This window comes from Papaver somniferum, chromosome 1, assembly GCF_003573695.1.
Source record: "Papaver somniferum cultivar HN1 chromosome 1, ASM357369v1, whole genome shotgun sequence".
Classification (NCBI taxonomy): domain Eukaryota; kingdom Viridiplantae; phylum Streptophyta; class Magnoliopsida; order Ranunculales; family Papaveraceae; genus Papaver; species Papaver somniferum.
Window position 1 is genome coordinate 168,468,837 of NC_039358.1, and position 72,089 is coordinate 168,540,925.

At 36.6% G+C, this 72,089-nt stretch overlaps 2 protein-coding genes across 2 annotated transcripts; both read right to left on the reverse strand.

Moving 5' to 3' along the window:
* Positions 1-40,083: 40,083 nt before the first annotated feature.
* LOC113307631 (germinal center kinase 1-like) lies at positions 40,084-47,446 on the reverse strand. The gene is made up of 21 exons (XM_026556083.1): positions 47,201-47,446; positions 46,599-46,873; positions 45,778-45,834; positions 44,877-44,904; positions 44,669-44,791; positions 44,074-44,185; positions 43,877-43,914; positions 43,687-43,740; positions 43,313-43,381; positions 43,112-43,228; positions 42,948-43,016; positions 42,749-42,828; positions 42,502-42,627; positions 42,097-42,418; positions 41,905-41,988; positions 41,631-41,801; positions 41,440-41,537; positions 41,059-41,197; positions 40,813-40,940; positions 40,533-40,709; positions 40,084-40,430 (listed from the first exon to the last, which is right to left on the reverse strand). Exons 2-21 carry the CDS (start codon positions 46,691-46,693, stop codon positions 40,382-40,384), a joined length of 2,136 nt encoding a protein of 711 aa, XP_026411868.1. The 5' UTR covers positions 46,694-46,873; positions 47,201-47,446; the 3' UTR covers positions 40,084-40,381.
* A 937-nt stretch (positions 47,447-48,383) lies between these two features.
* LOC113307641 (PRA1 family protein H-like) lies at positions 48,384-51,445 on the reverse strand. Its single transcript, XM_026556093.1, has 4 exons — positions 50,857-51,445; positions 50,613-50,749; positions 48,943-49,014; positions 48,384-48,855 (listed from the first exon to the last, which is right to left on the reverse strand). Exons 1-4 carry the CDS (start codon positions 51,342-51,344, stop codon positions 48,755-48,757), a joined length of 798 nt encoding a protein of 265 aa, XP_026411878.1. The 5' UTR covers positions 51,345-51,445; the 3' UTR covers positions 48,384-48,754.
* Between the last annotated feature and the right edge of the window lie 20,644 nt (positions 51,446-72,089).

The following is a 72,089-nucleotide window of genomic DNA, read 5'->3' on the forward strand; positions in this document are numbered from 1 at the left end:
ATTGTAAGAATATTATTGGTCAACCACTTGTTCATATGAAAAATTGGGTCTTCTAGTTGCAGAAATCCGCTGGAATTATCGTTGGATTTTTTTTTACCTGTAATTGGTTCCAACGTATATAAGTGTTAACTCAAATTAGAGTAATACGTTGCCTAAATTACTGTAAGGGTTGGACAAATTAAAGAATCCGTTGCTCAAAAAACGTTGGTAAACAAGGTGACCAACGTTTTTATGCGTTGCACAAATTAATTTGACCAACGGATATATGCGTTGCACACAAATTTGCTACGCCATATTTCCAACGGATATACGCGTTGGTGAAATTCATTGCAACGCGTATATCTGTCCCAAATCGGATGTTTTGGTGTAATGGCAGAAAAACCCTGGGACCTAGTCCAGAATTGAATACTCTCAGAATTAAGCCGCTATACAAAATCAAACCAACTTCGTATTGTTGAGACCAAGCAACTAAACCTATAGTTCACCTAGTTTCCTCAGTATCCCTGCGCCTCCAACTTGTTAATAAGTCACGCACTTGGAATAATTCCTTTGGTTCATATTCCAAACAGTAAAGGAACAACAAATCTGTTCAGTAACAACTCTTTTCAAACAACGTGATATGAGTTTGACAAAGGCTCTTCCGTGTAACCAATAAACTCCTTTGTCGGGTCCTTAGATCAATCTCTCAACAATCACCGAAGTAATTGTCAGACTATGCAATCAATACTATTAATCACAAAGAAGTGTATTGATGCCGATCTACTCAACTAATCAATCCAATCTATCACAAAGATAAATCGATTATAGTTGGATCCTTTTCCAGCCGAAACAAGTATTGTGCACACCAAAGATTATGAACCCAAAAAGTCTTCTTGTCTTCAAATCTTCTTTAATCTTCAATCAGCACCTGCACACAATCAACTTGTATCTCTTGTGATCAATCACACACAGAACGGATTCTGTTAACGTTGGATTATCACAAGACATTTTTAGATCTACAAACAGTCTAAAGATCCCCGTCGAAACTTCGATCTAGTTTGAGTGAATCTTATATCAGAAGAGAAGATTCTCAAGCATAAACAAACTAGGTGCAATCAAAGTTCAACAACCGTTAGTCAATCAAATCAATCGGAAACTAATAATAAACTGCAATTATCTAGTTTCCCACCAACGGTACTAATAGAGCTTCTCAATCCCAAAGAAGTCTTTAAAATGAGCGGCCGTAGAGATTTCTCCACCAGTAACAACACAACTAGGTAGTTTTGCTGGCTCTGAGGATTAGTTTGCTAGAAATGCAAACTTCAATATTTATAGACAAGGAAGTTTGGACACCAAGGAATTTCCAAAACCGTATATTCTCAAAGATATGCAATAAACAAAAAATCGGTTTTCATAATTCCTGGAAATGCACTGTCCAAATATTGACCGAAATCCGAATAGAAAAATCTATAATCACTAAATGCACATTACTAATTATTATTTTCTAAATACATGCATTTAATTTCTGGAGTTTAGATAACATATAAAAACTAAGAAACCTTAATTAAAAGATTCTCAATTTATTTCGATCATGGGATTCTCATTTAGCTATTAGGGAATATCTTTGAACAATTAATGATAAGAGTTACTGCACATTTTCAAAGTATGTCGACATCTTTACTTTGCAAGTCATTTTTCATACTTACAATCTTGGAGACGATTTTCCACACTTCCAAACAAGTTTAGAATTGGTTCGTCTGAATTCCAAGAACTATGTGATTGATTATCCTATCAAATCACCAATTATGGGTTTCACGGTTTTACCAAAAAAAGTTCGGTTCTACCTCCATGTGAGTAATGTGCATAGTCACGCTAGTTACCAAAATTCGGTTGACTAGGTGCTAGGATCGTTTCCCCACAACTTATGGTAACTACCTGTATTCGGTTGCACATGTCCATAGGATCAGTTCCCCCAAACATACAAACTTATTGCACATGTTCATAGGATCGGTTCCCCCATATACTAAAAATGTGTTTCACCTCTTACAAGGATCGATTCCCTCTTGCAAATTTGTTGCACCTCTTACTAGGATCGTTTCCCCAATGACTAGATAAAACTTGATATTTACAAGGCATCGATCATGCCATCTTGAGTGATTACTTAAGATTGGTTTCACTAATAAAAGTCATACCAATACATAAGTCAGGCCTTGTGAATAGTTTTACCAAGATACATAAAAAGTTTATGAGTGGTTATACTAAGCACACATATTGGTAATTCAAAATAGATATGCAATGAATAACAATACCAATAAGCCTAACGATTTCCCTTTCGGTTCACAACACAAGTTTATGAACTTACTTCCTTTAAACGAATATAAAGCATTGTTTCCTAGGATGAAATCTTCACTCATACCCATACATAATCACAATAGCATTCATATGATCATGTCGATGTCTTATATACAAAGTTTAATGGTTACGCAATAAACCTCGTATTATATTCCTTGATACTATGTCTAACTAGAGTTTCATACACAGCTTCGTAGTTATGTTTTCAATATGCACGACTTGAAAGATATGTTAGGGAATGAAACAGTTCAAGTCAAATATTACTAACCTCAAGAGGAAGGATGATGTTGTCGTTGTAGCTCCATACTTCTTCACATTCTTCAAGTCTTCATGTAATACTTGTAAGTCTCATATCCTAACACTTTCAAGCTAACATATACGAAGTTGACTCTAGCATATAATCAAGCGACTTTTTAAATGAGTTTTGATTCACTAAAATATGACAACAAAACTTGACATACCAACGCTTGGTGGGTTCAACCGAGCTATGCTCTAACACTAGCCATAAGATATGCTTGAATTAATGTAACATGGTGAAACATCATTACTGAATTTCTAATTCCATATTTAAGGCTACTTATAAAACTCAGTATGAAGTATTCTTCAGTCAAGTGAGGATTCTTGCGCAGCATGAGAGCCTTAAGAGCTTCAAATTGCTCAAAATATTCTTCTATAGTGGTAAATTGAGCCAATTTGTTAAAACTTCCCACATAATTATCATCAACAGGATTTTCATACCTTGCACGCACCCCCTCAGTTAAATCTTTCAAAGAAAGTAAATGTTTACCAATTTGAAAACTAAGAAACTATGTATTTGCCTTAGCTTCTAAGTAAACGGAAGCCACACTGACCTTCTGACTCTCATCAATATTATGTATTTGGAAGTACCTTTCATTTTTCTGCACCCATCCACGCGGATTTTCACCTTCAAATTTTAGAAATTGAGTTTTGGAGTTCATTGGGTTGAATAAAAATGTCATCCTGAAAAAATATGACCAAAGTTTACACTTCCCATTTCAGGTATTATAGGAGGTGTACCCAAAATTCATGGTTCTCCATTAGTAAACTGTTGTGGTTTGTAGATCTGAAAAACCAAAAATCTTCAGTAATTTATTTAGAAAAGTTACGTGATTCTCGTCCATTTGGTGTTTGATTTGTTGATTGTTGTGAGAAGTCTCATCTAGTTGTAGACCTAATTTCACCATTTGAGACTATAAATCAACAAATTAGAGGAAAGAAAGCTCAAAGTCTTCTCTCAATCTCGCAAGAAAATTCTTTCTGAATGAGGTAGCAATGGCCGACGAAAGTGAATTTAAGAAGAAAGTTCATCTGATTGTTCAGTCCACCAGCTATCGAGAAAAAGACCGGTGAGTGGATTTGCTAATGAATTATGTGACGGTCAGATAGCTCTTTGAGGGTGAAATTACTATACTCTCCGTAGAAATTGAGAATAAGAGCGACTCTGACACCAAATGTGTTATACTTAGCACAATTTGAGTCAGAATCCGAGAGTTAGAAAGGTTCATAGGATATCAAGGGAAAGAAAAGAGAAGAACTGAGAAAAAGAAAAAAAGTGAAATCTAGTTCGGGATGAACATAGCCGCAATAGGAAATTCCATCAATGATGTCTCATATAGGTTTTTCGTACATAATAAATAGCTTTCAATCCAACCTAATTCCAACCTTACATGAAGAGACACATGTCAACATCTACTAGAATCTAACTAAGGAAAATACTACTACACATATATATTATTAATAGAAAAGGGAACCCCGCCCTCCTAATAGGAAACACGACTACATAACAGATTAGTATACCGAAATGGAATTTTTCTATTATATAACATTTTAGGTATGAATCCCCAACTAAATATGTTATCATCAAACCAAAAAGAAAATTATTAGTGATTTATATGATTAAGCGGAAGCGGGTATCGGTAAATACCTTGTTGTTGAACTCCGATTAGCAAGAACAAGGAACACAAGCAGCAGCAACAACAACGTTTTCAACTCGACGATCAACAAGTACTACAATCACCAAAGATGAGCACAAACTTGATTCACAAGCTAAGAACTTGAAACCTTTATATTCTTATGGTGACTCTCTTTAGGGTTATAGTTTCTACTTTTCTAATGGTAAAACTTCTGTGTGATATTGGTGGGAATCACATAACGTTTTACACATATGCTAGAGATGTTTATATAGGTTCCAAACCTTAAGGAATATGGAACCCTACCGGGATTACCACATACAATATGGGAGACCATATTCGGATCCAACCCGAATATCTAAATCTCCCACTCGCACATAGTGTGTGTGGATTGTACCAGAAGAAAGAAAAGTTCATATTAGTAAATAGCCCGTGCGACCGTTGAGGTACCTGCATTTTGGGAGATCCATACTAGCAGCTCAATATGAGTCAGCATAGAGACATCAACCCTTTTAAAAAAAATGTTTGTATCTCGTAGTATCCTAGGTTCATCAAAATCTCATTGGTCTAGACTACTCTGATCCCTCGTAGAGCTAGTCTAACCCTCATGCTAGCTTCTTGTAAATACATTCACACTTGTGTTGCAACTCCAGCAAGGAAACTCAAGTTGTCGACTGTGAATATAAAACTTTCATGAGTTTGATGACCTTCCTCTCGCCCTATTGTCATGAAGTTTCAGAATCAACTGCTTTCCCAGATATGTACCTTTTAAGCCGGATCATCCATGGCCATAAGACACGTACTAAAGTAGCAATCATCGAATCTTTACTTAATAACAAAGTCAAAAGTCATAAGGTTACCTATGTATAATCTAATTATCATAGGACTCACATGGTGAGAAAAGCAGGGAACCATTTTCACACCTCCGTAGTGGTCGCAAGCACGCATAATATGAAAATGCGCTAGAGTGGAGTTTTACTTGTCTATACAAGTATATGTCACAAACTCTTACACTCTACAAATCTTGACTTAGTCGCAACTCTTGTGCCTAATCCGAAATTTCTAACTGCTCGCTTTCAACAAGCGCCATGAAAGAGATTTCTCATTTGACTATCTTCTAAGGTATGATGAACATTAGGTACATTCATCATCAATCTTCACTATAGAGATCTCATTTTGTTATTGCCAAGGCGATGCATCATCTCATCTTTGCTCGCTCTCCTTAGCGCCAAAAGGTGACTGCTTATGTGAGTAAGCCAGTCCATACCTGGTGACATATCAATCAAGTTTTGACATAATGCATTCTCTATGCACCAATGTCCGCGTGTATATCCATGCCCATAATTAATCACAACAATGATCCATTATCAAATTGTATTGATTATTAATAAATATCCATAAAACATATGCATCTACGATCATCATGTCTTAGAAAAATAAAAAAAGAATACAGAAACATCCATTACCACCTACGTAAACCTAACGCCCTATCATGAGACAAGAAAACATCTCTTGGTATAAGTTTAGTAATGGGATCAACTATCATCAATTTTGTAGGCATGTACTCCAAAACTATTTATTTCTTCGCAAGAGCAGCTCTAATAAAGCAACACCTCCTATCAATGTGCTTAGTCTTTCCATGGTACTTTGGGTCTTTTGCATAAGCAATCATTGATGTGCTATCACTGTGAATTTTCACGCATCATTAGCGTGAGTGACAAATTCAAAACTCTCAAAGAACCTCCTTAACCAATTAGATTCTTGTACTGCAGCTTAACAAGCTACAAACTCAGATTCCATTGAAGACATAGCGACAATTGACTGTTTCTTACTGCTCCATGTGATGGCCCCGCCATTTAGCAAGAAAGCATACCCTGATGTGCATTTTTGCTCTCCCATTTCGCCATTCCAGTTAGCATCACAATAACCACTGAGACGTAGATCTGGACCCTTGTAGCATAGCATGATGTCACTCGTCCCTTTGAGATACCTTAGTATCCTCTTGACTGCTTTCCAGTGCTCAAAACCAGGATTCGGCTGGTACCGACTAACTAATCCAATAGCATAGCATATGTCAGGCCTAGTACACATCATAGCATACACCAGGCTCCCAATTGCGTTGGAATAGGGTACCCGTGACATCATGTCTTTCTCTTCAGGGGTATTAGGGCATCTCAAGGATTAAGTTCTAACCTTTAGCAACTGGTGTGTCTATGGGCTTTCAATCTTTCATGTGAAATCGCTCAAGGACCCTTTTAATGTATGCCTCTTGTGACATACCCAAAAGTCTCTTTGAACGATCTCTAAGGATCTTAATCCCGAGCACATAGCTTGCTTCTCCCATGTCCTTCATCTCAAAAGTTGAGGACAACCACTCTTTTGTGGCGAAAACAATTTCCATGTTACTTCCAGCTATAAGGATATCATCAACATATAAGGAAAACATAAGGAAACCTTTATCGGACCGTTTAACGTACACACAATGGTCTTCCTCTATCATCGTAAACCCATTAGAATGAATGGCTCGATCAAATTTTAAATACCATTGTCTAGATGATTGTTTTATGCCATAAATAGATTTTTGGAGCTTGCAAACTTTGCGCTCTTGACCTTTAATCACGAAGCCCTCTGGTTGCTCCATGTAAATTTCCTCATCTAGTTCTCCATTGAGAAATGCAGTTTTAACATCCATTTGATGAAGTTACAAATCCATATGTGCGACAATAGCTAGCATAAGGCATGTCGAGGCAATTCTCACCACAGGGGAGAAAGTTTCCTCGTAGTCAACACCCTCCGGTTGGGTGTAACCTTTCGCCACAAGGCGAGCCCTATATATTTCATCTAAACCATCTGCATTGCGTTTGACTTTGAAAACCCATTTGTTTCTGATAGCCTTGCGCCTTTCTGGGAGGTCAACGTATTGCCACACACCATTTATCCTCATTGATTTTATCTCTTCTTCCTGTGCAATAATCCATTTTTCCCTTTTAGGAGATGACATAGCCACTTTGAAATTCTTAGGCTCTGCGTCATCATGTGAACAAACCATGAAACTTTCCCCCTCAATCTGAAAACGACGACGACGGACTTTGCCACGTTCACTTCTCCGAGATTGGGGATCCTGATTTGATGGATCCAATCCATTATCAGGTGCAACACTCCCACTTTCCCTAAGAGAACGAGGAATTTCTTCGTTATTCTCAACTAGACGAATTGGTGTGTCTTCCATTGACTCTTCCACCTCAAAGAGGCTAAGATCTCCCCCTACCTCGTTCCTTCTAGGAAAATCCTATTCTAGGAAATCTGCATCACGTGACTCAATCTCAGTTACACTTCCATTAGGATGCTCACCAATGAACACATGGCCGTTTGAGTGATCAGAATATCTGATAAAGATACACTTTTTCGCTCGAGGGCCCAGCTTCCCATACCGATGAGAACGGTTGTGTACGTAAGCAACTGAACCCCATGGTCACAAATTACCCAATTCGGGTTTTCTGCCGGTCCACAATTCATATGGGGTGGAAGGCACTGACTTCGAAGGCATAAGATTTAGGACATAGGCAGCAGACAGTAACGCATCTCCCCAAAAGGAAATAGGAAGATGAGCTTGCACCATCATTGACCTAACCATGTCTAAGAAAGTACGATTCATTCTCTCTGCTACACCATTTTGTTGTGGAGTACCAGGAATACTCAATTGTCTCAGGATCCGTTTTTCTTCACAATACCCTTTGAATAGGTCAGATGGATACTCGTGGCCACGGTCAGTTCTTAGAGCCTTAATGCTCCTACTTAGTTGATTTTCCACTTCGCATACATATCGTCTAAAGCAGTCCAATGCTTCTGACTTGTGGGATATCAAGTAAATATGACTATATCGCGTAAAGTCATCTATGAAAGTAATGAAATAAGAGGCTCCATGTCTTTCCTTAACGTTCATTGGGACACATATATCAGAATGAATTAATTGCAAAGGCTCAGAGGCCCTTTTGGCTGTCCCAAACGGTTTTCTAATGGCTTTACCTGCAAGACAATGTTCATATATAGGCAAGGAGACTTTAGCGATGGGGCCTAAAAGACCTTCTCTAGCTAACCTAGTCATCCTTTCTTGCCCTATATGACCTAATCTAGCATGCCAAAACAGAATCATTATTAACACCTGAGGAAGACGCAACTAATGAAATAGATTTGTTAGCAACATAAGAACTAGAAATGTCAATATCCAAAACCATAAAACCATCCGACATAAAACCAAAACCATAAAACTCAGTTTCCAGGCAAATCTTAACAGAATTACCCTCAAAAAGAAAAATAAATCCTAGACGCAACATACTATTAACTGAAACTAAATTTCGTCGAATATCTGGAGCATAAAGTACATCATGGAGGATTAAGGTGAGCCCTTATCGTAATTTTAGGATATAAGTATCGATGCCAAGTACTTCTATGCTAGTTGTGTTCCCCATATAAACTCACATGCTTTCAGCAGGAACTCGAAGATAATCTAGGAACCCATCTCGGTCCCTCGCTACATGGCCGGTTGCTCCCGAATCTACAACCCACAAATGAGGAGAATGAGCAACTAATGCTTGACTAGAAACAAAACATTCATAGCGAGGAATAGGTTCAGAAATTACCTTCTTTGGCTCAGTGCATTCATGAGCAAAGTGTCCTTTCTTATCACAGTTAAAGCATTTCATCTCTGCTTTGTCTTTCTTACTAGCACGCTTGCCTCTTTTGCGCTTAGGAGCGTTGGTAGTGGATGGCCCAGATCCATCACGAGAATTCTTAGCAGAAGAACCCTTACCCCTCTTGCGCTTAGACCCATTGGTCTTATGCGAAACAGATTCAGCAGCGAAAACAAAACTGTCAGTCTTAGTAGCTTCCAAGCGCTCGACTTCTAGTTCCACACGACGAGAAATATCCTCAAAAGTGTGGATATTGTCATTATGTGTCATGTTTTGCTTCATCTGATCCCAAGAGTTAGGTAACGAACGAATAACAACTTGTACCTGTTGTTCATCTGTCAAGCGATGACCTGCAACCTCAAGTTCGCGTATCATTGACGACATTGTCCTCAAATGTTGCTTCATTGTAATATTCGGCTTCTTTTGACAAGTGTCAAACTTCATAGTTAAGGCGCGCAACTTAGCCACAGAGGTAACTCCAAATTTCTGCCTGACTTCCTCTAGCATGTCATGTGCAAACTGGTGGTTCTCAAACTCGCTAATGAGATCATTGTGCATTGATCTCAGGATCATATGACGAGCATTGCGATCCTTCTTGATCCATTCCTGGTAACCTCGAAGTTGCGACGGTATTGAGCCGTCGTACCCTCCTCAGGACGAGGCATCACATGCTCAGTTATTTCCTGCAGCCCATCATCATGCAAGAGAAAAACGATCTTTCATCGCCATATGTTATAGTTGTCGCCATCAAGTTTTTCTCCCTTGTTCAAATCAGCAATGATGTTATTGGAAGCCATTTAGTCTAACATAGCAGGCAAAAAAAAAAAGGATATTGAACTTATGACACTATACACATATTCAAAAATAACTTTGCAACATTAATCTAAATAAATAGAAAAATAACATTACAAGTCGCAAGATCGAAAAATCGTTAAACTCCTAATCATGTCTCGCGCCACAAGTAATATTTTCTACATTTATTTAATATATGCGCAAGTTAATGGTTTTTGGGAATTAAACAAACTCAACCAAACAACCTCTCACTCAATTGTTTTAACATGTTAATCAATCATGATAATAATTCAATCAAACATGTTATCAAACCAAGATGATTATCTAATCAATCAACATGTTATCTAGACACACAATTCAGTAAGACATGAATTCAATCCGCACCACACATGTTGTATATTGAAGAAATTAAACAATCACAACATATAACATTCACATGTTATCATGGATAAAGCAATTAACCATATAATTTCAAAGAAACTCTATCATGTGAATCTAATTAGGTTCTGAAAATATTTTTATTGAATCCGAAACGTCGAAAAACCTTAGGGTACCAAAATTGGAGTTCATCCGACAACCACAAATAGAGAAACAAAAGAAAAACAAACAACCAAGCCCAAACTGCGAGTTGACCCACTGGTCTGAACCGCGAGCCGACCTACCGGTCCGACCGCGAGCTGACCCACCAGACCGAACCGCGAGCTGACCCATTGGACCGAACCGCGAGCTGGCCCACCGGTCCGAACCGCGAGTTGAATCGTCGATCCTGTACCGAGTTGACTCACCGATTTTGAACAGTTTTGACTCGTTACTGTTCATCGTCTTCTCTAAAATTCCAACAGCGTACAGACGCGCATGGTCAACTTCGGGAGACGATATCTCACTCATACAAGCTCCGATTCAAGCAAATAATATGTCAAATGAAAGCTCTCAGAGAGCACTATCTATCTATATTGATTTTAATTAACATGTATCGACATATATACATCAAAACAATCATCAAACCCCTGCTCACAAACATGATATAAAACTAGGGTTTACATATATCTTTCAACCACACGTTCAAACGATACAAAACTTTCCAGGAGATCATTTTAATCAATAATGAACATACCCAATTAAATATTTCAAAAAAAAACACCCTTATCAAGATCCGAAATATTTATACATCCATTAATGGTTTTTAACCCAATAAACAAGAACCCTAATCATGATACTATCATGTTATCAACAACTTTCAAGCACACAAAGCATGTTATTTCAAGCACGAAAACGCATCAAACCATAGCTCACGATACCAATATTAGTGATTTATATGATTAAGCGGAAGCGGGTATCGGTAAATACCTTGTTGTTGAACTCCGATTAGCAAGAACAAGGAATACAAGCAGCAGCCACAACAACAACGTTTTCAACTCGACGATCAACAAGTACTACAATCACCAAAGATGAGCACAAACTTGATTCACATGCTAAGAACTTGAAACCTTTATCTTCTTATGGTAACTCTCTTTAGGGTTAGAGTTACCACTTTTCTAATGGTAAAACTTCTGTGTGATATTGGTGGGAATCACGTAACATTTTTTCCATATATGCTAGAGATGTTTATATAGGTTCCAAACCCTAAGGAATATGGAACCCTACCGGGCTTACCACATACAATATGGGCGACCATATTCGGATCCAACCCGAATATCTAACAAAAATGTTGAGGGAAAAACTCCACCTGTACCGAACATGTGTTTAATTATGACACCTACCTGTCTCCACTCCCCTTAAATGTGCCTAAGAGTGAAAACACACACATATTTGACTAATTTGTTTATATCCCTGATCAGATGTTCAGCTCCTTCTCCTAGTTCTTTGCGAACTCATTTCTTTCAGAGATCTAAAATTCATTGAAACCAAACCCAAATCCTATCTGATTAAAAACTATTCTTCCTGGGCAAAGACACAAAACCCACATTTTGGTCTCGATAATATTGTTCTTGGAAATGCTTGGTTTGTCCATGTTAATTTATAAATAGATATTTTACAAAATTCTTTTGATTTGATTTATGGCTTTTCATTGTATGTCATGGAATTAGGATTATATTGAGGAAAATCATTGTTTCCCAGTAGTACAAAGGAGATACTCCCTCCTTCTCTAAATATCTAGATGACCTCTTTTAAGTTTGCACAATTCTTAAGGGAAATGACTAAATGCAATCCAATCTAAAACTAAATACAACCCCTTCAAAATATCAGAAACCTTACTAACATGGGTAAATAAAACTCTCCACTCTCCATCATCTTCTCTCACTGTTCTAATCACAGATTTGAATTTAATCACAACCCATTAACAGACGATGTTGATTTGAGTGTGGTCATTGATATTCTATGAGAGAGTACATGAATCATTAATTAATTATTCCCCCTTGATACGTCATTAAGCCCCATCACAGACAAAGAAAAAAGTTGGGTTCATGTGCAAGATCGATCAACCAATTGTTATCTCCATAATTAACAATCTTTGAATGTATTGATCAAAGCCTAACAAATTTGATTTCGTTTGGTTGCACTAAAAACCAGTACGGTTGGATTGCTTAACCCCTTAATTGGAAGGACCTAATATAGATATAGAGTACAATTCTATATAATTGAATTGATTAGACCAATTAAGTATATTAGAGAGGGCGGAAGCCAGATTTAGGGATTCTAAAATCCCGGGGAAAACAAATTTTGACTTACAAAATAGAAGACAAATTGAAGGTTTTGTTTACCCAAGTCAATGAAGGTAATAAATTTTTTTGAAGGGTTGCTTTTAACTTTATTGTGGGTTGCATTTAGTCACTGCCTTCTTAAGGCAGAAGGAGAGAAGAGTTTTTTTAAATATTTTTTCAATTATACCCTTACGAATAATAATTAGTAAAATTTAGAAATGATAATCTCTCTAACCATACGGCGGATATTTGTAAACTTATACCATTGAAAAACATTTTAAAATACCTACATAACGAATATAAACATGACTATCGAATTGTACATATTCCTTATACTAACATAATCAACTAAAGGAATAGCCTTAGAACTATATCCATGTCTAATGATATAGGTCAATCTTTAGAGGGACAAAATTTTAAAAGAGAAGATCATCTTATTAGGGACGGAGGGAGTAGTTATTAATATGTATTTCTTCTTCAATTGTAACGGATTCAAGGGATAGTGATTTTATGGAAGAAGAGGATGACAATGAAGTTCAAATATCGTATAAAGGTGTTTTAGATGCATTGATGAGTAATGATTATTTTTCTTTCAAGATTTTTATTACTTAGGTTTTTGATTCTGTGTGCTTTTCATAGTGATTTACAGACATGGGCCTTTTCTTTTGATTCGAAGTGTGATTCTTTTGAATATTAACTAATAAAACGAATTACAATAAAACCTCTCTGGAAGAATACTGAAAAAGTGGGGTACAACAACCACACCCAATATTTCTCTTAGCAATCTGTATGGACAAACTCCAATATACTTTCTAGAGAATCAACTAGATAGTCAGACTCAATCTAGATAAAAAAAGTATATCAAAGAGTTTATATCTCAATCTCTCGATTTGATATATACTCAAGCAAATAGAAATTTGTGAGTCTTTATCAAATACTAGAAAGATAACTTGGATGGTACCAAAGACTAATATCCAAGTGTCAATCAATTTAAATCAACAACCAAAAGGTCGGATATTCTAATTGATTGAACAACGCACAACCTGTGATATTTCAATTATATAACAAAATATAATGCGGAAAAGAAATAACACAGACACCAGAATTTTGTTAACGAGGAAACCGCAAATGCAAAAAACCCGGGACCTAGTCCAGATTGAACACACACTGTATTAAGCCGCTACAGACTCTAGCCTACTCCAAATTAACTTCGGTCTGGACTGTAGTAGAACCCCAATCAATCTCACACTGATCCAAGGTACAGTTATGCTCCTACGTCTCTGATCCCATAAGGATGCTACGTACTTGATTTCCTTAGATGATCTCACCCACAACTAAGAGTTGCTACGACCCAAAGTCGAAGACTTTAATAAACAAATCTGTATCACACAGAAAAGTCTAAGGTAATAGATAAATCCGTCTCCCACGAATATACCTACGACTTTTGTTCCGTCTTTTGATAAATCAAGGTGAACAGGAACCAATTGATAAAACGGACTTATATTCCCGAAGAACATCCTAGTATTATCAATCACCTCACAATAATCTTAATCGACGCACCGAAAAAAGATATTGCGGAATCACAAACGATGAGACGAAGTGTTTGTGATTTCTTTTATATCTTGCCAATCGGAGATATCAATCTCAAGCCAATTATTACAATTGTACTCGTACGATAGAAACAACAAGATCAGATCACACAACTACAAGAAAGTAGTATCGGTCTGGCTTCACAATCCCAATGAAGTCTTTAAGTCGTTAACCTGGTTTAGATGAAGAAACCAAAGGTTAAAGGAGAATCGACTCTAGCTTAGCACAACTAGTACCACACAGAAGGTGTGGGGATTAGGTTTCCCAGTTGCTAGAGTTCTCCCTTATATAGTCTTTCAAATCAGGGTTTGCAATCAATGTTAGCTTGGTAACAAAGCATTCAATATTCACCGTTAGATGAAAACTTGATTAGATTCAAGCTAATATCTTTCAATTGTTAGATCCAAAACTAGCTTGTTACACACAAATGAAATGCACGTTTCTAGGCTTGTATAACCGTACCCAAACTTGTAAATTTGTTGGTTCAACAATAGTCAACCAAATGGTTAGCCATATGATCACTTTCATATCAACCATATTCTTCTTCACCATAACTAGTTCAAGTGACTCAAATTAACTAGTTAGAGAGTTGTTCAATTGCAAGAGAATCTTATGTAACTACACAAGACACAATTGAAGCAAAAACGATTTGATTCACTCGTATCGGTTCATGAACTATATAGCCACGGTTTGCAATTTTCATTGCTTAGTTTATATAAGAATAAGTTCACAAACATCGTTTTTAGATATAACCTACTCAAGTTCGCGAACTTAAGTTCCCGGACGGAGTTCACAAAATCCAGCAGAATTTCTCGGGTCGAGAATTTCCGCCAGTTCGCGGACTTGGCTCACGCCACTATTCCGGTTCTCTTGATCAACAAAGTTCGCAAACTTCGGTTCAAGGAATAAGGACTTATACATATATGTGTTTCCACAATAATGCTTATATCCTCCAATGGTTATATAATCTAAACTCTCATTTCAATCATTGAAACATTCTTAGAGGACGTTGATATTCTATAGTTGTTATTCACAAACTATTTTTCGTCAAAGTAAGCAATTTTCAAAGTGATTGAAACTTGTCATGACTTTCGTCACTAGGTAAACATGAACTTGGCTAAAGCGAAAGATTACCAACACATATTTCGAGAAATAGATAGGCGAGATAAACTCGACTCGAAATAGCAAATGTGTATAATCTAAGTCTATATAGCAAAACGACTTTTGTCTCAAGATAGGAGATAAATAGACTTTTGAGTGATAGATAAGTTCAAGTCTCCACATACCTTTTAGTCGATGAAGATCCACCGGTTCCTAGAGTAGTCCTTCGTCTTGTATGATGATTTCCATGGAGTTCTTTAGCTCAACTACACTTTTTATCCTAGTCCGAGACCTTAGCTATAGCAGACTAGAAATCAAGACTTATAGTTTTGATCACTAACATTGACAAACATGCTTGAGATAGAAACGCATGCGAGTTCGACCGAGAAATGCTCTAACAAATACTCCATATAGCAATAAACTTCATATAAGAATAAAAAAATACGGTCCCGATTTGGGCCAGTTATATTTAAGAATAAACTCCATATTGGAATAAGTCATAATTTTTTCTGGTCCCGTCTTAAGGAACCTACCTCCATATAAGAATAATCGACAGTGTAATATAAATAATATATGCCTTGTGATATTTCAAAATTTAAGATGAAGAGATTCTTACAACCATTTTACATGATCATTTTGATTCAAAGTCTATTCTTTGCTTTTTGTGCACTATTTAATACAAATACCTGTCACTCATATGATTTCATTTGTTAATTTACGGTGTCAAAGTTGAGTTTTAATGTGGATTGATTTCATATATCGATAACATAAAATAAAATCCTCATTTAAGTAGTATCTATATTTACATAGATACATTTTTGTGTTTCCAATGCATATGTATGTATTTTCGGAAGTACATGTATGAAATATTTTCTTTCGGTCTATCCAAGGTAGACCTCCATATAAGAATAATCCCCGTATTAGAATATTTTTTTGTGGTCCCCAGAATATTCGAGAATTTTGAATCTATTGAATCGCAGAAGAAATCATGTATAAGTTGTATAGGATCATGGTAGAATTGCATAAGAAAAAGTTGTTGATAGTAATATAAATTCTGGAATTTCCATTTTCCTAACACTTATAACGGAGGTCGATCAGGTATCTATAAGAAGCCCAGTGACACGACCCGGAATCATCTTTTTCTTCCCTGGGATGAGCATATGGTACTCACCCCACCACCCCCCACCCCCCACCCCCCACCCACCCACAGAGAGAAAGCAGATTTACAAGTGTAAATTTGTTCGAATTGAAATTGTTGAAATCTATAGGTACTCGATGTTTGATTGTGATGAATAGATGTATTTCTTTGTTTGATCAGTTTAACCGATACAACAAAGAAATTAAAAACTATATATTTTTTTATTTTTTTAAGTGAATTTCATATTGGAATTGATGAATTCTAAACGATTCAGTAGATGGTGAGATGAACTTTGAGCTGATAATATATTTATTTGATTGTAGCAGAGAGAAATTTGTGAACAATTTGATTGATTATCTCATGATGAACCTCAATTTCCAGAAATCGTGAAAACAAAATGTGTAATTTCAAAAAAAAAAAATTTGCATATTTTCTATGACGAGCAACATTGTTCGTTTTTTTCATCACATAGGGACTCCTCCCTCTAATCATCGTCCAACAAGTGGAAGTCACTATGGGTAGCCCAAGTGCATTGACCATTTCGTTTCCCAGACAAAGGAAAATCTAAATCAGTAAATAATTATAGGGGTGAATAGCGGATGGGTGCAAGCAGATTTGGCGCCACCAACTTCCGGTTCATTCAAATGGCGGATTTGAAATTTATATCTATACTCAATCAATCACCTGACATATTTGATATATGTGGATGGGTGGACGGACGGACTGGATGCGGGTGAATTGGCGAATTTGAAAAGTACCAGATAAAAAGGAGTAAGAACAATATATCTAACTTTAGGAATTGATCAAATATGTTGTTGATGCTGAAATTGGTGAAATTTCATTTTTCTGTTATCGTATCGCATCACTCGATCTTCTTCTTATTCATATATTTTAGTGATAAAAAAAGCATCTTTTTTTCTTTTTTGACCAGTCTTTCGAACACAGCATGTTTCAATTGAAAAATAATATTATCAAAAAATTATATTAATGATACTAATAGAAGATATAATGAGTACATAGTTAGGAAATACTTGATTGATTTGACATCCTCCCATGCAATGCAAGGGGTTTTAAGCGGCTTTCAGAGGTATCACGTGTATACATTCTACCAAAAGTGTGGAGTTGAAAAGTACATCCCCGTTTGGTCAACCAATAGGAAAGTCGGGTGTCTAGTGCCAGTCACGGATTTGGTCAACCATAATTAATTATTTTAAAATTAGATATAGTTAGTTCTGACACATAGTTGTTTTTGATCTAGCAATGAGGATGTCAATTCCTTGATCGTCTTCCTAACAGGTGTAGTGGGCGGTGGAGGATTTTTCTGATTACCATGGCCTTGGTCCCTCGTTTCATAACACATCTTTTTTGTTATGGATTTTGGGGTTCTTGTAGTATTGTTCCATTACGAGTTGCAATTTCGTACTTTGGATAGTTCCAATATTCATATGTCAGATATTAAGTACTTGAAACAAAATTTTAGAAACTAAATTAAAAAATAATGATTAAGAAATCAAAAGCAAAATAACAAATCCTTGTGCCTCTCCGGCGCCAAACATTGATAGGTCGTAAGCCAGTCAAAATGTTTCAAGTACTTTTACTTTACAAATATTAAAAATAAATACAAAAAATGAATGGTTTCCATCAATAGGGAAATATGCGTTGTCAATTTGAGAACTTATGTAAATACTAGAATTTCACCCGTGCCATAACAGCACGGTCTCCATAATAAGTTAAAAAATTATGTCAAAATTTTAAAAGATTATGTCAATTTTAACCCTTGTTATTTTTGTGTTGGCTCTATATAAACTAACAATTAGAGAATTGTTAGGTTGACCGAAGTCTCGAAGAAACCAACGAGTGAAACATGTAGTGGGACCAAATGAAAACCTTTACCATCCCAATGGTAGATCCATTACCCTACCATCATTCGATTTTTCTCGGGTTGTTTTTTTTTTGGGAAAAATTATGGTTAGCTTGTATAATCTTTTTTTGTGTTAGAACCAACTTATTTTCATCTTAAAAAAATTCAACCACAACTTCCATAATAATGTTATTTGTGTCCAAACAACATTCAATAAACATTTGGCCATTATCATACTGAAACTCCTGCACCACCACCACCAGAACCACCCATTACCACTACCTTTTCCAACACTATCATTATCGTCACCGGTTCCATGCACCTCCACCCCTGAACACCACCCCCGCCATCCTTAACTTCAATTGGTATGATTATTAACAAATTTAATAAAAATATATAATAAACATTTGCCCATTACCATACTGAACCTGCACTACCACCACCATAACCACCCATTACCACTACCTTCTCCGCCACCATTACTATCTTCACCGGCTCCATGCACCACCACCCACAAATACCACCTTGATCATCCCTAATTTCTATTGATATGATAATTAAAAAATTTATTATCAATTTAATATATATATTTAGAAAAATGTAACGGTTAGAAAGAGAATTTTATAAGTCATTATGTTTCATTAACAAATTTATTACTTAATGAAAGTATACTTATATTAGAATAATTATAACAAAGTTATTACTTGATGAAAGTATATTTATTAGAATAATTATAAGACATTTATAGTGAGAGATTAATAAAATATTTATTGCAAGAAATTAATGATTCAATAATGATGTAAACAACCACGATCATAGATTTAGCTTTCCCAAAAATGAAACCAGACCACTCTTTAACTTGCCTAAGTTGTCCAAACTATGCTTTATAAGGGAAATGTGGAGTTTGTTGTTCAAAAGTAAATTAAATAAAAAATCATGGTTGAAAGTTTTTACGAAAATATCAGAGGAGAAAGCTAGTTAAAAAATTTATCGTCCATCACAACACATATTACTAAATCAAGTATCATTATCATCATTCACCCACTCATGTTTCCAATAACCCTAAAGTATCCCCACTTGGTGAATACTTCGTAACACATATACTGTATACAAATATTGCAATCACTAGTAAATAAATTATTTTGCACCAAGTAATCTAGTGTTTATCACCGATATTGTCAACTTAGCCTTAATATAATGAATTTAACTTGAAGAAAGCATTAAGATTTGACCCTTTATGGATATTGTCGTCACTTAGCCATTGCGATTATCCGACAGTGTGAGGTTTTTAATGTGCACTGTTGCGATCATCCAGTAGCAGCTTTCCGGGAGGTTACTTATCCCTAGAATCGTAGTATTTAGAATCATACGAGTCGACTCGTACAATCCGTGTCAAATTTGCATAAATGAAACATATTTTTGTACGATTCTTGACTACTTAATCGGGTTAATTTCGTAACACATATATTGTATACAAATACTGCAATCACTAGTACATAAATTATTTTGCACCAAGTAATCTAGTGTTTATCACCGATATTGTCAACTTAGCCTTAATATAATGAATTTAACTTGAAGAAGCATTAAGATCTGACCCTTTATGGATATTGTCGTCACTTAGCCATTGCGGTTATCCGACACTTTGAGGTTTTTAATGTGCACTGTTGCGATCATCCAGTAGCATCTTTCCGGGAGGTCACTTATCCCTAGAATCGTAGTATTTAGAATCATACGAGTCGACTCGTATAATTCGAGTCAAATTTGCATAAATGGATCATATTCGTGTACGATTCTTGACTACTTAATCGGGTTAATTTCGTGTAAAATAAGATCTGACCCTTTATGGATATTGTCGTCACTTAGCCATTGCGGTTATCCGACACTGTGAGGTTTTTAATGTGCACTGTTGCGATCATCCAGTAGCAGCTTTTCGGGAGGTCACTTATCCCTAGAATCGTAGTATTTAGAATCATACGAGTCGACTCGTATAATTTGAGTCAAATTTGCATAAATGGATCATATTCGTGTACGATTCTTGACTACTTAATCGGGTTAATTTCGTGTAAAATGTTATCCAGTGTTCAAAAAAAAAAGTGAAGAGATTCGAACTCCACGCCTCTTGTCCACCTAGTTAGATTTCAAACCAACTGTGGGATGAGTGCCAAATATTGTATATATTTATCCCTTTTTGTTGGCATTTAACTCATCCTTTGTGCATTAATTCTACATTTTATCCCATATTCTGTATTTTCATTGTTTTCAAGAATAAATATTTTTCTTACTTAATTTTATATTTTTAGGTAATAAATAAAGTTTGGATGAATTGCGGAGTGGAATAGAGCAGAAAAGTAGTGAAAAGCCGGGAGGAGTTACGCAAGGAAGCCGCGAAGAACGTTGTGCACAAAACCAAGAGGCTAGGAATGGTCTTGAAGAAGAAGAATTGTCCTTAAAGAAGATATGGGCTTGGCATACCCAAGGCCCAAAACCCTTACTCAAACACATTTCCACTATCCAAGCCCGTCTCGGATTTCAGCCGTCAGATCGAAGCATTTCAGCATCCTACGGTCGCTCCATCATCGCACATCAAACTCCGAAGCCCCCGCTTTACATCGCAACGCCCATCTCCATCTTGGGTCGTACGTTTTGCTACATCCCTTCATCCGACGGTCGCTCCACGCTTACCTCCGTATCGCCGTTGGATCCACCTACCATCTTCCCATCCATCGCTCCTTGTCGCAGATCATCAAACCTCGTTGAACCCGCCTAACACCCAAGTATCGAACACCCTATACCCCTAGCCAAACGCCCCCTAACCCTAACTCTATCGACTTCTTCTTTCTTCTCCATCTCTTCTTCCTTCCCCCGTCTGCAGAACCCGTACCACCACCATGTCCGCCATCATCACCACCAACTCCACTTCCACAACCACCACTTCCACCAACTGCCAACAAACACCATCATCATCACTCCCAAATCCCTCTAACGTGCCCATCATTTCCTATTCACTGATTTCCCCTAGTCTAGGGTTTTGAAAATTAGGGAAAAAGAATTGATGGACATGGCAGAGAAATTAGGTGAAGCTAGAAAAGAAATCAAGGTATGGGAAAGGCACCAGGAGAAGCAGAGAAGACATGGGTCGATGCTAATTGAGGAGATTTGTCACATCAAGGTAAGAAAAACCCAAACCCTAATTTCAGTTAATTTGGGGATTTTCGAGTAAACTCTAATTACTGTTAGGGAGAAGCATGGAGGAGCATTATATAAGATATGGGTCTGATTTGTACTGTCAAATTAGGTAGAAATAATTTACCTAATTTTTGTTTGATTTTAGGGATTTTTTGGGAAGAACCCTAACTTGTAATTGGGTATAAATATGACTGTGGGTGTGATGTAAAGGCTTATGCCTGGACTAGCCAGTGTGTCACCCAAGAGCACTGGAATAGCCAGTGTCTCAAGGGTTAGTGTTTAATTTTCAACTGTCTTTGTTTTTATTCCATGTTTCAATTCTATTTAGTTTCAGTTCATGTTTATTCCATTGCTCTTATTTAGTTTCAGTTCATGTTTATTCCATTACTCTTGTTTAGTTTCAGTTCAGTTGCTCTTATTTAGTTTCAATTCAGTTCATGTTTTTGTTTTATATCTTCTGTGTTTGTTTATGTTCAGTTCAATGCTCTGTTTATGTTCAATGTTTCAATTCCAGTTATTTAATGTGTTAAACATGTTCTAGTTCTTCAGTTAGGGCTCAGATGAAGCCTAGTGCACTGTTGAATGATGTATTGCTAGGATAGTTATCTTGATGCCTGTTTTGCTTGAGCAATGGGAAGTAATCAGTGCTCTGGTATGCCTGTGATTGACTGTGCTGTCAAAAGACAGTCAATACTAGGGGCATATCAGTGAGCAAGCTGATTTTCCTCCCATTCTAATATATGCTCAAGGTCTTCAACTCAACCTAGAATTGCATTGCTTGATTAGGACACAAGGTGGAAATCAGTGCACTGTCTCCCCTTCCCTTGGCTCACAGCCTTGGTTCATGCCATTTGCCCTCTTTGTTTCACTGCCACTACAACATTGTGATCTTGCATCTTGTTTTACATCATCTGCCAGCATAGTTTAACTTCTTTATGCGCTCCTAATCCCTGTGGACTGATCCCTCTCTTACCTTCTATACTAAAACTTGGCCTTGTATACTTGCAAGTCTTTTGTGTGTCTTTTCTAACCACACCAAGTTTTTGGCGCCGCTGCCGGGGATTGGTGCTGTGTGTTGAAGTTTTTTTTTCCTTGCTGTCTTTCATCTACCATTGCATCTCTGTCAAGATCATTGCATGCCATTCATTCCTTCCCTGCAATCATTGCACTTGTAGCCTGCTATCATTGCACACAATCATTGTACACAATATTTGCAGCCAATTTCTGGATTGTTGTTGTTGCTGCAGCTGGGACTGGTGAGTTTCTGCTGCTGTTGAACCTGGCCAAGGAAGCTGCTGATGCTGCCAGACCAAGCCCAAAGCTAGTGCATCTCTGCCGCTGGGCTGTGCTGCTGTTGATCCTGGGCTGTTGCATCTCAAAAAGTTGCTGGGCTCGTACAACTGAGCTGGGATGCTACTACTCTGCGAACTGGGCTCCTAGTCTGCTGCTCCTGAGCTGGGCTCCGTTGCTGCTGGGTTTGTGCACCTTCTGTTGCTGGGCTGCTGAACCCAACTGCTGTTGCTGGGCTTGCTGCGTGAGCTGTTAAGGAAGATCCAAAGCCCAACTGGGCTTGTGCAACTTAAGAAAAGGGATAAAAGCCCAACTGGGCTTCCCTCCAAAAAGGTAAGCCTAAACCCAAACCCAAATTTTTTTGGGCTTGTAATTTTTTTGGTTTGTAATTGTAATTATCTTTTTGGGCATGTAATAATTATTTTAATTTTATTTTATTTCTTTTTTATTTCTTTTTTTTTTATTTGGGATTGTAATAATTTTAGTTTTATTTTTATTTTATTTTATTTTTTTGGGTTTGTAATAATTAGTTTTATTTTTATTTCTTTCTTTATTTGGGCTTGTAATTTAATTGTTTGTTAGGCTTGTAGTTTCTTAATAGTAGGCTTGCTCTAAACTTAACTTTTTGGATTTTGGGCTTGCCTCTTTTGTGAACCAAACTTAACTAAATTTTGAAAAAAAAAAAAAAAAAAAAAATTGCTCCTATTTTCGAAAACCAAAATTTTCCCATAAAAAAACCAAATTTTGAAAACCCTTTAAAACCAAATAGTGGGCTTTGTGTCTTTTCAATATGGGCCAACCTAATGCTCTCCATGAATACATGTATCCCACAATAAAAATTCCATTATCATGTATTGTCTTACCTCAAACCAATAACCCTTTTAAAATAAATGCAAGCATGATACAAATACTTCCTTTATTTCGAGGGTTCGATTCTGAGAACCCCTATACTCATGTAAGAGAGTTTGAACAAATTTGTCGGACTATGCAACCTGATCATATGTCCGAAGACTCTCTGAAATTGCGTTTGTTTACATTTTCTCTAAAGGAAAGGGCCAAAACATGGTTTTACGGTTTGAGACCACAATCAATCAACACTTGGGACCAACTCACAGATCTATTTTTCAAAATTTTTCCACATCATAGGACCATCGCTATTCGTCAAAGTATCAATTGTTTTGTCCAATTGGATGAGGAAACTGTTTTTGACTATTTTGAACGTTTTAATGATTTGTTGAGCGAATGTCCACACCATGGATTTGAGAAGTGGAGACTTGTCGCTATCCTCTATGAGGGACTAGACTTTAAATCTCGAGCCATGGTTGAGTGTATGTGTAATGGTGAATTTCTTGATAAAACTGTGGATGATGCATGGAAATTTTTAGCTGAGATTGCGGAGAAAACCCGTCAATGGGAATCCATTAGGGAAACTGAGACACTATCACATGATATAGGTGGTAATGAATTGAACTTTGAAATAGCATGTCTAGTCCTTCTCATGTGTATGATATTGAATATGAACCTAATCTAGAGGAACATGAGTTGACTAATGACACCACAACTGCTAATAGGGACAAGTATGCATATTACTATGATGATGATGATGATAATGTTATGTTAGAAGAACATGTCTATGCTGAAAATGTTGTGGAACCTTTGGTTTCAAATACATTAGGCTTTTCTGCCCCGACCTTCATGAATGATATTTCTTCTAATATTCCATATGCATGTGATGTTGATACTGATTTAGATATTGTGCAATTATCCTGTGAAGAGCATGACTTAGGTAAATCTTCTGTTGACACTAATGATCCTATGCATGAAAACATAGTTGATGTGTCTGATTCCATACTTAAGCCACAATATATTGCTTCTGTTGATGATAATTTGAATATATCGGATAACCATGATTCTGAATTAGGACTTGTGCAAATTTTTTGTGATGATGAGCATGCTACACATCTTGAGTGTGACTTAGATAATGCTGATGTGACTGATAATATTGATACTCTTGATTCATGCATGTGAGACGCTTAGATGTCACTTTCTTGCCTAAGTCACAATCTGATAGCCTTGCATCCTACCTAGATTTAGTTTGTCACAATATTGTCAAACCAATTTTCATGAGAATACCTAATCTAGGCCTGGAACCGTGTGCCTCTCAAGTCCTCTTGGACTATTTTGCATCTAAATACAATACTTTCGAGGAGCCACAGTTAGGATATGCATGTTTGCCCGTCCCTAGCAAAGTTCACTTTGAGTTAGACCTTGTGCATGATGAACCCCCAAAACTGCGAGATTTTGTATCCAAAATTTTATCTGTTGAAAAATCCAGGTTTGGGGGTAGCTCATTTTGTTTCACAGCTTCACTTGCATGCCTATCATATTATTATTGTGTGAAGCTGTTGAAACCTCTACACTTTTTCTTTTGGGTTGATCCTCAACTCTTTAGATTGTTAGTGTACGGTGAATTTTTTGTATATAATCCAGTAGATAAAAATTTTAAAAATCCTTTTGTTCATTTTTTATATATTTTGCTAATCCAATATGATCTCGGCTGACATATGTTGGATTTTTGCCTTGAATAATGGAGTTCAAAACTTGCTTTCGCCAAATCGGTATCTCTTTCCTTTTTCTCACTAGCATCGTTCTCATGGTATGTGTTATAATCATGTTTATCTTTTGAAACATTGAGGACAATGTTTAGTTTAGGTTTGGGGGTGAAAAGTAGATACTTTGATAATATATAATTGAAAAAGAACTCTTCTTTTTGAAAAAAAAAAAAAAAAATTAAAAAAAATGAAAAACATAAAAATGGAGCTCATTTACCTTGAAATGTTGACTCTTGTGCAAATATGTAATTATTAGGAGTCTTAGTCTAGATATTTAGGCACCCTGATTCTAGCACAATTCACATAGTGATAAAAACTTGCACGCGCACGATCTACCAATACATGTATAGCCTCGATCTTCAAGGTGTTTGATAGGAAGTCACGATTGCCAATCACTTTAGAATACTGAACGAAACTTGACTAGCTTGTTCTTTGGTTGGTTGGGATAGAAGGTGGAGGTTACATTAAGAAAACAACCATCGAATTTAACTGGGTGCATCAAAAAGGGCTACCTCTTGCAAAGTGTCATGTAATTTTGTTTCCTTTTGTATATGTATCAAAAGTGTCCTTTTAAAAAAAAAAAAAAAAAAAAAATCAAGTATTTTTCAATTCCATCATCTCTTGTTCCAAAAATAAAAGAGAGTAGTCAATGTAAATAAGAGTCATGTAAAGAGTCTTTTGTTGTTTCATTGTAATAAGCAAGGAGGGTGTATGCCATTGATGTACAACGCGAGTAATTGTGAAATACCTCCTACTCATTCACAATTCTCGTAAAGTCCGGACAGCTAGCTAGATTTCGACCTTGGTTCTTAGCCTGAGAAACTATCTCTTGGTGATTAGTAGTCATAACATCCGATCTTTCTTTAGACATGTGTAGATACACTTTACACTCTTATCACATGTCTTTATTTGTTATCAGTGCTAGGATTGTGCCTTGGATAGCTAGATTGACATCTCCATTTTGCTGTGAGCTTAAACTGACTTGCACATGTCACATTTGATGGAATCTGAGCTTATATTTTGACCTAGAACTTTGTAGGTACGTTCTAAGCAAACCTTCACGAGACTTCAACTCGTCCACTAGGGACACTTAGTGGTTTAAAAGGCTTAGTGCATACGCTAAATGCATTCGAGAGACCAGCGACAGTGGTATAGGTAGGATTTCCTTAGTTTTGTTTTACTTGAGGACAAGTAAAATTCAGGTTTGGGGGTATTTGATGAGTGCTAAAAAGTGCATATTTCTATATATTTTTCTTGGCATTTAACTCATCTTTTGTGCATTAATTCTACATTTTATCCCATATTCTGTATTTTCATTGTTTTCAAGAATAAATATTTTTCTTACTTAATTTTGCATTTTTAGGTAATAAATAAAGTTTGGATGAATAGCAGAGCAGAAAAGTAGTGAAAAGCCGGGAGGAATTACACAAGGAAGCCGCGAAGAATGTTGTGCACAAGACCAAAAGGCTAGAAGTGGGCTTGAAGAAGAAGAATTGTCCTTAAATAAGATATGGGCTTGGCATACCCAAGGCCCAAAACCCTTACTCAAACACATTTCCACTATCCAAGCCCGTCTCGGATTTCAGCCGTCAGATCGAAGCATTTCAGCATCCTACGGTCGCTCCATCATCGCACATCAAACTCCGAAGCCCCCGCTTTACATCGCAACGCCCATCTCCATCTTGGGTCGTCCGTTTTGCTACATCCCTTCATCCGACGGTCGCTCCACGCTTACCTCCGTATCGCCGTTGGATCCACCTACCATCTTCCCATCCATCGCTCCTTGTCGCAGATCATCAAACCTCTCTGAACCCGCCTAACACCCAAGTATCGAACACCCTATACCCCTAGCCAAACGCCCCCTAACACTAACTCTATCGACTTCTTCTTTCTTCTCCATCTCTTCTTCCTTCCCCCGTCTGCAGAACCCGTACCACCACCATGTCCGCCATCATCACCACCAACTCCACTTCCACAACCACCACTTCCACCAACTGCCAACAAACACCATCATCATCACTCCCAAATCCCTCTAACGTGCCCATCATTTCCTATTCACTGATTTCCCCTAGTCTAGGGTTTTGAAAATTAGGGAAAAAGAATTGATGGACATGGCAGAGAAATTAGGTGAAGCTAGAAAAGAAATCAAGGTATGGGAAAGGCACCAGGAGAAGCAGAGAAGACATGGGTCGATGCTAATTGAGGAGATTTGTCACATCAAGGTAAGAAAAACCCAAACCCTAATTTCAGTTAATTTGGGGATTTTCGAGTAAACTCTAATTACTGTTAGGGAGAAGCATGGAGGAGCATTATATAAGATATGGGTCTGATTTGTACTGTCAAATTAGGTAGAAATAATTTACCTAATTTTTGTTTGATTTTAGGGATTTTTTGGGAAGAACCCTAACTTGTAATTGGGTATAAATATGACTGTGGGTGTGATGTAAAGGCTTATGCCTGGACTAGCCAGTGTGTCACCCAAGAGCACTGGAATAGCCAGTGTCTCAAGGGTTAGTGTTTAATTTTCAACTGTCTTTGTTTTTATTCCATGTTTCAATTCTATTTAGTTTCAGTTCATGTTTATTCCATTGCTCTTATTTAGTTTCAGTTCATGTTTATTCCATTACTCTTGTTTAGTTTCAGTTCAGTTGCTCTTATTTAGTTTCAATTCAGTTCATGTTTTTGTTTTATGTCTTCTGTGTTTGTTTATGTTCAGTTCAATGCTCTGTTTATGTTCAATGTTTCAATTCCAGTTATTTAATGTGTTAAACATGTTCTAGTTCTTCAGTTAGGGCTCAGATGAAGCCTAGTGCACTGTTGAATGATGTATTGCTAGGATAGTTATCTTGATGCCTGTTTTGCTTGAGCAATGGGAAGTAATCAGTGCTCTGGTATGCCTGTGATTGACTGTGTTGTCAAAAGACAGTCAATACTAGGGGCATATCAGTGAGCAAGCTGATTTTCCTCCCATTCTAATATATGCTCAAGGTCTTCAACTCAACCTAGAATTGCATTGCTTGATTAGGACACAAGGTGGAAATCAGTGCACTGTCTCCCCTGCTTTTGGCTCACAGCCTTGGTTCATGCCATTTGCCCTCTTTGTTTCACTGCCACTATAACATTGTGATCTTGCATCTTGTTTTACATCATCTGCCAGCATAGTTTAACTTCTTTATGCACTCCTAATCCCTGTGGACTGATCCCTCTCTTACCTTCTATACTAAAACTTGGCCTTGTATACTTGCAAGTCTTTTGTGTGTCTTTTCTAACCACACCACTGTGCCACAATTTTTTTTTATAAGAGTTGACTTGTATTATACTTATTATAATATTTCATCATATAAGCTTATTGGGCCTTCTGATTTGATTTCATTTAATTTTTTATATGCATCAACGTTATTTCGATAACACATTCCTATTTCTTAGTTTCAAGGTAATGTAAAAATGATTATGAATCTTCGGCTCACAATTCAACATACGGTTCGATCCTCAAAAATGGAAAAACGATTCGCTTGCGATGCATGATTTCACAACCTTGCATGGATTACTTTCGTTCGAGCACGTTTAAGTGCAGAGTTTTCTGCAAACTTTGTAGCCAATTGTACTGAAAGGATTCGGTATTAGTGAAGGACAAATCATTACCCATATTCCAATCGGTGACCTCTACCTGCCAAATACCACCACCTTAAATTGGAGTCCTCCTCGACTCCGAAATATAACACAAGACCATATTTCCGACATTCCCTTCCCCTCATGAGACAAGCACATGGACTAACGCCGTCTATCATACCTTCTCAATCTCGGCAGGTGACATGTCGTTGGATCTGATACCATTTATAATGATGATGTGATTGTAATATAGTAGTAAAAAGGATTCAAATCCCGGGCTTGTGAAAGTTGATTCTAAATTTAATTTCTTTTACAAAAATAAAGAAAACTCAAATGAAAGTGATAACAAGATATTAAAAATAACCAAGACATTAGATTCCACTACTACATATGATTGAATGATGTTACAAATATCTCAAAACCCTAGTCATCTTTTAAATCATTTTATTTTTAAATTCACTAATAATCAGGCATATTCTCAAATATTAATTGTACTTACTAAGCATATATTATCAATTAATTTAACAAAATATAACCTATCAATTGAATCACAAGTAATTAAGACATTAACACTCTGCCAAAGCAGTGATTAAGAGAATCAAATGAAATAACTAGAGAAAATAAAATAATCAAACATAGGTACCCACCAATTATGCTAGATACCTTCCTCCATTTCCTTGGTTGAGTAAGAATGGTGGTAGAAATGTGCTGAAAATATGTATTCATGGATCAAAGTGTTTACAAATGATGAAAATGAGAGAAAATAATTAAAACCGAGAATTTGCAACGCTTATAGGACGTTATAGATTCTCTGTTATAATGGAAGTGTTGCAGAATCAAATTAAATGTTGCTAAATCTACCGTTGCAATCGGAACTGTGGCAGAAGTTATTGTCGTTTCTGAAGGTTTAGGCAACGGTTTAGTGACGTCATTTCTTGGCAGCCTAATGTTCTTCGGGTGCAGCAGCTGAAAATTTTGGCAACTCGTGATTTCTCCTATTCTAGCTCTCCGTAGGCGTTCTCTGACTCCCGTAAAGTCTTTGTATACACCACAACACCTCCAAATCCCTATAATTAATTCGAGAATCATTCTCATCAATTTTCTACCATTTACGGGAATAATTTCCTTTTCCTTTGTCCGCACACATCTTATATAAGCCAGTACACTCCAACACGTTGATTTCAGTTCCAGAAAAAGTCAAACATGCAGCAGTCACACGTTATTCTTCCAAAAACAACTAAAAATCCAGAGATATCCTCAAGCTCCATGTTTTAGTTTAAACCCATGTGATCTTCATTTTTTCTTGTTTTTAAGACACATACCTTCCTTGTCTAGTCATCAAAGGTTAATACCAATCAATACCGATTAAAAACTCTCTCAAAATCTATCCAAATCCTGTTCTAGAAACTCGTAGGTATGCTGAAAATTTAAAACATATTTTCCCGCCAAAAAGTCTTTAAATGAGGAAGGAAAAGGGGTGCCCAACGCTATTCTCCTGTAATTCCTGGGTGCCCAAAGCAGTGAGGTTCCCTTATCCAATTTGGGGGTGCCTTTATTAATTTCTCTAGGGTGTCTTTAACACTACTTCTGGGTGCGTTTATCACTTTTCCTCCGGAGGTGCCACCAACATTTTTCGAGCAACTTTTTTCACAAGAGTTTATTTCTTCAAAAACATCTACAAATATACAAAATAGCAAAATAAGTAAAAAAATAGGTATTAACAAAATAGACAATTGAGATCAAATCAGACACAAAAATGTATCTATCAAATACCCCCACACTTATTATTTTCTAATCCTCAAGCAAGTCTAATCTAGAAAATAAAAATCTTACACTGTCGCAGGCATCGCGATAGCACTTAGCATGTGAACAATCCTTTGAACCCATAGGTATCCATATCGGGCGAGTTGTAGTCTCGCCAGGGTTTGCAAGAGGTGTACCCGCAAAACCTTTACTTCTAATTGGCCAAATGTATCCAAAAAGCTTTGAGGACATAAATTTCTCAACATATCGCCAAGTAATTAGAATGCAAGAGAAAAATATACCAAAATATCCGCTCCACGGCGAGAGAGATCCATTCAACAATGGAGGAGAAAAATCTGTTAAACAATTGGAACAACATCGACAAAGAGTTTTCCGCTCAATGGGGGAGAGAATTTCACTCCACAGTGGCATTAACATCAGGAGAGAGAGACCCCCTCAAAAACTGGTCTTATCCGCTCAACGGTGGATAAAGAGAGTATGTGTGATGAGTTGAGCCAATGCCAGATAGATTTTATACCATATGGAAAGCGGACTAACAGAGCAACCAATATGCATTTTTACTCGACTCTCTCATAATGCTCAATAGAAACAATATCAGCTTCGGCTGCAACTGTTGATGATAAACTCATGTAATTCGTAGAATCTTGACAATTTATTAACTCTTCTCCTCAATTTCTTCTTGCTTGAAACTTCTTTATAGATTTTTCTTCTCTATGGCCTTATTGAACAAAAATTATAACTACAAAATGCAAATTAGGAAAGATTGCAACTACAATAATTACAAAACTAATATTAACATGGCCATAAGAGAAGGACTTTACTACTTGGATATTCGCAACTTGTAATGTCTTGGTATCATAAACTTCAATAACTTACATCGTCTGATTTCTTTGCTCTTGTAAATTAAAAGCATGAAGAATGAGAAATTGTTACTTGTGGGAAAGGAAATAAGGAAAGATATTATCGTATCATATGAGCATGGATTACCTCCCAAGAAGTACTAAGTTTAAAGTCTTCAGCCAGACATCAAATACCACAAAATGGCTAGTCACCTTTCAAAATCATATCATCAAAACCAAATAAAGTTGACATAATTATGAGAGAACTGCACTAGATCAGAATAATGAACAGACGGAGCACAACCTTATCTGGAGTTTCTTTCAAGACATCCGAGTTTATCTGGGGCGCCCAATTAGGCTTCATATGAGCGTCTCAATAAATAGATTCATTCAAACTACGAGTCTCTAATACTTGGAATTTATCCTGGACAGTATCAGGAGGATTGGGTTGTGGAGTCTGAAGAGACTAAGGTAATATCTTAGACGCACAAAGCTCGATTCCCAAGTTAGGGACTTCAAATAGGGATACCTGACGATCACAAGAACCATCGCTACCCCAAAACTTCGGATACCCATTACTGTCAGAAAAACCTAACACTATTGCTTGAATTTCAGGGTTCTTAGAGTCCAAAAAATACTCAAGAGATTCTTCTAGAGACTAGTCATACATCTAATTTAAGAGAATGATATCATTAAATTAATCTAAGGAATCATCAAATAAAGTATCATACAAATGATCCTGAACTATATCCTGAACTAAAGTGTTAATCATATTCACTTCTTCTAAATCATCGATCTCAGAAGGTTGTCTAGTAATATTAAAGACATTTAAACCAGTGGTCATATTACCAAAGGATATGTTCATACGCCCGGTCCTACAGTTTATGACAGCATTATATGTAGCTAAAAATGGGGGACCTGAAATCACCGGTATTTGAGCACTTTGGTCCTGAACAGACTGGGTATATAGTACAACAAAATCCACTGGATAAATGAATCTATCAACCTCAATAAGAACATCCTGTATGATACCACGACGGACTTTGACATACATATCTGCTAACTGCAGTATCATTTTGATCGGTTTCAACTTACCAAGACCTGGCTAGGTGTACTCATGGTACGGGAGTAAGTTAACACTGGCTCATAAGTCAAGCAATGCCTTATCAACCACGTGATTACCGATCACGCAAGATATGGTGGGGGATCCAGGGTCTTTATACTTAGTGGGTGTTTGGTTCAGAAGGATTGAACTTACTTGACCAATTAAGATGGTTTTCTTTTGTACATTAAGCTTACGCTTTCGTGTACAAAGATATTTAAGGAACTTTTCATAAGCAGGAATTTGCCTAATTGCTTCTAATAACGGAATGTTGCTTAAATATCTACATTGTCTCGTTGAAAGTCGATTCCTTCTTTGTTGGAACTGAAAATTGTGGATTTGGGGCTTTAGGCACAAAGTTAGCCTTATCAGGAACAACTTGGGAATCATTAGAGATTATATCAGTTTCCTCATCTATTGGCTCCTCTTTGGAAGTAGAAGGTGGAACTCTAGTATGTCCACTATCAGGCATGACTATCTTATTGTCTACTGTTTTACCACTTCTAAGGGTTGTTATAGAATTCACATGATTGAATGGTTTCTCTCCATAGGATACTTCATGATTTCCTCTAGGATTGGGTTGTGTATGACAAGGAAACTTGTCTTTTTCTCTTTCGTTCAAAGACTCAACAATTCGACTAACCTGGATTTGTAACTCGGAAATAGCATGAGATTTAGCCTGGACCATCTTTTTATTTTCTTCTAAACCTTGTGGTTAAAAATTATGGTGTTAACAAGGTGAGAGACTCTTCTAAGCTCATGATATTTTTTTTATTTTTTTTGAAGCATGATATTTATTGAACTACTATATGACCATTACAAGAGGGTATTTAATACCCGGAGATTCAAATACAGAAATTACAATAACATGATAAAGAAGCAGAATATGAGAATCAATATCAGGATTAGGATTGCATCGGGGATAGGTGTTGTAAATGGTGGGGTGGAGCTGAATGAGGTTGTCAAGGGTCCATATGCCTTTGACGAATGCTTTCCACAAGAAAAGTTGTATTGTTGAAGGACATGTCTGAGTCCATAAAAAATTGGGTGTTGGTGATGGGTTTCGATGTAGATGATCCGAGATAATAAACAATCCATATTCTTGTTCTCCAACGTTAATCATATCTTCAACCTGAGTTTTTAGCCGTGAATGTGATTGAGGTAGTATCCAATCTTCTGATCCCGAGAATTTAGTAAAAGCTAGTAGTTCTATTACAATTATTACTAGACTAAAACCAGAAAAAAAAAACAGAGATACAACTAACAAGCTACTAACAAACTACTACTGCTAAGTAGTTACTAAGTTATTAAACTGAAAAAAAAAACAGTGAAAGGAAATACGGACTCGACCTACACTTGAACTATGCTGAGAGGTAATGTACACTTGAACTATGCTGAAAATAACAAGAAAAGGTGATTGATTCATCGGCCCATTTGCATATCAAATTGGGTTTGTGCTTGTTGTTGTGACATATAAAGTAGACAAGATGTTACGAAATATTCCTTGGTTTCCTACTAGTTCATAAGTTATGCACCAATATTATCCAAACTTGAGGGAAGAAATGCCAATCTAGCTGAGGATGGGAGATGGAATGCTTTGGTTGAGATTCCCGGAAAATTGTGCATAAACTGTAAAATATTGAGAATGAAAGACAATGATGCTATATTGATGTTTCAAAGGATAAGGTGTAACAATGTTATCCCAGAGACTAGAAAAGATAAACCCAATTTAAAAAATTTCCAAAAGAACCTACACTAAATTAGAAAAAATACTTACCAAGAAAGATACAATCCTAAGTAGACAACAATAAACAGAGAGGAACAATTAAACCTTAGCAATCAAGACAGAAATTCAAAACACATTACATAAAACAACACCAATCAAAAGATACAAGGCAGTGAGATTAAAACAAAACGAAAGAAACTACCAACACAACTAACCAACTAAGACTGAACTTAATATGGTGGTGAGAGAAACATGCCTTTCAACAATCAAAACAAGAACATTAGGAGAAATAGCACACAACCAGGGTGCTTCACTAGCCCAAGAAAACTAAGTAGGGAATCAAACACAAAAGCTAAGACTGAATATAATCTAAACAAAAGGAAAAACAGGGTATTGAAAATCAAGGTTTAAATAAATAAAAAGGGAACTTTTGGTTCAATCTGATATAGGTACGTAAAGAATTTGTCTCAAAGGGTTTAACGAAAACATCAATAAAAATCAGTAGTCTCTGGGCATAACATGGCCTAACCGAAGCTTAATAATTAGATATAGCATCAAGGTATGTGATTAAAGGAATAAGGATAGAATCCACAATCGAATCTTGGACTTATCTAATGAGGAGATTAAGGGGTTATCGATCTGAAAGGTTACCTCTCAAAGCAGATATGAAACCTAGGCGGGGTAGGTTATTGACGAATACTCAAGCCTTGAAATCTCCGAAGAAATCCAGAACCCCTCAAGCAGCACAACTAAGCAAAATCAAATCTTTAGGATTGAAGGTAGTATTGCGAAATCAGCAAGCAGGCAACCCAATTTAATTTAAAGGACCGATGAATCGAGGATTTAGCCGATGAGATACGCTAAATCCATGGCGGTTGATTTAGGGTTTTGATGGGGAAGATGAGTTATGATTTAGGTTTTTGAATTTCTTTCTCTGATTTCTTCTCTACACAAACCAATCTAGTAGATATCTAAACTAATATATGTGGATTGTACTGGTACAGCTCAGATCTTTTCAGATCTGAGCAGTTAAGCTTGTCGGGATAAAGTTTTCTCCCCTGCCAGAAATCACCTATCTAGAGGAGAGAGAGTCAATTAAACCGTAGATCTTCTTCTATGAAGGGTTCAGAAACTGAGCTACCCCTGAAGGATTATTAGTATAACCGAAACCTGGGGGAACCTGAGAATTACAAGACTGACCTTGACTCTGGATCTTATAACAAGAAAAATTAGGATGGTTTCTCCAATCAGAGTTATAGGTTTTGAATATGGGTCAAACTTTTGATGGTTTTCAAACCTAGAGTTGTTAAAAAGAACATGGGCTTGTTCTTCATATGTATTACGGTTTGACCCTTGATTCATCTCTAAGGCCTCTAGACGCCTATGGATATTACTATCCACTCCATAGACCCTATGGATATGATTCTTAGATATTTCTGGTTCTCTCATTAAAGCACATTTCCTAGTTTTCTCAGCTAACTCGATAAATGAGTCAAAACATGTATCTGGGTTCTGATGGGTGAATTCTCCACCACTCATTGCTTCTACATGCATGCGGGTTTCACTATCAAGGCCCTCATATAAAATTTGGGCCATGTGGGATTTCTCAAAGCCGTGATGTGGACATTGGTATAAAAATTCATTAAACCTTTATACATAATCATGAAGGTTTCACCTAATTTATGCGTAAAGGTTTGAATAGACTGCCGAGCAGCAGCAGTCTTATGGTGTGGGTAGAATTTCTTAACAAAAACCTATACAAGACCATCCCAGGTGGTGATTGTTTTAGAAGGAATGAAATTATACCACTCTTTGGCTTTCTCATCACGAGATAAGGGAAACAAACGTCACCTAAGCATATCTTTGGAGATATTCAGATAATTTATTGTGTCACATATCATTTCAAATTCTTTTGTATTAATATACGGATTCTCATTCTCTAACCCCCTAAAATTACGAAGCATGCAAATTTAATATCAAATTGGACAGTAGAGGATGGTAAAACTACCCCTGGATCACGTACTACTCTAGAAGAGTTCATCCTATCTCTAAGGGTTACGTTTACAGGGGCCTCATTCTCATTAACCATTTAAGCAAAGACAGAAGTACCATCTAAATCCGTGTAACGGGTTGGACTAAAAAAAATATCATTTTTTTCAAGTCTATCTCCTATACATATACAACGACGCATACACAAGTAGAACTACTAGTGTAAAGCAAAAATTTGTGCATGTGCAAATGTCGAGGTTCGCTATTATAGGTAAGCTTGGGTTACCTCAGCAAAATATACCTACAATCAAAAACTGGTCAAAGGTACGAAACTGAGGTTTGTGGTGTTTTGGATAATAACGCCCAGAGGGTTCACCATGCAATCCTACACGTTTTCCTAAGAATCGATGCCAAACGGTATGTGCACGTGTTCTATACATATATATATATAATAATTATTATTAAGTATTTATAAATAAAAAGAATCATAAACTAATCATGTACAAACAAACAACCTAAAAGAAATACTTCCTTATTTATAAAAAATAAATGAACAAATTTTAATCTAAAATAAAATAAAATTTTTGAGTACATCACTTACCTTTTTGATAGGAAAATCCACAATAAATGCAGAATATAACCTGTACAACAAAGTAAAGTCAAAGATAAAAAATGAATCCTAATTAATCTAATTCGCTAAAGTTCCAAGGATGTTAGACTCAAGTTCAACATCTTTTTGGTAGGCTTATGCTCAAGTTGTAATAGACCTATGGGTATTGTTGGCGAGCATGCGCTTCATTGTACCAAGGATGTTGGACTCAAGTTCCTACATGACCTTGCACGTAATGTAATCACTGACATTTGTTACAAGGCAGGGGTGCCTGCATGTAAAGAAGTTGCTTTGGATTTTTTTAATAGAGATTTGTGCAATGCATATATTCTTGTTTATAATTGGGAGAATGGCCAAGATGTTTGTATGGATGTCACGGGAGTCTCACCCTTTACCGGTGAAGGCACACGAGCTTTTATCCTAGGCCAAGCTATTTCGAATGTTGTATCGCGTAGACGTACTAAATACTTGGACAAGTGTATTTCTCATGGTTACGGATTGGGTTTTCTTTCTTTCTCTACTTTGGGGGAGCTTAGTGAGGACACGTAGTGTTTTTTTAAGAGATTGAAGAATTTTCGTGTTAGTTTCTATGCTAGTGGTGTAGGTAGTTTTATTTTTTTATAGATCGGGTGTTGTTATTCAAAAAGGTGTTGGAACCCAGCTTGTTGTTAGGTTACCAACCAAAACTCTGTAAGAATCCTAATTTTTCTAATATGTTGGCCCCTTGAGGCGTCTCTTCTTCTTTTTAAAAAAAAAAATTAACTAAATAATAATAAATAAATAATCTAAAATCTTAACCTAAAGACAAGTCCGGCGCCAGCGACGACAAAAAATTGATGTAATTGTAATATAATATTAAAAAGGGTTCAATTCTCGGACTTGTAAAAGTTGATTCTAAATTTAATTTATTTTACAAAAACAAGGAGAACTCAAACGAAAGTGATAACAACATATTAAAAATAACCAAGACACTGGATTCCACTACTGCGCATGATTGAATGATGTTACAAATATCTCAAAACCCCAGTCACCTTTTAAATCATTATATTTTTAAATTCACTAATAATCAGGCATATTTTCAAATATTAATTGTACTCACTAAGCATAGATTATCAATTGATTTAAAAAAGTAGTATAACCTATCAAACTGAATCACAAGTAATTAAGAAAATTATGCAAACAATTTAACACTCCGCCAAAGCAGTGATTAAGTGAGTTAAATGAAATAACTAGAGAAAATAAAATAACTAGAGAAAATAAAATAATTAAAAATAGTTACCCATCAATCATGCGTAAAAAGCTTCCTCCATTGCCTTGGTTATGTAAGAGGTTTCAAACTTTACATCGGACTAAGTTACTTCTTAGTAAAGAGGGAGAATCCACTCACACTAACATTCTGGGCCTTTTTTTTGGTAATAAATCTTAAACAATAAAGGATTTGAAGCTAATATTTGGCGATAATGTTCCTCTTGTATAACTCTACATTCCTACCAAAAAATTAGCACATTCCGAAACGTATAAGACCACCATCTACTACTTTGAAAACTATGCTATTAAAAATCAATAGATTTTCAATCGCTAAAATTAAGATCGATAGATTGCGAGGTTTGATATTTCAGAATGTACTCATTTTTGTAGGTATACAGAGCTTTGCAAGAGTAGCATATCTATTATAAAGGGAACTCCCCTTAGCCAATGTTCATCTACAATAAATGAAGCTGTAAATTTTGAAAACTAATTTTGCCCATAGTTCTACAAGTACACTAAATATACCATCTAAATTAAATGAGGCTGAAAAGGTAAAAATGAAAGAAGAAAAAAAACAAATCGGGAGAATAAATAATAGAGAGAGTGGGTCAAGTGTGTAAGGGTCCCATGAGAGGGCAAAAAAGAAAGCACGTGCGAATCGTGCGCCAGCATATTAGTCCCCAAAATATTAATTTCAAATCCGATACCGTTGATGACTTATTAGGAAAAAAAACATAATGCAAAAATAAAAGTGTGAATGATCCCTCGTAAAAAAAAAACCCATGAATACATATCCCATGCAACTGATAACATTAAAAAGAAGAATGCTACCGGGAAAAAAAAAAATCTTACAAGAACTTGAAAGTAACATTTCCGCGGGCTCATTAAATATTCGCTGCATAGAGATGTAGCTAGGGCTGTCAATGGGTACCCATTATCCGGACCCGGTACATTAGGGTCCGGTTCCGGGTCCTAAAATTGGACCCATTAGCTACTTAGGACCCCACGGGTAATTACCCGATTGGACCCGAATTTAAACGGGTCCAAACGGGTAATATCCATTGGGTACCCGCGGGTATCGGGTACCCGTTTATTCATTCTTTTATTCATGTTTTTAGCAAAATTATAAGTATTTTTTCTAGTTTTAGCTTTGATATTTTACTCATTTAAATTTTTTCTCTTACATTTAATCTTTATTTAGTACATTCATAAGAAATAATAATAATTTTTTATAAAAATTACTTAAATCCAAGCTAAAAAGATAAATATATTAAGTTTTTGAGATTTTTTAAATAGTTTTTTTTAGACCCAATGCGTACCCGGAACCGACGGGTACCCGGGTATTTAAACTGGTCCGGTTCTGGGTCCACAAGTTTAGGAACCGGACCCGGAACCGTTAGGAACCGGACCCGACCTTTATAAGTAGGGTCCGGGTCCGACTCTAGTGATACCCGGGAGGACCCGGACCCGTTGACACCCCTAGATGTAGCTTAAAGAACTGCTCACTTAGAGCAAGTCTTATGATGGAATCCAACCTATTCCAAGTGTGGAAAAACCATGGAATGTCAAGTCTAGTGGCTTCCAAGTTGGGGCTTTTCACAAAAAATCCAAGGAAGGTTCCATGGTTTGGTGGAAGGGTTCGTGGAATCCATCTAAACGCCAATAAGAATAGCGCTAAACGCAAATAAGATTGACGCTAAAAAAACGCCATTAAGAATTGCGTTTTTTTTTTTAATTCGTAGATTTAAAATGAGTTGTTGAAATCTAATGGCTGAAAAAAAACTTCATTCTTAATTGCATTTTTTTAGCTTCATTTTTAATTGCATTTTTTAGCTCCATTAAGAATAGCGTTTCTACTATTCCGCCATTACACTTGAAGATGGATGGATTCCACCATAAGACTTGCTCTTATAGGGAAACAAATCCAAGAACATTAGACACGATAGTCACCGAGTTGTTATCATAAGATGATTACCCGAATAAATTATGAGCTTAGATTACGCAAAAGTTGGTATCTTACATCAGTACAAGATTAAAATTACTGCAAATTTCTCAATATTACCGAGAAATACAGCTAACAAAAATAGATCGCAAAAAAAGAAGAAAACAATAATGACTAAAAAAATCGCTAATTATACAGCAATGGTGCTGGTAAAAAAAGCAAAATAAAAATAATCTGATAACCTTATGTACAAATCCTAAATAAATAGATTTACAAAGAGAAAAAAAAAGTAAATCACACAAACAAGTGCAAAAAACCAAGGCGGGATCAATCCTCTTGAATCGGGTTGAGATCTCGTGAAGCTTGGCTCTGCCATCTGCATCACACCAAAGGTTCAAATGCCGGGTAACTTAGATTTTTAACAAGGAGAAGATCCCCAGCATGAATCAGAGACTGCAGAGTTGTGAACTAAACTAACCTCGTGATAAGAAATCTCGCCAGTGGACTTAAATTTGCAGAAAGTTCCGCAGTTTGGTTCTTCTTCTCGGTTGTTCCCTTGATATTTGAATTTTCCTTTTCTTCCGCAGCCGTTGTTTTCTTTGTAAACACGTTGGTTGCCAATTCCCGAAGCCCCTTAAAGGATGAATCCTTCGAGCTGTAAAACTTGCTCCAGTTTAATTATTTGTGTTCAACTACAACATTGCTCAGCTGGTGATAGATGGAAAATAGAAACTAAAACATAAATGAATTTTGTGCACCTTCCCAGTTGTTCCAGCAACTTGCTGACAAACAATTCACATGAACCCGACTTCATTCGATCGAGATGCACAAGCGTCTTCACCACATCCCGTACAGCCGTTGATCCTTCTAACTCATCACCAACAGCCTATAAAAAAGATCAAGACATGTTACTGACGAAAGTTTGGTTGTAAGTTTGTTGTCTGTAACTTAATGCAGAATCAGAAGTGATTACAGTGACCCTAGTTTGCCAAGTTTGTATTCACCTCTTCCAATGACGGGATTAGCAAACTTGAAAATAGAGGAGATGCTGCTGCAGCAGCAATTGTTGCACTCTCGTCTTCATCACTTGCTTGACGAGAACGAGGAAGTGCTTTAGGTGCATCATAGTATTCACGCGAACTCCTGAGAAGGTATAGTGTCATCCAGTGTTGATAGCAAGAAGAGTTCAATTTTGCAATCTAGTTACTGAGTGAAACAAACAAGTGTAGAGCAAAAGAATGTTCAAAAGTCGAGCCTTGCTAGGTAACATTTGATAGATCGTGGGGTCTCTTTCTTCTACAAGTAAGTTTTGAGGCCCTATATTAATTATTTAATTTATTTCAGAGGTTAACAAACAAGTGGTCATTAAACACGCAGGACTGAACCTGATTTTGTTATCTTGTGCATCTTTGTTGTACTTGCTCACGGCAGACCTATCTCGAGAATTTCCTTTCCTCAATGCTGCTTGCATTGCAGCCTTTGCCTACATTTAAAGATGTAATCCATGGAAATTAAACAAACAAAAACCAGTGGATCTTATGAATGTATTGCAAACTACCAAAAAGACGACACCAACCTCTGCAAGATTAATTGCACTATCTTCAAGGGACGCACTTGACGATTTTTCTTGAATTCCCAGTCTGGACTTTGGAGTTCGAGGAGGAGTATCAGATTCATCATGTTGCCCACGAAGAACAATAGTACCACTAGTAGAAGCATCGTCAAAGTAAGTACTTCTGCTGCTAGACTGCAGAAATACACATTGCATCAAATGCCTCGTCATATAAACATAAATACGTATAAATTCCAGTTCATGGCAACTATATGAGAAAAGATGAATGCTCCCGTACCGAAGTACTCTGGTCACCAAACATAGACGTCTTCACTCCCCTTGGACTTCGTACAACAACAGTTCCGGAACCACTAAAATCATCCTGTGTATTGGACACTTCAAACACCATTAAAAATTGAAAAACACAAAACGAGTTGATCGAGTAACAAAAAACAAATTGATTTATATTCTTGACATAAACATGTCTCACATCATTGAGGGAATTATCTTGTATTTCATTGTCACGCCGGAATCTAGAATCTTTCCCAACTGAAACTTCTTGTGATGATTCATTAACAGAACCTCCAGAGGCAATCGGTTGGTTCCCTCTGTCAAGATTTTTTCTTGGAGAATAACCATAAGAGACTTCTGACTTCTTCTCTCTTGTAGCACCAATTTGTGGTGGCTTTACAGCACTACGGACTGTTCCAGTACCCATTGATATAGTTCCTGAACCTGCTGATATAGTTCCTGTACCCCCGGCTCCACCCATACTAAAGTCCCAACCAGCATTTTTGAAGGATTTTGTATGACTGAAACACAGAAAAACTAACTTAGAACAATTAAACAGAAAAAAAAAAAAAAAAAGAATAACAGACCTAAAAATGTGATTAACCTGACTCTGACGGTGTCATCATCTTTTGAGTCTCTGACTCTCACAGTACCCGATCCATCATAACCACTAGGACCATTTCTTGTGGTTTCTTCATCTTCTTCCTTTATCTGGTATTTTGGACGCTCTCTAAAGAATAAGAAAAGCCGGCATAATTACTAAATAAGCCAGTTTCATGCAATTTACTAGAATAATCATACTGTACTGCAATTGTAAACTCATAAGCAAGCAACATTGGCACAACTTGTACCTTATCCTTTCCAAAAGCTTGGGACTTTTTCTAGCATTCCTGATAAAACGATGCTTAAGTAGTTCCTTAGCACTTGGCCTCTGAAAGTAAGTGGACAAAAAGAGGGTTGAATTTGTTTCCCAGCATTTAGCCCAGTATTTCTCTTTTCTGTACCTAAAGCTTTTTGATATATAAGATATATAAATGGACCCATAATTACCTCAGCAGGTACTTTCTTCAAACATAATGAAACAAATTCTTTCATAGGCCGAGAAAAATGCTCTTCAAGCTGCATAATACACAACAGCACCTTACTAAGTAAATGAAGAAGCTGTCTTTAAGTAAACAGAAGATCCAAATTGAAGTCACAGAAGAACAGTAAACCTGAGGTGGATTTTCTCGAGGTATGATGAAAAGAACCCTCATTGGGTGTAGATCTGCAAGTGGGGGTTCCCCTTTTGCCATCTCAATAGCAGTTATCCCCAGAGACCAAATATCTGCCTGCACCAAGAATAATCCGACCTTATTAAACATGTGATGGGATTTTCACTGACCAAAAGAATGATCATCATATTCCAGTTGTACCTTCTCATTATATCCGTCTGAGTTTTGAATAACTTCTGGAGCCATCCAGAATGGTGTTCCTACAAATGTCTGCCACCAGTTAAACATATTAGCACAGCTAAATAACACTCTGTTTTAAGTTTGTGTGCGTGTCCAACTCAAAACCAATTGGTAATGAGTGAAGAGGCACAAGATCCTTATAAACTGATAAAAGTTGCCTTTGATTGTCCATGTGCCACTTAGGACTATCGTCAATACTCCTCCTCATCCCAGGCAGAAATACATCACAACCTCGTAATTTTAATGAGTCCTCAAAGACTCAAGACTCTCACAGGATAAAATGATAAACAAAAGATAAGGCCTTCAAAAGGTAAAACTGGAAGTAAGAGCTTGACCTTTCTCCTCGAAATTGTTCGCGTTAATTGGGCAGAAACACCAAAATCTGCGACCTGTCACAAAAGTAACTAATGAGTGACAAAACACACAATTGATGAAAACCACATGCCATCGATTATCTATTTATTTTTCAATTAGTCCAGGTTGATGATGTTAGACTTTAAAAGAGAAAGAGATGTAGATGCATACCTTAACATCTCCATTCTCTGAAAGTAAGATGTTTGCCGCTGCAAAAATTAGAACAACATGGTAGTTTAGAATCCTTGGCACAATAATCAAAGAGATCGCAGTCCAGAGTGCATAAGAAAAGATTTATTGAATGCTTCAGTTTTATCTAGTATAAATAAGTAAATTACTAAATTTCAAAAAAAACCATGTCATACAACCTTTAATATCTCTGTGAATTTTTCCCTCATTGTGAAGGTACTCAATGGCATGAAGCAAGTCGCGTAAAATGCAAGCTATGGACATTTCATCCAGTGGCTGACCTGGTTGAATCTGCAAGAGCACGTGTAAATTAGCAATCTATTTTTCCATAGCCCCATCAAACAGGCGTACATAAAGAAGCGCATAAGAAAAAATTGGTGTTGTCCTCATTTAATGGATAATAAAACCAAGGAAATGATCCATAGGCTTCCCATCTTTTCTCTGGTATTTTAAAGATGAGTCATCTAACTGGGGAGATATATTCTTTTCCCCTCTCTACAATATCCGATTAATAGAACCAAGTGAATAGTTAAAGTGCATACAAGGCAGACCATTTAATCAACATTACAACATTAGAGCTAAATATTTTCTCGGTAGTTGAAAAAAGACAGGAATGGGATAACATATAAAAGGTTTGGCAAGGGTGATGAATCTATGATGTTACCGAAGAAGAAAAGATGACAAGTAAAGGTGTTGTTCAATCTATGCTTCTCAAGCTAGTAACTGAGATAATGTTATCAAAAACATAGAAACAAGTGAGCTGGAGTAACCTACTAGGTCAGCGACGGATCCACCAGCCATGTATTCCATTACAATCCACAGTTTGGTTTGGTTGAGGTAGGAACCATAGTACTCAGTAATATATGGAGACCGGCATTGGGATAAAACTGATATTTCCTGGAGTAAAAATACATTGGATGAGCAAAGAACAGCTTCAACGTGACAAAGAAGGAACCATTATGTTGAAGTGTGAAGAAACTACCTTTTGAATATCTTCAATTTCATCCTCTCTGCACAAGACCACAAGAAATAAATAACCACTTGGGACAATTTTTTAGTAAATCTCAATAAAGTTGAATACTTATAAATCCATATTTAAGAGGAAAGCCAACTTCAGAGAAGGGTCTAGGTTATAGTCCAAAGAAGAATGGGAGAAAAATGATGTTGAAAATGTTTTGTAAGAAACTAAGATCTAAGAACATGTACAAGATGGGTTGGTAGTACTGAGGGATGGAACTAAAGTACATAGGGGATTCGCTAAACCATATTTGAAAAGTACATTACTGAAACTGACATGTCTAGGATGGCTGAGGGCTTCCTTCCTCAAACTTCAACTTCAAGCATACAATTTCTTGGGTTGCCGAAACTAAAAAGGTTAAAACTAAGAATAAACCTAATTCTGAAACATTTCATGATCTGATGTGCTTGCTGAAACAGTTAATACTACTCTGTAAGGCTATCGGAGAAAGAATATAGAAGAGAAGACCAGCAGAATAAAAGGGGTAAGTACGATGTTGTATTGGAAATTCACTTGAAGTAAAAGTCGGCAGATGCGTGACTTGTGTTCAATTCACGGTAATTTCCAATTCAGATAGACTCTAGAAATCAAATGGTAGCATATATGCTAACAGAAGTTGATCGCCCTGCATTAAATATTATCAGCTTCGCTTTTGACTTGCTCATATAGGGGAATGGTCAAACCTACAGCTTTCTTTTAGTTTTATGCAACTACACATCATGACAGAAATCCAAAATCGAATTGTTCAACTAATAAATTAGTGGAAATGATTATGTACATGCTAGTAAACATAGAAAACACAGGGTCTGACAGATGAAGCAGAAGTGCCAAAACAATTAAACATTAGAAGCCAAGTTACACTCACGCTTCCTCTAGATCAATAACTTTAATAGCAACATCTCTGCTGAGGTCCTTATCAAACCTGTAAAGAAACATAAAGTACAATAATAAATTTGTGTATCAACTTACTATCTCCATTCTCCAACATGAAATACGAATGCTAAATAACATTAACAGCTGAACCAAATAATGAAACTGTTAACGATAAAACTTTACCAAATAAAAGATAAATCTAACTAAAAACAATCTCGCGGTATTGAGTGTGTAAGATATGATAATGAAGTTTAACTGAAAGTCTTGAAACTAGGGGTCTTTGTCACACAGTTGGCGATACAAAAAAAAGTTGCATTAGTAAAATAAAGACGTGCAGCATAAGAACTAAAGTATGCAGTGTTACTGCTTACAAATTCCAAAGCAACCTATAGTGAAAACTGAAACTCTCAAATTGCTGAAGATTTGTAGTACACGAAACTTTACGCATAAAAAAGATTTTTTATAGGCAGTTTATAGAGTTTGGAGCTGATAATTTGACGAAACCATATGGCATATATATGCGTACTGAGGTTAAGATTCTGATCCAGGTTCATGCATAAGGAACAAGTATTCCTATTTTTCAAGTAAATTTGTTCACTTACAGTCGAACACACAACTTACTCCTACTAAAACATCAACATTAGATATTCAGTATGAAAAGACGCAATCTTGCCTTGTGTTGCCAAGAAACTATTGGATAAAAATTCAAAAGGGTTCTCAACAGAATTTGGTGTATGCAAATCAACAAAATAGTAGTCATTATGTCCAGTTACCAAATCTGAAATATAAAAGATACCAAGATTGAGTACTCACCCTTTATAAACATCACCAAATGATCCTTTTCCAATCAATTCAAGTGAATTGAATCTGGATCCAATGGCATCCATTATTGCTGCAGCATCAGCCATATTTGCAAATATAACCCCCCTCCTTACTAGCTTAACTAACTAAAATACAAAATGGAGAGGTCTGGGGCAGTAAACCCAAGTCAAATCCTGCAAAACTTCTTATATTCTTCTATACCCTCTTCATCGTCACAACCACAAAGAACCGACATTGGCTCAATATATCAAAAAGCAAATTTATGACTGCAATATAAACAATACACAATATATTAAAATCAACAAAATAGTCAATTTTTCAGATAATTTGAGATCTAATCAACCCCATTATATATCAATTAACAATGCTAGTGTCACTTAAACTAAAAGCCAAGAAATTTATCTTTCAATTTCATTGTTTCATTTGGTAGACAATGGATACTGACATAACCCACTAACAAATTAGAAAGCGAAATTTGCAACACTTATCGTTTCGGAATCAACAGAATTAAAATCTAGGGTTTCTCATTTGTCTAAATTAAGATCGTATAAGTGTGTTAGTTAACTATTGATAAAAGAGATAGAGTAAAATACCTGAAGCGTATAAAGATTGTTTTTTTATGGAAGATTTGTGAAGCACTGAGAAGGGAAAACCTCGGATCTCTGTTTACTCAGTCGGTTTCTTTCTTCCTCTTCTTCTTTTTATCAGACTTTAAGTTTTTGAGAGAGATCGGGAAAAATATTACTTCAATGGTTTTGAGAAAGAGAATTATGAGCTGTTTTTTCTTTTATTCTTTTTTATATTTCCCCTGTAAAAATATAAGAAAATGGTTGTTAATACTAGGCGACGGGTCATGAAACTGTTAATGTTGTAGGCTTATTTGGATTTTTAGACCCATTTGAGGGATTCTAGTAGCATGTGTGTGATTTGATTGGTCTAGTTTTAGGGTTTTGGACGGCTAGGGAATGGGTTTGATTGTTTGATTACAGATATTTTAATCATCATTCTTACTGTCAACAGTTTAGTAATAAATTACAAAATCTTACCATTAACAGTTAGTAAATTAAAATAACGTGATTTTCTTTTGGTTTTTTGTGAATTTTGTCTTGTAATATGGTTTACAGTTGTTTCTTTTTGCTTAAAAAAAACAGTTATTACCTCAAAATTAGAATTACTTGCGTTTGGATGAGGGCATGAGGGTGACTGGGGAAATATGGATGATATTAATACAGTATTGCATGTGCCGCACCAAAACAAGGCCGAAAGCAAAGACTCCAAATAGTCAAGTTAACATATTTTTGTTGTTCTTTTTATCGAAGGAATTCATGATTTTCAAAATGAAAACCAATTCAAAATATGGACAATTACCGGGGTTGTGTACTGGGGCCAATGTGGTTGGCTTTTGTTATTCCCCTGGTTTGGATTATAAGTTTACTCAGAATTTTCATTCAAAAACATTCTTCGAATCGAACAATCAGCAGTGAAGAATCAAATTAAACACTTGGAATCAAATTAAATTTCTTCTTAAGAAGGAAGAGTAGAAGCGGTGAATCTGAAGACTGAGATATAAAACAGCCTACTACCTTGGATAGGAATATAAGAGGGTTGCACAATAGGAAGGGGGGGTGTAGCGCTAACCTCTTGTCTTTAAGAGTATCTACTCAACTCTTGCATAATGTTCGACTGTATAGAGTCCATGTCAAGATTAGCTTGGCTTGTCTCGTCTGTCATTTTAAGCAAGGTATGAGCTTAATCAAAGTATGGCATGCATGATCCACAGAAGAGAAGCATCAGATTAATTAGCTCTGGAATAATAGTCAAACCACATAGCGATCTTCTAAACACTTGGAAATTTAGGAGGATATTTTATTTCAGGTACATTACAACTCGCAAAAAAATTATAGTAATATACATGATACTCCCTATGCTACTGGGACATAATTTGATCTTACTTCAACAAATGGTGAATATGACCCATGCTTAAATTAAAAGACATCCTCTCCCTCCTGGCTCTGGCTCTCTGTATGGACTACAGATTTCTCCATCTATGAGGACAGAAATTGCAACTTTAGTCTGATTTCTCTTGGCTCTTCTCATTCCTGAGAAGTATTATGCTGGAATGAGGTAAATGAGGTAAAATATGGTAGTTAACCCCTGTTTTTGCTCTGCAGAAACCTTTTGTTCCCGTCAGCCCGAGCAGATTGCTTTGATGGACTTAACTTCCGTAATGAGGCATGCATAAGCATAACTGGAAAAAGAAGTAGGAAACTAAGATGCAATACAAGAAAAGTAAAGCACGTTTAACGGCTTATACAAGTGTAGATCCAACACAAACCTGCATAACCGACGGCAATCGCCCAAAAGGTAGCTATCTGAACGCTGGAACAATACAGAATAACTGCAGTTGCTGGAAGAACAGAACAGATTTTATTAGTTCAAAGCCATCTGTCAACAAATTATGCACAACCATTCATTAATGAAAACATTTCCATATTTCCAACCTGTTAAACGATTTCACAGTACATACATTTTGTAAGTTATCAATCTAATTGCAACAAAGAAACTGAACGAGAACTTGGTAGCAACTATTTCGGTAAAGTGAAATGTATAGGCTAATCACTGCATATTTATATATCTGTCAAACACGTAAATACCTAGAAACAAGTATACTGTAAACATGAAATGACAACGAATATTGCGGAAAGAAAACTCGAGGTGATCTTCCAGATAAACACGTAATTTTCCTATACGCAGCAGCAAGTTGGACACACATGCACTGATTATTTGTGCCAGTTCTCCTCTTCGCAGTAAGCCTTTGATTTATCCTTGTGTTTATTTATTCTTTTTTTGCTTAATCATGTAATTTTATTACTCAAAAAAAACAAAAGAATACAAGCCAAGACATCAAGTCATAGGCACAGAATTACAAAAAAATTGCAAAAAGCATACAAACACTCAAAGGCTGTACCCTACAAACTAAACATTAACTGAATATAATGCTTGCTCACACTCCATACCCCCCAAAAAAACTGGTTTCTCCTCGTAGAAAACCACCTCACCTCTATCTAGAAGAACTCCTTTCTTGGCCATCTTATCGGCAGAAAATTTAATCTCCTGGAAAGAATGTCTGGAAGTAGTTGTGGCAATGTACTGCTTGATCTGTAGCCATCTATTCACAATCATCCAATGTATTCTACCACTTATAAATGCCATCAAAACTGCTTTAGATGCAAGACTAATATTCAGCAGATTAGAATCTAATATTCAGCAGAGATACATAGAACACTTAAGAATCTAACACTCAGCAGATTGAATCTTAGGTAGTACTTGATGGCAATGATGGGAGACTGTATTTGCCTGATAAACTAATGCCAGCAGTGAACGACCACGTCAGTGCTAACCCATAGTAAGTCAGGTAAAAAATCCTCTGTGCAGATATTGTTCTCTGCACATGATTAGGTATTTAGGTTGACCAACTATCTTCTATCTTCTATCCGTGGTCCCAAGTTCCGATTCTAAATCAAGGATGCTGATCCGCTCGTGGATAGACCAAATTCATCACACTCACCAGTAATATTTGTGTTTTCTTAAAATCCAGTGACTAACCCTTTTCTAGTTCTTATGTTTTCTGATGTCCATGGTTCTGAACTCAGCAAAAGATTGTTTTTAACTCAATAGCCAAACATTTACAAATTAGTACTACTCTCCGAAGAGATAAATTGTGAAGTGAACTTATGTCTAGTTGATCCCGTGATTCTCCGTGAAGATATTCTTTTCAGATGCAGCACCTCATAAATCCACAGCCAATATAAATTCAATTGAGTAATCAACTTTGTGTAAATAATATGATTTGAACCATAGACAACGGCATACACTTCACCAACTCCACAAGTGAAATCAATGAAAGCAATTGCAATACTTAATGAGTATGGTAACATGTCAAGTGCAGACTAATAACAATCGAACTAACTTTAAAACAGGGTGGCAATCGAGATAAAAACTCACCACATTGAGCAAATCGAACCAAAGTTAGCTTTAGAGATGGATATGCTTCCAAATTCCATCGATGACTACAATATCTAACACCATCCCAAAGTGCTAAACCAGAAACCAACCCTAAAAGAGAAACGGGCATTTGATACCTGAAATTCACCAACATAACATAATTTAATCCAATAATTAAAAATTAAAATTCAACATAAACAAATTAGAAATCAAAACACAATTGAGTAAAGTGCAAAGAAATTACAATGAACACGCAAAGAACAAGACAAGGAGTGTAGCATAATTCCGAGCATAACGCTTAATATTCTCATGAACCCTAAGTTTAGCTTGTGAAGGAGTAGAAGGAAAAGAGTAAGAATCAAAAGAACCAATAAATCCAACAGTCCAAGATGGGGTGTTCCCTGAGAAATCATCGGTTGTGAGTTTAGCAAAAGGGTTTAGAGTGAAAAGAGAGAAGATTATTGATAAGTAAGAGAAACTTAATGCAAATAAAGTATAATTAATGGTCGACGTTGATGTAATCGTTGAAGACGATGAAGATTTTGTGGTGCTAGAAGCGGCGGCGGTGGTGGTTGTTTTCTTATCACTTTGGTTGTTGCTCGAGTAAGAAGAGTGATGATCGAGATTTGTGGTTCGTTCATCGAGAATTTCGAGGTAACCACTATCCCGAAGCCATGATTCGAAAGCTGGTTCTGGAACACTTAGAGATAATGGGTTTGCGGAAAATACCATTTTTCCTCCCAAAGATTGAAGAACGACCTGTTGTGCTTTTGGTTGGGATTAATTGGGAGAAGAGAAGAAGATTGTGTTTATCGGCTCTGACCAGAGAGAGGTCCACCTGTCCAACAGTCCAAGACAATGGCCAGGCGGAAGCTCAATTTGACCAACATTTCCAAGGGTCCGTTTGCCACTCAAAGTTAGCATGGATGATGACATTTCTAAGGGTCTGTTTGGCATGTCAGTGTTAGCAATGCATGACATACATTGCCAACTACATGTAGTTATAATGTATTATTAATGTCATGTATAAGGCCTACTCCTATGCACTATAACCAAAAAATCTATTTGTGATATCAGGTGGTATGGAAAACCAGTCGTGTCAGTGGTATAAGAGTTAAGCGATTGAATTCTCATCGAAGGATATTTATTTATTTCATCAGCGATGGAGACCCTATCACTAGATATTTTCTGAACATCGCTAGATGTTGTTTATATCGTCAATGTTCGACTCAGTATCGCTAACGGTCGACTCTATACCGCCTATAAATACCACACTTCTGAATAATCAAATCGGATTTGCCAAGTATGAAACTTGTTATCTATCTTTCAAGATACAAATTCTACAAGAACGAGTCTCGTAATCGATCACAGTTATTATGGACTTATCTATTAGAATTGGGTATGTACTACTTGTGTTATTCCTATTATAAAGATAAACAATATAATGCGGAAAAATAAAACACACAAGATACCTGAAGTTTTGTTAACGAGGAAACTGCAATTGCAGAAAAACCTCGGACCTCGTTCGGATTTGAACAACGAACTGTATTAAACGCTACAGACAATAGCCTACTATCATACTTCATATTGTAATGTAGTTGATACCGAATTCACCCTCCAAGCAATTCGTCTGCAGCCGTTCTCCTTAAGTCTCTTGAACCTCGCAAGGCTCTACGCAATCAATTCCCTTAGATGACGTCCTTTACATCCTAAGAGTTGCTTCAGCCTAAGTTAAGAATTTTGATACAAATCTGCCTCTAACATACAAGCCTATTTGTTTTCCCTTTAGATCGAATAGATCAAGGCTTGGAAATTTGTTCGCAATAGATAAGCCTAGCAAACCTCACAAACCCAGAACACTTATATTCGGTTAGATGAGAATCCTGGATTCTTAACCACCTCTAAAGAACAATCGTGAACTAACCAATTAAGAATACTTTTCAGATATTTATCTTGAGGAATCACAAAGTGTGAGTGATAGACACATTTTTGTGTCTGATTTTACCTCGATGTTTGTATTGTTAGAACTCGATTTTTGTACTAATATTGTGTTTTTATGTATTTTTAGGTATTTTTGGAAATAAACACTTTTGGAAAAATCGACTCGAAAAGTTGTCTAAAGCACCCGGAGGAACGTGTTATTCAGACTCTCACTTTTGGATAAGGGGCATCCCAATTACTAAGGGGTGTCCTAATTACTATGCCCACTCAGACATCAGGTTAAGGGGCACCTTCATCTTCAACATTTCAAATTCAAGTTTCTGGCGGGAAAATCTGGTTTCAAAAGAACCAGAATTAGGGTTCGGATTTTGAAGGTGTTCCGGTGAGACTCAATGGCTGCAATTGTTTGGGAAGTTTTGTTTGAGCATCACAGGCATGGTATGATCATCGGAATCGACTCGGATTGGATGGATAATCGTGTGGAAGAAAATAGGGAATGTGCATTTTATTTCTTTGAAAACCCGAGACTGTATTTTGGATTTGGAAGTTGTCTAGGGAGATTCAATCGCTGCGATATTTTGTGTTGGGCTTGTTGCATCAAAACAGGACTTGTAAGTCCATCAGAGTCGAAGAAATTTGGCTACATCGTTGGAGAGAAGAAATCAGGGAGTATGTGGATGGTAGGATTTTCTGGTTGAAGATATCTCGGGATATTTTGGGATATAGCTGGTTGTGGCGTGTGTCTGGAAGGTGTTTGACTCGATATAAGGACGTGTAGGATCGTGCTGAAGTTTGCAAGATGTTGTTGACGCATGAAGAAGAAGAGATTAAAGAAATTATTCTCTTGACTCATACGGAATTCATTACGAGAAGATTTGGAGTTATAAGGGGAGATTATTGGTCCTATCAAGTATATATAGGGTACTGGTGAAGCAGAGATGCTATGGAGAGTTAGGGGACGAAATAGAGGTGAGAAGTCAGAGTTGCAGAGCTTGTCTCTGCTGCTGCCATTGAAAGAGAGAACGAAGAACATAAGACCTTTAAAGACAGTCGTTGTGCTACAATGACTGTGACAATTTGTTTCTATCGTTCACTGTAACAGTTATTTGTAACAATTATAAGTGTTACAGAACCCAGTTTTATTATTTTTCTCCCATTTCATTATTGTGAACACCTTTTGAGCAATGAAATCACACTTTGAGCGTGTCTCCAATATGATGAGCTAGACCCCATCACTGGGACGACGGAGGAGGTTGTTTTTCACCCATGTGGTAATTAAATTAATTCTTTTATAACTATTTGCATAGAATTTAATTTTTTTATGATTTCTATTAATTATTTGTTATTTTGTCTGATGTTGCATGCTTAGTTTTAATTACTTTTGATGTGTCATGCTCACAACTTACAACTAATGTTTTATGAAATCTACTTTGGCAAAAAAAATAGAGTTATTGTTTCTTTTGTCTTGAGCTATAAATGTATAGGATTAATTTATGAACCCATGGACATGAAAAAACAGTAAAATCCTGAGTCCCAGTAAATTCTTCATCTTGTGACCATATTTTGTACATATCCTCTTTATTTTTATTATTTTAGTTTATTGATTCCTAAAATCAATCTCATCAAGTCCGAGTGAATAACAACTCTACTTACCACTATCTAATATTCGATCAGTGAGACGAAGAGAACTTTGCGATTTTTATTTATCTCGTTCCTGAAAGAGATTACTAAAACCTCGGTAACAGAAATAATAAGATCAGGATACACGAATTATCAAGGTAAAGATAGTCGGACATGGCTTCACGAATCCCTTAGTGTAAGTCTTTTAGTCGTAGGCCTAATTATGTTTCTCAGAGGAAACCTTAATCAATAAAGGGCGATTCTAGTAATCAACTTGGACACAGAAGTGTCATGGATTGATTTTCCCAGTTAAATGAGTCTCTTTATATATAGATTTTCAAGACCGATAGTTGCTTAGAATTCAAGCTAAGATAACTTGAAAATTAAGCAAACACTTTCTATTTTTAGATGAAACTCTAGTTAGGGTTTCAAGTAAGCATGTGAGAAACTTGTCTTAAAATCACATAAAAGAATATACATTGTGGACCGGGTTCCGGAACCGTGTAAAATTATAGTTCTTGGAAAATATGCCTTCTGAACTTATAAGCAATGAGTTCATTTAAACACTTGATACTTGAATCATGATACACATACATGTGTTTTAGTGATCATAGATGTCTTCGAGGTGTTTATGAGAGTCATAGCAATGTTAAACATATTTATGAAATAGTTTTTGAATATCTGCTAATATGTATTGGGACTGTTTGTGAAACGGTTCGTGAATTCAGGGCGCTACGGTTCGTGAACCGTTCAGTTATTCTCAAAATCAAATGTCTACATTTCATGAACTGGGTTCGTGAACCATTGGTTATTTCACAAATTTAGATCATCAGAGTTCGTGAACTGTCCCATCTAGAACTCTGTGATTTGCGCATTGGGTTCCTAGACCTACCTATATTCTGAAACTTCAGATATCCATGGTTCGCGAGATGGTTCGGTAACCTACCCCGGGTTCATATTTCAATAGTTCTCATACACTCTATTTTGATACATTCTCATTTGCCATTGATGTAAAATACCATTGTTGGGAAATTTTTAGATTTTGTGACTACTATTTTTCCCATAGTCTACGTAATATGAGCAGTTCAGAGGATCATATACTAAGTAGTATGGAATCCTCAGTTGAACTGATATCGCTGAGTTAATAAAAGATATGTTCGAAATGAGATCTACTCAGAAGATCATATATATACTAAGTAAGTAAAGATACTTCGTAAGAGCAGATACTAAGAAAACAAAGGTACGTCTGTAAAACAGATAGAAGTGAGAAAATAAGCTAAATAAAGAGATATCTCATGTGAGCATATAACTCTGAAAACAGAAATCACTCAGTAAATAAATAGACAAGTGAGAAGATAATGTAAGTGAAACTAAGTTAACAAATCACACAAGAGATTACGTGGTTCGGTTAATCCTAACCTACGTCCACGGGTAAAGATGATAAGTTTATTGATGATCTTGGTACAAAAAGGTGGAAGAACTCCATTAAAGAAACTATGCAGCTCATAAAGTAAATAGTAGAAAGAGAGAGCCTTTTCCTTAATTCTTAACCAACCAAATTTCTCCCTTCTCTTGAGGTAAGGATGGGTATTTATAGCTCCACATGCATCATGTATATCTTTGATGTCTTCTTTTCTGTCGAGATTCGATGGTCCTTGGTCAATATGGTACCTTCGTTGGCCGCTCCCCGTCTCCAATCAGGCAATGCCACCTTAGCTTCCTCCACGTGCCATCGTGAACTGTGAAACCTCCGTACAAGTTGTACCTCCGTTGGTCGTGTACCTTCGCTAGTCAGAGGATGCCACCTTAGCTTCCTCCACGTGCCATCGTGAACTGTGAAACCTCTGTACAAGTTGTACCTTCGTTGGCCGCGTACCTTCGCCAGTTAGAGGATGCCACGTACCCTGAGCCCACGTGTTTGAAGACCACGCCTTTGCATTAAATGTTATACAGACTGCTCAGCTACCTCTATCAAACAGACACACCCACGTGCATATACTATAGCCTATTGCTTAACAATAAAGCACTCTTGGTAGTGATTTGGTGTACTCCATTGCAGCGTACTTTGCTACTCCCACCTTTAATAGTGCGCTACGCGTTGATGGAGATATCTTCATAACTAAGCATCCCAAGAAGAGATGTAGCGTGTGTTGCTGTAACATAATAACTTGCTCCACCTTTAATATTGTGCCACGTGGCACAATAGATTTTTGGTATCTACGTAGATGATCCATTTAACATGAAAAAAGTTCTTGAACAATAAATTGTTTCGAACTAAAATTGTTAAGTTTTGCATCAAAAAAAAACTAAGATTGCTAATTAAGGACCAATGAACATCCATTGGTTAAATCATATTTCGAGATGTTTAACAAGGCAAGATTGACCCGAAATTTCTTCTTTGTAATATTAAATCTACCAGAAGTTGTATGACATAGTCTTGTAAAGATGGAATGGTTCAGTCTTCACATACCTTTTTGTTAATGAAGCTCTCCAAATGTCTTTGTCGATCTTCTGTCTTCGAGGGTTATTCAATAATGTCTGATACTCAAGATACCAAGTCCGAAACTTGACTTTAGTAGATTAGAAATCAAGATATAGTTTTGTTCATCTAACATGACAACAAGCTTGAGAAAGAGAAACTTGCGAGTTCAACCGAGCTATGCTCTAACAATCTCCCCCTTTGTCAATTTTAGTGACAAAACTGTTAATACATATGAATTCAACAATAAATCGATCTTTCAACTCGAAATCTACCATGCTTAATTTCCTTGGTTCTTCAGCATCGTCTTGAATTCTTCGTACTTCAACTTCTTCTATGGTTTTGTATGTGTTCGTTGACTTTTGTTGTTGAAAATCCATAATGATGACAACCTATGAATTACTCAATTAGAGCTTTATTAGAATGAAAAATCACTTTACTCATTGGTTATTATGCAAAAACATAGTTTTATTACCTCCTCAAAGTTCAATTGTACCACAACTTTGGAGCAATTTTACGATGATATGTTCTCCCCCTTACTCAATACTTACTTCTTTTGCATATAGGTAAAAATTATAGTTCATAATCCACTCTCCCTTACATAATGCTTCGAAAAGCTATATGTATGAAGTAGGACACTACTTAATAATTCTCCAACTTTTAGTCAACAAAATTGGCAAAGGAGAAAAATATGGATTATAATGAATCAAACAAAATAGTTATCAAGACTAGATTGGTACAAGTGCCTGTATCGATGAGAGCTCTCCTGGATTCAGAGTCTTTGATAAAAGAAGTCACGTACAAGGCTCGATTATGTCCTTCTTCTGCCATTCGGTATTCTTCAGTGAAGGTGATATTGTTCATCGAATGTTCAGACACCATGGATACTTCTTCAACTACTAGAAATGACGGGGTTATTTGCACGTCAGATGATATTTGGTTGAGTGCAACAAACATGTTCGTACGTTGATCTTTGGAGAAGTGCAGGAGTTCACATAGATTTTCAATTAAATGTGTAACTTCCTGGTCCACCGGCTTCTCATAAGTAATGAAACTATGGGCTTTAGGATGATCATCAGTTGAGGAGTTGGCCCTTAGTGTCGGAATTTCTGGAGCAGAGACGCCGCTTAAATATGATATTAACCTTACGAGGAAATTAAGTATGTTGTTTATCGTCTCTTTCATCAGGTCCATGTTCCTTGTGTGGATTTATTGTACCCGTGCCAACTCGATCAGGGTTAAGACTTCTCCTTTGACCGTGCCATCAGACAGAGTGTTTGAAGGAGGAACATTTCCATTTGAAAGATTCTGACCGGATTTTGGAGTAGTTGAATCAGACCTAAGACCGACCATCTTTGTGAAAATTAAGATTCCAAACGAGAGATTAATCTCCCACTGTGGAAGCCAATCTGTTGATGGGACAAAACAATTTGCTGGTTTTTTGGGAAAGTGAAGAGACGACCGTGCAGACAGGGACTCCTTGATGGGATTTTTCAATATTGTTGTTGTAACTAGGGTTCAAACTCTAAGACTTGTGAAGATTTAAATATTTAATGAAATTAAATAAAATCGAGAGTTACTGGGGCTAGGATTTCACCGAATTCATATCATAAGGTTCAATTATTTATTCTTCAGCAATTATAGCTCAATAAATAAAAATATGGACTCTAATTTTTGCCAAGATAAATTCTCAAAATATTAGTTATAATTTGGAAGCACAGGACATCAAACATTTAAGCAAGCATGACCCATCAAATAAAATAATAACTAATTAATTCAAATAATAAATCAATTTAAAATAAGTGCAAAAGTCATAAAAAGAATAAAATAAATTCACCCATGTATGAAATTCGGATTCCTCCTTCCCCTAGTGTAGGGATTTAGCTTCTCATGTTGTATACACTCTCAAAAGAATTTTTTATTGCTCAAAAATTGTGTACAAAGGTGAAAAGGAGAGAAAATAATTAAATCCAGAATTTCGCAACGCTTTACAGGCGTTACAGAAACACTGTTACAATGTAAGCTTAGTGAATTCAAAATATCTGTTGCGAAGCTGAGAACAAGTGTTACGAAAAACTGTCGCAGACACTGTTTAGAAACGACAGTTCTCGGCAGCACTATGTTCTTCGTCATCTTCTTCACCAACAGAACTGGTTCTTCTCTGCAACTTGATTTCTCTCGATCCTAAACCCTCTGTTGACTCCCCTATCACTCCATGTCATCTATGAACCCCTATAGATGGGGAAAAATGAGTCGCTGGTTTTTACAGAATTGAGGAGACGACCGTACGAAGGAGGTTCCTTGAACCGAGCAAACTACTTAACCTCACACAGATGCACTGCAAGAAGGGAGTGTTTTAAGTTCGAGAGGTCAATCTGTAGGACTCCGGCCTAAACCAAGACAATGGTCGTTTCAGAGTCAATTCGGTCACAAGAGAGGATGGGTCGATCTGTAGGAGGGAAACTGAGAAATATGTGAGATCAATGGTGATCGAAATTGTAGGTGTATTGTGTATTCTGCGTGAAGAAATAAGATAAGTTCTAATTGATTGAATTTGCTCTGTTGAGAGTAATTGTTCAGACGATGAGTTTGTGTGCTCTTGTTGTCTGTTTTGACGAAAGATTGTCTTGTTTTTCAATCATGATTCAGAGACTTATTTATATTGCTAGAATTGTAAACACCTCGATCCCATGAAGTTTGACAGTTGCTGGAGTCAAAGAATGGGGAAGTGAAAATCGTGTTAAAACCAGTTGTTCATCGTGCGGAGACTTGGTTGATTTTATACCCACTACTTTGCTAACTCCTCTAACTCCTTGCACGACTTGCTCACATTCTCATCGTGTATGAACACGTGTTGTAGACCGCAAGTCCAACACCCTAGTTGATATCCCCCATGTGACACGATTGATGTCTCGTGATTTTAGTTAGACAGTTGCTGACTTGATGAGACGATGAGTCTTTGTATTGCTGAGTTGAACAAATATTCTGGGACTCATGAATTGGGCGTGTCTATTGAGTAGGATGTATAATTGTCGAATAAATGTTGATCGTTAAGGTGAACAAAATATTTCTCATTTGATGAATTGTTGAATATTGATAGTTGAACCAATATTCCTTGGTCTGAGCAAATATTGCTCATCTGAGCAAATGATGCTCGTTTGATGAATTATTGGTAACAGAACCAAATAAAATATTAATTTAAAATACTGGCAACTGAACCGAGTATGATAATTAAAATTTTGATCACGGGATCAACGTAAAATTATTGGTGTTTGAATCTGCTCAGAACTATATTTTGCAGAGCTTTGGATTCGAAACCCTAATTTTAATCAATTGTTGATTAATTGATGACTTATTGAAAATCAACCACGGAGTGAAGGAGGGACCAGCTACATGGGATGGTGGGTCGACCATGTAACGCCCAGATGCTCGAGTGAGCAAATACCAAAGTCTCTTGAAGACCAGTTGGTGAAAGGATGATTAAATGCTGGTTTAATCATTTATTAAAATAATGTTCGTCTGAACACCTTAGGTGATAAAACCTAATTATGAAAAGATGAGGGACCGACCAAGGGGTCATGAAACCGGCCCTGGTTAGTCATGGGACCGACTGACAATCGTTTCATGAAATTCCAAGTTGTTTGGAAGAGTTTGAACCTATTGTGAACAAATTAGGTCAAATGATGAAAATGTGCGGGACCGGCCTCTTGCAAGACAAAGAGCCAACCTTGGTCGGTCAAGGTAATATGCTCATGTCACCAAAGTGTTCATGCCTCAGTCTTGAGAATTTTGACATTTTCTGGCGTGCATTTGAGCAATAATTTGAGAAAATATGAAGAAATCAAAGTTTTAGCTCAAAAGGAGGAAACTTCATAAGATGAAGGAAGTAATAATAATAAAATAAGGAATCATGAATTGTGGGACCGGCTATGCCAAGGCATGGCCGGTCGGCCAATAATCCCGGTCCCTTGGCACTTTTCCTAATTTTATATTATTTTCATGATTTTAGGGAAATACCATGAAATCAAGGAGTTTGTTGAAATAAAGGATTTTTCCTTAAAGTGAAGGAGTTTCCATGAGATGAAGGAAACAATGATAATTAATAATAATAATAATAAAATACGGGGCGTGTGGGACCGACAACGACTAGGGCATGGTCGGCCGGCTAGGGCCCGGTCCCGCGAGTCTTTCCAAATTTTATATATTTTCCTTGATGTGAAGGAAATATCATGAAACCAAGGAATTCCATGGGATGAAGGAAATAATAATAATAAAATAATAAGTAATGCAAGGTGTGGGATGATGGTATTTTTTTTGAATGATGTTGTAGTAAGATGATTCGTTCACTCAGATTTGTTGAGAATTTGTTTTAATATTTAATAAAGAAAATAAGGAAAAATATATATACAAAATTTGTCACAGGATGAAGAAATACCGGGACTCGGGATTCCACTGCTTTTCATATTGTTGTGGTTCAGTCATTAACTCTAAACAATATAGCTCAAACAAAAGAAGTTGTGACTCTAGTTCTTTGCCAAAAATAGATTTCGTAAAATATTATTTGTAAGTTAAAAGCATGACGCATCTAAAGTAATTAAAACTAAGCATGCGGCATCTAACAAAATAACAAATAATTAATTGAAATCATAAACAACTAAATATATGCAAAAAGTCAATAAAAGAATTAATTCATTTACCACAATCATGAAAAGTTGCTTCCTCCGTTTTCCCAGTGATGGGGTCTAGCTCCGCATGGCGAAAACACACTCAAAGGAATTTTTCATTGCTCAAAAAGGTGTTTACAAGGAGAAAAGGTATAAAACAGGGCCTTTGTAACAGTTATATGTGTTACTGTTTCTCTAAGACTGCTGCCGTTGTGTCGCAATAACTGTAGCAAAATAAGACTGTTGCCGTTGTGTCGCAAAATATGTAGCAAAATAAGACTGCTCAGTGTGGGTCTTATGTTCTTGGTGTTCTTCATCAGCAGCAACAGCAGAAAAATGGCAGCTCTGCAACTCGTGATTTCTTCATTATGTAGCCTCCAAAATTTCCCCAAACTCTCCACACCCTTCTCTGACTCTCGAGAATCCTTTTTATACCCAACAGACTCATAAAATCTTGCTCAATCACTCCAAATATTCTCCCATTACTCGGCAGTAAACGATATATTTTTCTTTCCTTTTTTTATCTCGATCACGTATTTGCAGCTGTCAATTACGTTTAAACTATCCCTGTTTATCTTTGTCACGCTCCAACAAGTCGTTCAAGTCATTACACATCATCAGAACACGTACAAATTCTTCCAGAACCCGTGGATATCTTCTCCCTGTACGTGTTTTCCCTGTTTGCAACTCGTGGATTTCCTAGCCGATTCTAGCTAATTCTGATCGAACCAAAAGCCCACAACGTGTTTGCTAGGCCATATCACAACTTCCTACCAAAAATCAGCCATTGAATCTCCCTAGAACACGTTCAAAACTTCGATCAAAAATCTGCCAGTGAAGAAGGAAATTTTCCCGCCAAAAATGAAATTTGAATTTTAGAAGAAGGACACCCCTTATCCAGTGGTCGCCCCTTATCCGTTGATGGAGTCCGAATAACACATTCCCATGGGGTGCCTTTAGTAATTTTTCTGGGGTTTTTCCAACTTTTTTCTGGGGTGCCTTTAGTACTTTATCCTGGGGTGTAAAACACCACTTTTCGAGCCAATTTCGCCGCAAGAGCTTATTTCTCTATAAATACGTACAAAGACATAAAATAACAAAATAAATACAAAATCGAGCACTAACAATACGTACAATTGAGACATATTAGACACATAAATGTGTCTATCATGGGACAGGCCACAACTAGGGCATGATCGGCCAGCTAGTGAACTCGGTCCCGCGACACCTTTCCTAATTTTTATTATTTTCTTGATACGGAGGAAACACCATGAAACTGAGGAGTTTCCTTAAAATGAAGGATATTTGTTCAAATGAAGGAATTTTCATGAGATGAAGGAAAAATAATAAAAATATGATAAAATAAGGAATTAGGCGTGGGACTGGCCACAACATGACTGGACGGACGGGTGGCCCAGTCCCCTAGCGCCTTAGCTTAATATTTTTTTTTTTTTAATTTTTTCTTCCTATTTTGCATAGTTTCATCGTTCCTTCGTATTCTTGAATGCTCGTTCGTGCATTCAGGTGCTCGTTAGTGCATTATTGCTGAATACACTTGCACCATTTTGGTCGGGGCTTACTCGATAGCGGCTCAGACGCCCGTACGTTGAATATTTATCACTAACCCGTGGAATTCTGTTGGGAAGAACCACGAATTGAAGTAATGAAATATTATGAAGAACGTAGAATGTTTCCGAATATTCAGTTAATGAATTTAAGGATTAGAAATAATTAATTTATGGCTCTATACTAGCAGGCATGCTGTCTAGGAGCATTAATTATTTGATAGTTGAGTAATATGAGCTTGTTGAAGCGTCATATTTCTTTTATATAGTCAGGGAAAACATTGTTACATCCTGAAGACGTTATTTCTCTATACTAGCAGCCAAGCTGTCTAGGAGCCGTCCAATCGTTAAAGATATACATGTCTTTTATATAGTCAGGGAAAACATTGTTACATCCTAAAGACGTTATGCTCTATACTAGCATGCAAGCTATCTAGGAGCCGTCCAATACTTCGATTCTATATAAAAGTGATTACTGAAATTGCTCAGTATTCATGAGATATGTCGTTGCCTCAGTTGAGAGACTGCATATTCACGAATGCTCTGAGAGACAATAAACTCAGTCAGAGACTCTTGCGGCATGAGTTTTCATGCTTCAATGAGAGACATGAGCCTCAATACTCATCTGATTGCTGGATCAGGAATATGTACAATTATGGTTTTACGATTTTATCCTTTGTCGAAAATCCACCATCTACATTAAGTCCCCTGCTTAGTGAGGGACAATCATGTTCCTCAGTCAGCACTGGATGGTGATTTTTTTTAGTTACAGACGAAATAAGTAATTGAACTTAGTCGTAAGATAGAATGTTACCGAATTTTCGATTGTACGAGCGAACCATGGCTTGAACGAAGATCCCAGTAGCATGACAGAGCATCGTCTAACGAGCGTAAATTGGTGTAGCACCGCTCTTTTTTTTATATGTTTTTCAGAAGTTGATAACTTTTTCATGAGTTGTTCATGTTAAAATTTAATTAATCATTAAGGTTCTCTTGTGGTTAATATTATTCGAGTTTACTGGATACAAATTCATGTTTCATGTAATTTGTTAATGTCCAAAGAAATCCTTCTTTTCTTGTAAAAGTAAGATCGCTCTTGTTGTTCTTTCGAGAATGACATTTCATGGGGGAGAGGTCTTATTGAACTTATGCTTAATTTTCAAATCTTTGTGGGGAGTGCGGCTGTGGAATATTGTAGGATTTATCTTGTATCTTTATAAACTCCTTGATGAATACACTAAGTTTCGACTATGTGAAATCATCGAAACAAAGTTTATATGTTCTATTTTAGTCATGAAGTGTCTCTATGAGAATTTCATTATGATCCCGTTAATTTTCGTTCATTTTCCAAATTATATTGACAACAAGGGGGGGGGGGGGGAATTATTTTGTAGTTCACACTACATACATATGGTTTACGAATCATTATGTAAGGGGGGAGGTTTTCATTATGAGATGAAGTATTGACTAAGGGGGAGTGATACATATCACCGCAGTATTATTGTCAAAGTTGTGATACAATTGAACTTTGATAATGTGTAATAATACTATGACATTGTATAACAATAATTGAGAACATCTGTTTTCTTATTGTTATGGCTACGGATCTTCAACAACTATGATGTTGAGTTGAACACGTTCAGAATCACTGGAGTGACGAAGAATTCAAGGAATGTTGAAGAACCAAGGAAATCAAGCATTTGGATGAGAATCTACAAAATTTATTTATTTTATAATCCATATGTATTGATAGTTTTTTCACTAAAATTGACAAATGGGGAGATTGTTAGAGCACTGCTCGGTCGAACTCGCAAGCGTTTCTATCTCAAGCTTGTTTGTCAAGTTTAGGTGTCAAAACTATAAGTCTTGATTTCTAGTATACTTATGTCTATGTCTCGGATTAATAGAATATGTAGTTGAGCTTTAGACTTCACGACGTTCATCGATTGAAAACGAAGATCTACTAAGGGGAGCTTGGAGGAACTTCATCAACAAAAGGTATGTGGAGACTTGAACTCATCTATCACTCTGAAGTCTATTCTATTCTATCTCTTATTGATACTAAGTCGTATAGCTATATATACTTTACATTATACACATTTGATATTTCGATCTAAGTTTAACTCGCTTATATATTTCTCGGAATATGTGTTGGAAAGCTTTTTGTTTTAACTACGTTCATCATTATTTTTGACGAGTTTAGTTGGAAACAATTTATTTGTTGGAAACTAAATAATGAGTCAAAAGATGATCATGTGTAAATCGCCTTGTAACATCTTACATGATTTGTGTGAGACAGTCATTTGATGTAGACTCAGAATGTTCCTTATTGATCATTCGATCACTTGAAAATTACTTATAAGCTAATAGTTTGTGTGAGACAGCTATTGTCGTCTTCTAAGGATGTTTCAATGATTGAAATGGGAGTAAAGAACAATTAACCATTGTCTGGATATAGCACAGTATGCATACCCGTATGCTAACGGTTGTAAGAATGATTCAGGTCCGGGAACCAAGTTTGCGTACCCGTTCGCAAACTATTTCACCTGAGTTCGGTTTGGAACGACCGTATGCGTACCCGCTTGCGAAATGTCGGAAAAGATCAAAGTCCGTAACTCTAGTTTGCGTACCAATTTGCAAACTGAGTTGTTTTAAATTCTAAAATTTATTATGTAAGATTTCATACTCATGAACAAATACATTTATAAATTAAGGAATGCAATCTTTACAAACCGTGGCTAAAATGTTCATGATCTGATTCTCTTGAATCAATCCGATTTTGCTTCAATTGTGTCTTGTATACTTCTATGAGAATATAAACAATTGAAAAACTCTATGAATAACACAATTAGATTCATTTGATTATCATTTGATATAGAAGTGTTTGATGAATGAGGTTAATACAAAAGTGTTCATATGTCTAACTTCGGTTAACTATTGTTGAACCAACTCATTATACACGTTTAGGTACGGTTACCCATATCTAAATGAAGGTATATTTCATTTGTGTGTAACAAGCTAAGACCATCTAACGGTGGAGAGATATTGCTTTGGTTTTAAGCAAACTTAGCTTGAATCTTAAATCAGGTTTTCATATAACGGTGAATATTGATTGCTTTGTTTCAAAGCTATCAACCCCTGATTTAAAGACTATATAAGGGAGAACTTTATCAACTGGGAAACCTAATCCCCACACCTCTTGTATGATACTAGTTGCGACTAGAGTCGGTTCTCCTTTAACCTAGGTTTTTCCTAAAATCATTATAGGTTAACGGCTTAAAGACTTCATTGGGATTCTGAAGCCAGACCAACTATTTTCTCTGTAGTTGCGTGTTCTGATCTTACTTGTTCTATCGTATTGAGTACTATCTTCTCTAAGATTTGCTCGAGATTTATCTCTGATAGGTAAGATATAAAAATTAATCACAAAGCTCTTCGTCTCATTCTTTGTGATTCCATAATAACTTGTTCTACTACCATATAGTTAAGTTATTGTGAGGTGATTGATATTTTTGGGATGTTCTTCGGGAATATAAGACCGGATTATCAATTGGTTCATGTTCACCTTGATTTATCAAAAGACGGAACAAAACTTCATAGGTACTTCTGTGGGAGACAGATTTATCTATCAGAGTAGACTTTTCTGTGGGACACATATTTGTTTATTAAGTCTTCAACTTTGGGTCGTAACAACTCTTAGTTGTGGGTGAGATCATCTAAGAGAATCAAGTACGTAGAGTTCTGCTGGGATTTAGAGACGTAAGGAACGCAACTGTACCTTAATCAGTGTGAGATTGGTTAGGGTCAATTACATTCCAGTCTGAAGTTAACTTGTAGTAGGCTAGAGTCTGTAGCGCCTTAATACAGTATGGTGTTCAAAACTGGACTAGGTCCCAGGGTTTTTCTGCATTTGCGGTTTCCTCGTGTCTGAAATATAATTGAAATATCACTGGTTGTGTGTAGTTCAATCGATTGGTAAATCCAACCTTTGGATGTTGATTAAAATTGATTGACACTTGAACATTGGTCTTTGGTACCGTTTAAGTTGTTTCTCAGAATATTCAGGCTCACGGATTCCATCTGTTTGATTTTCTGATTACATTAAGAAACAGAGATATAACTCTTGGATATATTTCCTTGATTGAGTCTGACTCTCTAGTTGATTATCTTGGAATTATATTGGAGTTAGTCCATACAGATTTCCGAACGAAATATTTGGTGTGGTTGTTAGACTCCTGCTTTTTCAAGATCTTTTGTCAACAACTCACATATCTTCTATCAAGATTGATTAGATTGGTTACCAAAGATATTCTTCCTTCGTTGTTTGGAATACTATCCAAAGGACTTGCTATTCACGTGCGCGACCCTAGAAGTCGAAGGCGCATGGATATTGAGGGAACTAAGTAGCTAGGGGTAGTCTGCTTGGTCTCAACTATACGAAGTTGGTATTTGATTTTGTATAAGGGTTCTGAGAGTATTTAAAACCGGACTAGGGCCCAGGATTTTTCTGTATTTGCAGTTTCCTCGTTAACAAAATCTTGTTGTGTCTTTTACTTTGTTTTTCTCATTATAATTGTTATTATAATTAAGTAAAATACACAAGTGTGTTAACTCCGTAATACTTGATATTGATCCTATAGAGTTTCGGTTATTACCGAACCTATTATCAAATAAACACTTTGTTGTTGTATCGTCTCGATCTTTTATCCATAGTCAATCACACAAGTAACCTTGTTGTTGTATTGTCTCGATATTGTATCCATAGAGGATCACACGAAGTATGAACCAAATTATTGTATTGTCTCAAATCTGTCTATAGACGATCACATTCGGTAGATGACTTATAAGTTGATAAATAAAAGATTATGGTGTATTTGGGTAACCTCATCTTTTCAATTGGTATCAGAGTAGGCAAACACGAAAATATCTAACAATCTGTATTTGGTGCGATCCAACCTATAAGATTTGAATCAAAATGGTCACAGTTGATCATGTAAATGATTCAGTTAACGAAAAACAAGATGAAGAAAGCATATGTGAAGAATCAATACCTAATAAAGTCATCTCTGGTAAATCTCCTGAACAAGTTGATTAGTGTAACGAAGATTCTGATGACTGGCAAACTTGCCTGGAAAAACAACTTGATGAAATTTCCGATGATGATGATTCAGAAAGTGATCAAGATGTAGAAGAAGACATTTTTGTATTCTCTTCACTATTAGGTGTTGTTTCTATAAAAAGGCTATCTACATCAGATGTTGTTGGACTTCTTGCGCCACTTTGTAGAGAAAATAGGAAACTGAAAAAAGTTTTCTCTGGATTCTATTCTGGATTTCAAAATGCTTGATATCTTCTTAATGACTGCAGAGAAAGCCTGAACTCAAAATCTCTTGATTATGAGAATTTTTGCAGAAAACATTATCTGTTGAATAAGAAACTTGTTGAAACTGAAGCAAGGATTAATTCTCAACAATTAATGTTTGAAGAAAAATAAAAGTCTTTTCTCTCCAAAGAAAACCTTCTTAAAGTCAACCTTGTCAATGCTCTTGACAAAGTTAAGTTTGTGTAAGAGGAAGTTGCAAAGTTAAAAAGGCTCAATGATAGTGCAAGCAATATATCTTATTTGTTGAAAACATGAAGAAGTCATCGTGATACATTTGGTTTGGGCTATGAAGGAATCAATGTTCCTACAAGCAACAAAGAAATAAATTTTTTAAAGGCTGCAAGTACATGCGCACTAGAGGATCCACCTAAACCTACTGATGCTCCTGATCTTCCAAAGCACTCAAGTGAGATTCTAGAAGAGAACATTTCTGCAAGTAATTGTGTTGAGTCTCCAAAGATTAAGAATCAATATGCACAAAAGACCAAAACATCTCACAAAGGTAATTCTAAAGCTTACACTCCTTTTAATAAACATTGTTACTACTGTGGAGATAAAGGTCACATGCAAAGGAGTTTGTAAAATTCGAAAGATGCAGGATTCTTTATCCTTTGTTTCAAAAGAATTGAGTAAATTTACTTCTAACAAAAACTTAGATCACCATTGTCCTATTTTGAGACAAAAGAATTATTCTTATAGTTCGCATTCCTATCCTACAAAGGTTTTTCCTAAAAAGAGCAATGATAGGGTAAATACCTTTGTCAACGGAAATATGAGATCGTATTTTTCAGTTTGGAAAAGTGCAATGCTGCAAGATATAAAAAAACAATTAATTGGGGGATAAAAAAAGGAATTGGGGGATATTGATTACTTCCCCCAACCCATGGTGTGTGCTAAGGGGTGATTTTTGGGTATGCAAATACTAAAATACCCTTTGATTAATTAAAAAACATTATAAAAAGACCATTATACCCCTTCTCATAAAACATTAAAATCAAAAACCAAATTTATATATCCCCCATTTCAGTACCGGCACTGACCTAGGGTTAGGTTTTGAAAAAAAAATATTTCATCGTTCTTCATCCGTTCTTCGTCGATTAATCGTCGATCCAAAAATTTCTTCGTCGATTAACCTACCCGAATCATAAACAATGCCTCCACGAAAGAAAACGAATGCCCAATCGAACTCAAAATCGATTGCTCAACAAAAACAGGAACAAAGAATTGCTAAGATTTCTTAAGAGCAAGAAGAAGAACAAGCAGCGGATTCGGACAATCAACCTCTCGCAACCATGACTTCTGTGAGAAGGTAAGTGATTTTAAACTACTTTATGAGTGTTTTAATCGATTTATAGCAATGGGTTTAGGTAAGAATCGCGAACCCTAACTGAAACAGTTGAGTTTCAGTGATTACCAGCACTGAAATATGTATGAATACGGTGTCGGTTTTACCTTTCGGCATTCAATCTAGGATGAATACAATGCCGGTTTCACTCCGCAGATTCACCAGAAACTGAATTTTAGATACCGGCATAGAAATTGGGTCGAATTCCCTGCCGGTTCTTGGTACCGGCAGTCATTTATAACTATTCGTGTATGCCGGTAGTGGTCTAAAAACATACAGGAGAGTTTATGAATTTGTCACCAGCATCGGTATAGACTTTTGGTTGCAATGTATGCTGGTTTATAGTACCGGCATTCTTTTGTAAAATTCGAGCATGCCGGTAGTGGACTTAAACCATACAGGAGAGTTTATGAATTTGTCACCAGTACCGGCATAGATATTTAGGTTGATTCGAATGCCGGCACTAGGTTACGGCATGGAATTGATTTATTTCGAGCATGCCGGTAGTGGACTTAAAACATACAGGAGAATTACATATGATTACCGGCATTGTCGACAGTCATTGTTTAATGCCGGAACAGACAACCGGCATGCTTTGTTTCAGTAAGTCAAGGCCAGTGGAAAAATTGAAAGTGAGTTGTCTCACATTCATTTCGTGTGATTTTATGATATAGGTCAAAATCCAAGGAGGCTAACAAAAGAAAAACTAAAGATGTTGTCACTAAGAGAAAGAGGAAGGACGGTCTTGATACTCCTCAATCTCTCCCTCCTCGAGAGAAAGATGAAGGTCGTAAAAATCGTTTGGGGGCTGATACAAGAGGGATAATTTGGGAGAGTGGTGATGACCGTAGTCGAGCTGTAATCCGTGATCACGATGATCAAGATGAAGAGGAAAGTGAGGATGAAGATAATGTGGTTCCTCCAAGTCAATTAGCAAGCCAAAGCGAAGTTGGTGGGCCAAGTCAACAACCAACACAAGGCAATGGCAAGAAGGGCAAAGTGAAAGTAAAAGGTTCCCACCTTCCTCATATTAATGACATGATACCTGACCTTGAACGTGGTAGAATTTGGGGTGAAGCTCCAGAACCGAAAACACTATTTGGATACAAGCACTCGTGGGCACGTACTATCTATCAAACCTATGTAAGTACTTTTTATCTTGTGCATATGTATTGTTGTGTATTTATGTAAAATATCTTAATTGTATTGTCTCCTAATTGTATGATCATACGAAGGTTGTGCGTGTTTGCCGAAACCAAGCCGCAGATTGTTGGAAATTGTCCGATCAATGTGAAGAGGTCCAACAAATAGTAATGGAATCTGGTCTATATGCTTTGGTTGAAAATTATGTGAAGCCTGATTCCGTGACTGTCAATTGATTCGTTAAAAGGTATCATGGTGAAACCGATACCATGCACTTCACTTTTGGGGAGATGACCTTCATCCCTGATGATGCTCAGAACATTCTAGGCTTGAATGTTACCGGAAAATCAATTGCAGAAGGAGTTGTGTCTCTGGACCTAGAATGGTCGAAGTTGCACGCTCTGACTAAGGAGCTGTTGGGTTGGGACTACAAAACTTCCGTGGAGAGCTTTTATGAATCCAAGTCTGGTAGGACAAAGACAATCAAGTTGACGCTGCTTAAGAAGAAGTTTGAAAACACAAAGCAAAGAAGTTTGGAGGATGGATGGGACCCTGAAGAAATTCGTTATACTGCCGCTGCATACCTGTTATACATCTTGGGCATTAGGGTATTCCCTGACACTAATGGCAACAGGGTTAGTGCGAACTACCTTAGTACTTGGATCCACTGGAAGATGTCTATGGTTATTCTTGGGGCACCACGGTAATGGCACATTTTATGATGGAGATGAGAAGGGCCTCTAAGGCTAAAACCAACCAATTTGTCGGGAATTTCACTCTATTGCAGGTAATTTTGTTTTTAAACTTATGTTATTATGTATATTGTTCACATGTACCCTTATCGTGAACTTAGAAACAAAACTTATTGCTTCATCTTGGAATAGGTGTGGGATTATTTACACTTCCCCACCTTGTTCAAGGACTGGACCTCCTTGAAGATCAAAGACCTTCCCGAACCCGATACGCCTATAACTAGGAAATACGATTTCAACAATACTCCGAAGCCCGGTAACATAGGTCGACTGATCGATATGAGGTTGGCTTTGGACGCGATGAGTACCCAAGATGTTCCTCCACCACCAGCACATCCCTCCATAACTCCGACAACTGTACCCGCACTTCTACAGCTCGTTACGTTGTTGGTACGTACGTCTTGTTCATTAGTAATCTTTTAATCTATATCTATGAAGTTATACAATTGTACATACTAAGTACATGTTTAATAATTCCTTAACAACGTAAGCGGATCGGAAATTTGTCAAAGTTCTTTAAGAAAAATAACAAGGAAGGAGAGGTGCTGACCAAGAAAGAAATGGAGAACGTCGAGCAAAAGATCG

Bases quoted from the DNA above. Each gene is read 5' to 3' on its own strand.
- LOC113307631 (XM_026556083.1), bottom strand. From the start codon at position 46,693: ATGGCTGATGCTGCAGCAATAATGGATGCCATTGGATCCAGATTCAAT. The intron at 44,905-45,777 runs GTGAGTGTAACT...GGTCTTGTGCAG, and splicing joins GTTATTGATCTAGAGGAAGC to AGAGGATGAAATTGAAGATA. The intron at 43,382-43,686 runs GTCAAGCTCTTA...AACTGGTGGCAG, and splicing joins GAACAATTTCGAGGAGAAAG to ACATTTGTAGGAACACCATT.
- LOC113307641 (XM_026556093.1), bottom strand. From the start codon at position 51,344: ATGGTATTTTCCGCAAACCCATTATCTCTAAGTGTTCCAGAACCAGCT. The intron at 49,015-50,612 runs GTGAGTTTTTAT...CTGTTCTTCCAG, and splicing joins GGTTCGATTTGCTCAATGTG to CAACTGCAGTTATTCTGTAT. The intron at 48,856-48,942 runs GTTTGTGTTGGA...TTCTTTTTCCAG, and splicing joins GATTGCCGTCGGTTATGCAG to TTATGCTTATGCATGCCTCA.